At 40.4% G+C, this 72,089-nt stretch overlaps 3 protein-coding genes and 1 non-coding gene across 5 annotated transcripts; 2 read left to right on the forward strand and 2 right to left on the reverse strand.

Moving 5' to 3' along the window:
• Positions 1 to 21,212: 21,212 nt before the first annotated feature.
• LOC141657435 (uncharacterized) lies at positions 21,213 to 28,297 on the forward strand. 2 transcript variants are annotated; one of them, XM_074464673.1, is made up of 3 exons: positions 21,213 to 21,651; positions 23,360 to 23,462; positions 24,203 to 28,297. In XM_074464673.1, the coding sequence occupies exon 3, from the start codon at positions 24,231 to 24,233 to the stop codon at positions 28,047 to 28,049; it is 3,819 nt and encodes a 1,272-aa protein (XP_074320774.1). In that variant the 5' UTR covers positions 21,213 to 21,651; positions 23,360 to 23,462; positions 24,203 to 24,230; the 3' UTR covers positions 28,050 to 28,297. The 2 variants fall into 2 exon arrangements, with proteins under 2 accessions (XP_074320774.1, XP_074320776.1); XM_074464675.1 differs by lacking the exon at positions 21,213 to 21,651 and adding an exon at positions 23,132 to 23,264.
• A 584-nt stretch (positions 28,298 to 28,881) lies between these two features.
• On the reverse strand, positions 28,882 to 30,690 carry LOC141657437 (GDSL esterase/lipase At5g03980-like). Its single transcript, XM_074464677.1, has 5 exons — positions 30,362 to 30,690; positions 29,981 to 30,196; positions 29,734 to 29,882; positions 29,374 to 29,647; positions 28,882 to 29,302 (listed from the first exon to the last, which is right to left on the reverse strand). Exons 1-5 carry the CDS (start codon positions 30,627 to 30,629, stop codon positions 29,082 to 29,084), a joined length of 1,128 nt encoding a protein of 375 aa, XP_074320778.1. The 5' UTR covers positions 30,630 to 30,690; the 3' UTR covers positions 28,882 to 29,081.
• An 831-nt stretch (positions 30,691 to 31,521) lies between these two features.
• Positions 31,522 to 35,226, reverse strand: LOC141657436 (gamma-tubulin complex component 3-like). Its single transcript, XM_074464676.1, has 2 exons — positions 32,819 to 35,226; positions 31,522 to 32,595 (listed from the first exon to the last, which is right to left on the reverse strand). Exons 1-2 carry the CDS (start codon positions 35,056 to 35,058, stop codon positions 32,313 to 32,315), a joined length of 2,523 nt encoding a protein of 840 aa, XP_074320777.1. The 5' UTR covers positions 35,059 to 35,226; the 3' UTR covers positions 31,522 to 32,312.
• Positions 35,227 to 65,468: 30,242 nt separating this feature from the next.
• LOC141658246 (small nucleolar RNA R71) lies at positions 65,469 to 65,574 on the forward strand. Its single transcript, XR_012549142.1, has one exon. It is a non-coding gene; the product is annotated as a small nucleolar RNA R71 (small nucleolar RNA).
• The last annotated feature ends 6,515 nt before the right edge of the window (positions 65,575 to 72,089 follow it).

Below are 72,089 nucleotides of genomic sequence, written 5' to 3' on the forward strand. Positions count from 1 at the left end.
CCGTGCATAATATTAAACAACGGGTTTTAAAAGAAGAACCGTTGTAAATACCTTTTAAAAATACCCGCGCATAATATTCAACAACAGGTTTTAAAAGAAGAACCGTTGTTACTAACAATTTCAGCAACGGTTATGTTCCGTATACTCGTTGTTAAAAGTCTTCAGAATTTTGGTGGGAAAGATACAACAACGGTTTTTTATATTGTAACCGTTGTTATATCTTTCCCACCAAAATTGTGTCAAACTTTCCACAACGACTTACTCGCAACAACGGCTTTTAACCGTTGTGAATAATTTCCACAACGGTTTTAGTAAATAACCTAACCGTTGTAAATACCTTTTACAACGGCCGCTTTAACAACGTCCACTTTTTGTTTTAACAACGGTTTTTACCCGTTGTTATAGCCTGTATCTGTAGTAGTGAAATTTCACAGTAATATAAGACGAATTTCAGTTTGGGGCACTTTTAAGACGGAGTTTTAAGGCAAATTTTTGAGTGAAAAACACAAAACCAACTCTAAACATGGCATGTATGACATATATTACTCAATTTTCTTCCTTTTACACCCAAAAGACAATCAAAATTCAATTCAAATTCTCAAACCCTAGAAAATTCGAGTCATATAAACCCCCAATTTGATTCGATTTTTGCATAATTAACATCAACAATCATCGAATTGAAGCAATTAGATCATATTACAACAATTATAAACATGTCTTGGTCCATATAAACCGATTGTTTTTTCAGCAATTACCAACACCCTACATGTTTCTAATTAATGAAAAAAACATCAAAATAGGATAAACATTCATACCTTAATTAATTGGCAAGCAAGGAGAACGAATTAAGCAAATGAAACACCAAGATTCAAGCACAAAAATCACAAAGTTTTGAGAGCGTAAGGGAGAAATAGGATGCTAGGGTTTTGATTGAATGAGGAATAAGAAAGAAAGAATTAGGGAAAAAGGGTATAAAATCCCGTGTTTCAGCGGTACTGTAGCTTACTCGATCGAGTAAGTATGTTACTCGATCGAGTTGGAGCTACTCAGTCGAGTTTTCGCAGTAAATTCCAACTTTCTCGATGTAGTAGCTTCCTAACTAGATCGAATGAGGTCTACTCGGTCTAGTAAGCACTCATACTCGGTCAAGTAAGGCTAGATACATGGTCGGAAATATAATATTAGCTCAAGATTCCTGCAAAACAGCAACGCGTGTCGATTCCAAAATGAATTCGGACATCGGCACAGATTAACATACTCATTCACATCGTATTACCACTACACAAGTACAACGTATCAACCCAACAAATACATTACTTCATTCAACTCTTCATTTTTATTCTATAACCATTATTACGTAACCAAATGATCAAACTTTAAATTTTCTCATGCATACTTTTAGCATATTTCTTTCACTTATAAGCATACAATTGTGACCTCAACAAAATAACTTCTAACCATATTGCTTTAATCATACAGCTAACATTCAACCATTCTTTACCGGCCAAGCATACCATTAATCTAACCTTGTCATAACAATTAACAAATAGCTTACTCAATTTAATTGTCACATTGCGGAAGCGTTCATTCATGCACCTATCACACCCACTCCAATGCTATTTTGATGACCATTACAACACATTTACACTTACTAACCATCACTATTACTACCACATACAAGACTCGCAAGCTTTTATATCAATTACTAATACCAACCATTTTGAACAAGCATTACCAACACCACATCAGGCACATTATCTCGCATTACAAACACGTCACCACTTCCGTTACTACTCAACTATAGATTTTCACAGTTCTAATCACAACCATACACACTTAACATCCATAAAGACTCCGCTATAAACGTCTCTATATCACTATCACACACACTCTAGGCACATAATTCCCGACTCACTATCCCCTTAACCAGTGACTGGCTTAAGCATAATGGGGCCATGATTTTGAAGGCGCCTACTCACCTAAAATATAGCATCAGCTGGGGCTCCCAATATACATACACCAGGTTCATTTTATTAGACTCACTACATTCATTAGGCTCATTTGTTACAGGTTCCAAAACCTGGCTCTGATACCACTTTGTAACACCCCCATATACCAAGGAACCTTAACAAGCCCTTCCCTAGCATATAAGGGCGTTACCGTCTCGGTTGCCCGAGGATAGTAATCATCAAAAGTCGATAAAAGAACAATTATAGTTTATTACAAGATTAAACAAAACCACTGATATAAAAGATACAACTCAACACCACTATGTGAACTACTCTTGTCGTGACTCGTGAAGGACTCATCCTGCCAAGACTTCAGCTACCATCCAAGACATCACCTGCTAAGAGTGACTGCTCACCATAAGGGATCACGACAGATACAACAGAAACAACAAGAAGACAAACCACACAAGGTCAGTAATTGAGGAAAGACACAACAACAACAACAACAACAACAACAACAACAACAACCAACACACTACAAACACAACCAGGCACACACACAAGCCACAACTGCTCTACCAATCACCGTCACCGACTGTCCACTGGACCAGCCCTGCCAGTGAGGGACCGCAGCCGTACCCACTAAATCCCCGCTCATCAACCACTGAGCGATAAACCCAAGTTTCCTTAATGTGCACATCCCCTCCTACGGCGGGTTCCACGGAGGGAGAACCAAGGGCGTGAAGCCACTCCCGCAAGTGACTCCACTCAGCCAGGGACGCGCCCCGAATATCACAGACAGCCAATCACAATCAATATACTACGACAACGATAGACACCATAGCACAGCACCAGCCAACTATCACAATCCGATAACCATACTGATGTAACAACAACCAAACCACATCACAAGACACTCTAGACAACCAACAGTACTGAGTAGGCGAACCTACCTTTAGCCATCCGCAGCGATTCCACGTTCAATCACATTACATCAACCAAGCAAGCAATACACCTATACAAACAGTATAAAAATCCATCACAACTACTACAACCCTAACTGAAAACGACAACGACAAAGATGATGACGATGACATACCTACGCATAGCTATCCGGCGTCAGGACCGCTACCCGACTCAAGAAACCTATACCCAAGGCATAAGCATCCTTAAAGGCTCCAATGGAAGGGATTATGGTGAAAGGAATGAGGAAAGACGACATCTACGTTTGGGGGAAGGAGGCGGAAATAATTTGCGATTCTATCAAAACACGATTATAAACCCCCGCTATAAAGACGCTACTCGATCGAGTAACTAACTTACTCGATTGAGTGACCCCTACTCGATCGAGTGCTCAAGCTAATCGATCGAGTAGCCATGACTAGATCGAGTACCACTCACTCAAAGCTCACCACCTCACCAGCCAACACTCATATGGCTTCCCAACAACTAAGACATATCACTAAGGCTGGTCAACGTCAGTCAACGGGTCCCTAAAAGGACGGGTATTACATTAAGGCTCCTTGGTAGATGGGGGTGTTACACAGTTTCCTTGCTCGAACATCTTATGCATCTAAGGACTCAACGACAACACGCTTACCATTTTTGTTAATTACTAGAGACTGTTTTACGGCTTCTAGTTTGTGAAGAATATCTTTATTATGAGGCTCAATCAAATTGGCTTCCTCCAAAGTAGTACATGCCTCTGATAACCTGTTCAATGTTTTAAGGGCTATCGCCTTACGAAAAAGAGATTTAGCATTGCGAGGAAAGAAATTTAAAACCATAGAGCAGCATGTCAAACACACCTTAGAAGCTTGAAGCTTATTCCCACACGCTGCTAAAGTTAAACACAAAGAAACATCGAGCGATAAAGATGAATTTAAATCAATCGCGCTTTTGTCTTTGAAAGACGAACTCAGCAAATGACATGCCTTATCATAATAATCACCCGCTTGAGCAAACTGATTTTGTCGAAAAACATTATTCCCAAAATCTGTAAGGGCTTGAATTTGAGAAAAAGGCGAATAATCTAACTGTGTAAGGACCTTCAGAAATTCAACTTCCTCATCCGACAACTTCTCATCACCATAAAAAAGGACAAAGTATTCAAGAAACTCGGCATTAGAAATGGAAGAAAAAGTTGGAAAGGGCGTCATAGCTTAACAACTAAGGTAAATTCTAAAAAAAACCAAATCTGAGAAACTTAAAGAAAACAGTGTGCAAGAAGGCAGAAGAGCTTTGAACAACTAGAAAAAGAAAACTACTACAACCAACCAACCAACCAACCAACTACACAACACCAACCCAACTACACCACCTCCGCCAAACGCTCGAACACAGTGAAAACAGACACCACCAAACAACAACCCCAACATAAGAATTGCAGCTTTCAGATAAAATAGAGCTACGGTCAACCCCCGAAGACCCACACAACACCAAGTCAACAATCGCTTAGACTAGGCCAACTATCAACCAAAAACACAAAGTTTCAAGAAAACTTCAAATAAAACAGATAAGAGCAAAGAGACGAACCGAAAAATGGTCAACTAAGCATCCCAAGTAAAAGATAGAAATCCGATAACGCATCAGAACAACAAAGCAAAGATGAGAAAGGAAAAGCCCAAAGAACAGATGGAGTGAGAACCGTTTCTTCTTCTTATTCGAACCTTGCCCCAAAAATTTATCCAACGCATTTTTCAGAACATAGCTGTGTAAAACAATTAAAATTGAGATTTTGAAATCAAAACTTCAACGCAATACCTCAGAAAAACGGTGAATATGTTCAAAAGATCTGAACTTTCATTTGGAAAATTGTAAATTTCCGATTGTAGAAATTTAGGGAAAAGGTGAATTAAATTGACGATTAAATTTTGATCGGAATCGACATAAAAGATAGAAAGGCATATATAATTGGGGATTACTTTGATTTGGAGAAATCATAACTGCTGGAGCAAGGTGGGTCAAAACTGGATATAGGATAAATCAAGCTATGGTCGAACGTTTAAGGCCGCCGGAGATGAGTCGAAGAAAGGCCACATCTCCGGCGACGCCGAAGGGGCGTATGGGAGGTGAAGGAGGAAGGCGGTGGTAGTAGATTAATGGTTACTTAATTGGGGAGGAAAAGATAGAGAAAGAGAAAGGAGAGATCCCAGAAAGACTTCACCCCCATTTCTTAATTTTTTGTCCGGTTTGTGAATATCGACGGCGTTTTAGTAAACATCGACGACGTTTTCATTCCGAAAGACAACTTTGCCCCTCGCATCTCACTAACTCTACTCTTTTCTCTCTAAGTCCAAAAATCCCCAAATATTCCCAACATCAAACACCATCGCCACCTCCTACCACCACGCCGCCACCACATACTTCCACTGCCATGCCGCCACTGCCGCTAACCGCCACCACCGTCTACCACCACCTATCCGGTTAGTAATTTTTTAAAAAAAAAAATTAGCTTTGTAATTGAAATTAAATCGTTTATTGTTGTTGTTAATAGATTATATGACTTTATTTGTTAGTTTTAATTGATTATATGCTTCGATTTGGCCACTTAATTGAATTTGTTTTGATTATTTTAGGTTTTATTAAACTTTATTGAATTAGTTTTGAAAGATAGGTTGTTGTTTGTATTATTGTAATTGTATTCTTGTTTTGTTGTCAATCTTTTGCTAATTAGTTGTAATTGTATAGTTGTTTGCGTAAAATAGGTCAATTATATGTCGAATAATGTTGTTGTTGGTGTTGAATTTGAGTCGAAAAAAATGGGGAAGGGGACACCATGGATGAAACGTGGGTATTGGTCGTTTCATCCATGGTGAAACGTGTGGGTTGGACGTTTGTCCATGGTTAAACGTGGGATTTGGCCATTTGGCCATGGTGAAACGAGATAATTGGTCATTTGGCCATGGCGAAACAAAGGAATTAGACGTTTGGCCATGGTCAAATGAGGGAAATGGCCGTTTGAGCCATGGTGAATGTTGGAATTGGACGTTTGGCCATGGTTCAAACGTTGGTTCTCTTCGTTTGGCCATGGTCGATTGTTGAATTTCGACTTTCGTCCACAGTCAAATGTTAAGATTCAACTTTCATCCATGGTCAAACGTTAAGAATCAACTTTTGACCATGGTAAGTTTAATATTTTTTTAAAAAAACCGTGTTTTTTGCTAAAATTTGCCGTTTTTTTAATTTTATTGGGTCATAGTCGATTAACGTGTTTTCTAACAACTTTTATTTTATTAATGCAGATGGGAGATCGAAATGAGAGAGGAAAGGCCATCATGCAAGCTCCGCCTTTGCCAAACGTACACGACCTTACCGATGGGCGGATTGTTACGATGTCGAAGCGTCGTTTGCATGTTAAGCAGGCCCACCAACAACCACCGCCACTTCGAGAGACATGTCGCATGGTTATGATGCCTACTCCCGGTCACATCCATAGTGATTCGGATAAGGCGAGGTCACGGGAGGTTGTCGGTAGTTACCGGCATGATAAAGAGGGTGAGCTGTCGGATGACGGTTCTGAGGAGGAGGATAATGGGGAGTATCGGGTCCAAGAGAACCCGTCATCGCAGAGATTGTTGACTCAGAGGTTGGGCCTGGATCATATAGGATGTTATTTGAGTGTTAGAGAGACGTCCTCTAGCACGGATAGGTCAGGGAGGCCGAAGAGGGATAGTTCTTGGCTCCTGAGAGAGCCCGTTCCTGGTGGTCCTAGTAACATTGCCATCTTACGGAGTTTTGGTGGACACGTTACGTTCAAATGTTGGTCGAACCCTAACCCGGAGAATATGAGGTCGTGGATCAAGCTCTACGAGAGGCCAAAAGTTGCGAGGGAGATTAGGGAAATATGTCTCAGTGAGGCTGTTGCCGCTAGGGTAGAGGCGAGCGGGCTTGGGACTTTGAGGGAGTGTTTTACCACCGGTCTAGACGATAACCTCCTTAGTGCTTTTATCGAGAGGTGGCACCCGGATACTAACACTTTCCATATGCCTTTTGGAGAGATTAGTATCATGCTCCATGATGTCCAGCATATTTTTGGGATACCTGTTAGTGGTGAGCGGGTCTGTGTAGACGGTTTGGCCGAGGCTGATGATAGTGGTATGAGGGGGAAGATTGCGAGGTTTTATGGAGTTCTTGAGTCCGAGGTTATACCACCGCGCTATAAGAATGGCGGTTTACTTACATCAGACTTGGGGAATGTTGTTCACCTAGGGAATGAGCATGACTCGTTACGGGCTTACCTCTTGATTTTACTGGGTCATACTCTTTTCATGGATAAGAGTGGTGATAGGGTGAACGCTCAGTTGTTGCTCTTGTTTGATAGTCTTGATCGGGTTGGTTCCTATGCTTGGGGTGCCGCTTGTTTGGCTTACTTGTACCGACAGTTAGGGATAGTATCGCGCCGAGATAGTACTGGTGTTAGTGGGTGTCTACCATTACTCCAGGCATGGATATACGAGTACTTTTCCAGGTTCCGACCCGGCGCTGGATTCTTTCTTGAGGACCGTCCTCTAGTCGAGGCTTGGGCCTGCTTGTCTCGGGCTAAGGGCGATTCTCATACTTTTCAGATGTATCGTCATAGTTTGGACGATCTTAGGTCGGAGCATGTCCGATGGTTTCCCTACGGGAACCGTCCCCAGGGAGCTTGCAGAGTATCGCTTTACTCGGGTTTTATCAGGCATCTTGATATAGTAGAGCTGTACCAGCCGGATCGGTGCATGCGTCAGTTTGGGTACCTTCAGGCTATCCCGGTCCCGATGCCAATTCCGATTGTTGAGTCTCGCGCGGCGAACGGGAATTATAGGCTGGACTTCGGGCAAGAGCCCGATAGGACATGGGGGAGCGAAAATTCGGTCACACCGTTACGAAAACTGTCAAGAAAAGCATATATGCCTTTCGAGTATGGTGATGGGTACATGACTTGGTATGTGGAGATTTCACACCCCTATTTGTATCCCCCCTCACACCGCCTCCATTTTCGGTCTGTCGAGTTTCATGAGGAGCCGGAGGTCGCCCTAGCTCTTAGTCGTAAATTCAAGAACGTCTTCCAGTAAACTAGTGAGGAGGCGGAGACAGAGAGTGTAACACCCCCATACTCCAAGTGCCTTACCAGGACCACTCAGGTATGAAGACATTACCATCTCGGTTACCCGAGGCAATGATAATCAAACAACAATGAAGAAACAACGTTTAATATAAATAGTTTAACGAATAGTTACAATCCTCAAAACCAAACCAAAAGTACGATACATGATTCCAAACCGATGTTCTAATCGAAATGTAAATAGACTAAAGGCTACGCGGAAGACTCCTATCATCATGTCGTGGCATCCCAGCTATCCCAGTACTCATCTCAATACCGCTCAATATCCGCTCACCATCCCCGAATGGATCACCGCAGTTTACAAAACAACACAGGGTTAGTACTAATCACACAATCAATATGTATAACGACAATAAGATAAACAGAAGCAAACTTAATCACACACACACACACACAACCAACCAATTCCCATCATCTCAATACCGACCGTCCACTTTGGACCCGCCCGCGATGGGGACCGCAGCCGTACCCACCAAATCCCCGCTCCACATAGTGAGCGATAACCCTGTCCATTAATGTGCACATTCCCTTCCATGGCGGGTTCCACGAAGGGCGAAACTAGGGCGTGAAGCCACTCCCGCAAGTGACCCCACTCGCCCGAGGCCACGCCTCGCGAACCATCAACAACGATCACAACCACAATCACAAAGACAATTATTATATCAAACAACCAAATACAATACATCAACCAATATCCCATTATGGGACTAATGCTGAGTAGGAAATCCTACCTGGTATGCACACAATCGACGGTCTCTCTTCGCCGAGTCAAAAAGCCTCTTCTATGAACCCTCCTCCTATCATACAACACATATAGGCTACCAATCACATACTACACATAAAAACCCTCAATCTCTAAATTAGGGTTTAACCAAATCAAAGGAAATACAATAAAAAGGGTATGTAGATCTTACCCTCGACGCAAGGAACTCAACGGTATACACAACGACAAGAATCGACCGTCGAACTCCGGAATTGCTAAGAATGCGATTAGGAAGATGAACTTGTTGCTTTCTCTCTTAAACAGGAATTTAGGTTTTGTAAAAGTGGTTTAGAATAATGACGATGGAACTTAAATACCTTAATCGCATAATTAACAAAACCCGAGAAAACTCCCCGTAAAACCGGACACTCGATCGAGTACCCAAGGTACTCGATCGAGTACCCCCTTACTCGATCGAGTACCCCAGCTACTCGATCGAGTACCCAACAGGTCAGAAACTATTTTATTTCGCAACTTACCCTTACTCGACAGAGTAAGGGCTACTCGATAGAGTACCCCAAGACTTATAACTACGGAGTATTACAGTCTTCCCTCCTTAAAAGGAACTTCGTCCCCGAAGTTCAAACCACTACTAAACAAAGGTACTCCCATAACCTTCCCGACTCATCAACCAAAACAAAATTCAACATAAAACATGATACTAACCCAACTCATCCCGACAAACATCCCGACACAACATATAAAAGGGGTATAAAACTCTTAAAAACTGCTCGCGATCATCTCCTACCCCCCTAAAAGAAACAAGGTTACGTCCCCGTAACCATACATACCTGATCAAAAAGGAAAGGGTAACGCTCTTTCATAGCTTCCTCTGGCTCCCATGTAGCTTCCTCGGTCTCGTGGTTAGACCAAAGGATCTTAAGCAAAACTGTCTCGCCACCCCTAGTCTTTCTAACCTTTCGGTCTAGAATCTGCTTAGGCACCTCAAGATATGATAAGGACTCATCTAGCTCTAAGCTATCTGCTTCCAACACATGTGACGGGTCACTCACATACTTCCGCAGCTGCGATACATGAAACACATTATGCACTCTCTCTAACGCAGCTGGTAAAGCCAGACGATAAGCAACTTCCCCAACTCGCTCTAAGATCTCATAAGGCCCTATAAACTTCTGACTTAACTTGCCTTTCTTCCCAAATCTCATAACCCCACGCATAGGAGACACTTTCAAAAGAACCTTGTCCCCAACTTGAAACTCTATGTCCCGACGATGTAGATCTGCATAACTCTTTTGTCGATCCTGGGCTGCTCTCATCCGTTCCCTGATCATCTTAATCTATTCCACCATCTCATGCACCATCTCTGGTCCTAAAACCACTGCCTCAGCACTATCGTCCCAACAGATTGAACTCCTACATCTCCTCCCATACAAAGCCTCAAACGGTGCCATACCTAAACTGGTGTGATAACTGTTATTGTAAGAAAATTCTATCAAGTCCAACCTCTGCTCCCAGCTACCACCAAAATCCATCACACAGGCTCGCAACATATCCTCAAGAGTCTTGATTGTTCTCTCAGTCTGCCCGTCTGTCGCAGGATGAAATGTTGTACTCATCTTCAACGTTGTTCCCAACGATTCCTACAACTCCTTCCAAAACCTCGATATAAACCTCGCATCTCTGTCAGACACTATGTCCTTAGGGACTCCATGTAACTTAAGCACGTTCTTTCGATAGGCCATAGCCAATTGTGCCTTAGTCCATGTATCTTTCATTGGAACAAAGTGAGTCGACTTGGTCGACGATCCACTATCACCCAAATCATGTTGTTACCTTGTTGACTCTTTGGCAAACCCACAATGAAATCCATGGAAATGGATTCCCACTTCCACTCAGGCACCTCTAAAGACTGAATCTTACCTTGTGGTCATCGCTGCTCCCCTTTAACTCTCTGGCATGTCAAACAACGGACACAAACTCAAATTTGTCTCTTTCTTCATCCAGGCCACCAAAACGTTTTCTTCAAATCCTTGTATAGCTTGTCTCCACCTGGATGAACTGAATATGGTGTGCAATGTGCCTCTGTCATGATAGTCTTTTTCAACTCCTCGTCATTAGGGACACACCACCTACCATCAAACCTCAAACTACCATCTGTATGAATAGAAAACAGGGACACTTGTCCCTTTTCTACTCCGACTCTCCACTCCACTATCTTAGGATCCAAAGCCTGCTTATCCCGAATATCATCATAAAACTCCGGATGTCTTTGTCATATCACCCATGGCATCTCCTTTCGCATCATATGTATCCCAAAACTCGCTACCTCATCCCTCAGCCTCATCAAAGATAGAGCTGTACACAGGGAATGTACACTCTTCCTACTCAAAGCATCAGCTACAACATTGGCTTTCCCTTCATGGTAGATGATTTTCATGTCATAATCGCCAATCAGCTCCATCCACCTCCTCTGTCTCATGTTCAACTCTTCGCGTGAAGATGTACTTGAGACTCTTGTGATCAGAAAATACCTTAAAGATTGCTCCATAAAGGTAATGTCTCCAAATCTTGAGAGCAAACACCACCGCACCCAACTCCAGATCATGAGTAGGGTAGTTCTCCTCATAAGGCTTCAATTGCCTAGAAGCATAGGCAATCACTTTACCATTCTGCATCAACACACATCCCAACCCATTCTTCGAGGCATCTGTATAAACCTCAAAGTTCTCGCTCCCTTCAGGCAATGCTAAGACAGGAGCTGTGGTCAAACGCTCCTTTAATGTTTGGAACGCCGTCTCACAACTCTCATCCCAACGAAACCTGTTCTCTTTCCTCATCAACGCTGTCATCGGTCTAGCTATCTTGGAGAAATCTTTCACGAACCGTCTGTAGTATCCAGCTAAACCCAAGAAACTCCTAACCTCAGCAACATTCTTCGGTGCTTCCCACTTTGTCACTGCCTCAATCTTCGCCGGATCCACAGCTACCCCATCTTTAGAGATTACATGCCCCAGAAAAGCAACTTTCTCTAACCAGAACTCACACTTGGACAGTTTAGCATACAACTCATGATCTCTCAAAGTCTGCAACACGATCCTCAGATGCTCCTCATGCTCCTCCTTAGTCTTAGAGTAGACTAAGATATCATCGATAATCACTACTACAAACTGGTCCAAGAACTGTCTGAAGATTCTGTTCATCAAATCCATAAACACTGCCGGCGCATTAGACAACCCAAACGGCATCACCACATACTCATAGTGGCCATACCTCGACGTGAAAGCTGTCTTTGGTATGTCCACCTCTCTAATCTTCACCTGATGGTACCCCGACCTCAAATCAATCTTAGAAAAGACTGTTGCACCACTCAACTGATCAAGTAGGTCATCTATCCTGGCAAAGGATACTTGTTCTTTATCGTCACACGGTTCAGCTCCCTGTAATCTATGCATAACCTCAAACTCCCATCTTTCTTCTTCACGAAAAGAACTGGTGCTCCCCACGGTGATACACTTGGTCTAATGTATCCCTTCTCTATCAGATCATCCAACTGCTTCCTAAGTTCCTCCATCTCCTTAGGACCCATACGGTACGGTGCCTTAGAGATCGGCCCCGTCCCTGGCTTCAACTCAACAGTGAAATCTATCTCCCTCTTCGGTGGCAACCCCGGAATCTCCTCTCGGAAAAACATCTCGCAAACTCCCACCATTGGTATCTCATCAATCTGTCGGACTCTCTATCCGATCATCTCTCACATGGCACAAGATCAGAGGACATCCCTTCCTCAGATAAGACTTCAAGGTGACAGCTGCAATCAACTTAACTTTGGATTTGACTAGAAACCCACGATAAGACACACTAACACCCTTAGGACCTCTTAAAGACACTTTCTTTTGATGACAGTCTATCTTAGCTTTATACTTTCGTAACCAATCCATCCCGACTATCATCTCAAAACCGTTAAAAGGAAACTCTAGCAAGTCTACAGGGAAATCAACTTGCCCAACTATCAAAGATACATCTCTAACAATCTCCCACACGATACTGGACTCACCCGAAGGTATGAAAACTTGCTCACTAACGGACTCATATACTCTCAAACCCAATCTGTTTGACATGATTCGAAGACACAAACGATCGAGAAGCCCCGAATCAAACAAAACAAATGTAGGAATACCATTAACAAGGAATGTACCGGTGATAACGTGCGCATCTTCCTCAGCCGCTTTCTTCTCCATCATGAATAACTTGCCATCGGTCTTCCGCCCACCTCCCGGACAAGTACTAGGCGATGTGGTCGGCTTAGCACCCGACCCTTGATTGTTGTTGTTGTTCGCGATGTTTTCGATAAGAATTACCGCCGTTGTGGTTGCCTCCACTGCGGTAACTCGACTCCCGGTTTGGCCACGATCCGGCCGGTGCATTTGCTCGCGAAGCTCTGTGCGAGTCTCCGGAAAGATCCGGTGCACTTGTGCACTCATGTCTCTTGTGGTCTACACCACCACAGCTATAGCAGGTCACTCCCCAATTATTACTCACACTTCCACGGCCACGCCCAAAGGAAGCCCCAAAGATCGAACCCGGACCAGGAAGAAAATCCTTTAGATCGATTGTGGTTGCCTTTCTTGTGATTAGATTGGCCACCACCTTCGCTCTCAGACTTCCTCTTCTCACCACCTAACCTCTCCTGAGCCATCTCCACCAACCTCTCGGCTCTCCCGGCCTCTCTCATAAGCTTCCTTAACATCGTAAGGATTCCCACGGGTAACTTATCCATGATCTTAGGGGTCAACCCCTCTCAAACCTCAATGCCGATTCTCCTCACTCGGACCCATATCCTCAAGATACCTAGACTTCTCATTGAACGACTGTAGTACTCGACCCACGGACATCTCGGCGGTCATCTTAAAACCATCAAACTCTTCTCTCATCTTACTCCTCACGTGTTCTGGTACAAACTCCTTCCTTATGACCCCCTACGAAACTCCTCCCAAGGTATAGCGGGTAAGCCTTGGTTTGTATATATCTCCTTAGCACTCACTTTCACTGAATCCCACCACTTGCCTCTTTGCCTCCCTCGGATAGAACGCAGCCTGTTCCACCCTCATCTCATCGGGACGGTGAACCGGATCTAATATGTTCTCCATCTCTCTCACCAACTATCAAGTAGGTTAGGCTCCCCAACTCCATTGTATTCTTTCGGGTTAAACCTCGCTATATAAAGGATGATTTTTGAATGGTCAACCTCCTTCTCCTTATCCTTATTCTTATCCTCATTCACTTTCTTTAGGGTCTCAGTAAGAGCATCCTGGTGCTCTAACATCTTAACGATGTCATCCACGGTCATAAGCTCGGCTCTCGTGATACAAAGCGGTTCTCTTGGGCGGCATCTTGAAACTATACATATATAAGAAAGGGTAGATATGAACATACGTACTAAACTTCAAAACACGAAAACACGCCACCCAGAACCCACTCGATCGAGTTCCCAAACACACTCGATCGAGTAACGGGCTACTCGATCGAGTGCCCCACGTACTCGATCAAGTACCCAAACTTCAGACCCCAAACAGACCTTCTGATCTCTTACCTACTCGATCGAGTATCTAGGCTACTCGATCGAGTGACCCCCTACTCGATCGAGTACCCCTAGTTACTCGATCGAGTGCCCAAAAACGTTATTCTGGACTCAAAATCGTCAAAAACCCACCCGATCGAGTCAGTCCCACTCGATCGAGTCTCGCTAATACATAAAAGCTACCCGCATGTTACGTCATATGCTAACATGCTAAACTTATAAACCACATTATATCATAATACACATGCTACGCATCTTTTCTACCATCTACGAGATCATTTCATCATGTTATTAAATGCCACATTGTAAATCATCCAACATGTTATCATCTCATCAACAAATTCCCACATATCACCATTTTCTTTCACATGCTCAACTTTCTACTTAAACACCCAACAATTAACACATTTCACCACATTCTTACACAAGTTAACCAAACACACATACGACTCGACAAACACTTCCCCATGTGACCGGTTCAAAGTTGTAGGGCGACCCTGCGACTTTAGGACGTCTCCCAAGCCTTTGCACTAGCTCCTACAACTTTTACCCCGGGTTCATTTTAATTGACTCCTATGTTCATTAGGTTCATTGGTTACAGGTTTCAGGATCGTCGCTCGGATACCATTTGTAACACCCCCATACTCCAAGTGCCTTACCGGGGACCACTCGGGTATGAAGACATTACCATCTCGGTTACCCGAGGCAATGATAATCAAACAACAATGAAGAAACAACGTTTAATATAAATAGTTTAACGAATAGTTACAATCCTCAAAACCAAACCAAAAGTACGATACATGATTCCAAACGATGTTCTAACCGAAATGTAAATAGACTAAAGGCTACAAGCGGAAGACTCTTATCATCATGTCGTGGCATCCCAGCTATCCCAGTACTCATCTCAATACTGCTCAATATCTCGCTCACCATCCCCGAATGGATCACCGCAGTTTACAAAACAACACCGGGGTTAGTACTAATCACACAATCAATATGTATAACGACAATAAGATAAACAGATGACTTAAATCACACACACACACACAACCAACCAATTCCCATCATCTCAATATCGATCGTCCTTTGGACCACCGCCGCGATGGGGGACCGCAACGTACCCACAAATCCCCGCTCCACATAGTGAGCGATAACCCTGTCCATTAATGTGCACATTCCCTTCCGTGGCGGGTTCCACGAAGGGCGAAACTAGGGCGTGAAGCCACTCCCGCAAGTGACCCCACTCAGCCGAGGCCACGCCTCGCGAACCATCAACAACGATCACAACCACAATCACAGTACAATTATTATATCAAACAACCAAATACAATACATCAACCAATATCCCATTATGGGACTAATACTGAGTAGGAAATCCTACCTGGTATGCACACAATCAGACGGTCTCTCCTTCTACCACGAGTCAAAAAGCCTCTTCTATGAACCCTCCTCCTATCATACAACACATATAGGCTACCAATCACATACTACACATAAAAACCCCCAATCTCTAAATTAGGGTTTAACCAAATCAAAGGAAATACAATAAAAAGGGTATGTAGATCTTACCCTCGACGCAAGGAACTCAACGGTATACACAACGACAAGAACGCGACCGTCGAACTCCGGGAATTGCTAAGAATGCGATTAGGAAGATGAACTTGTTGCTTTCTCTCTTAAACAGAATTTAGGTTTTGTAAATGTGGTTTAGAATAATGACGACGGAACTTAAATACCTTAATCGCATAATTAACAAAACCCGAGAAAACTCCCCGTAAAACCGGACACTCGATCGAGTACCCAAGGTACTCGATCGAGTACCCCCTTACTCGATCGAGTGCCCCAGCTACTCGATCGAGTACCCAACAGGTCAGAAACTATTTTATTTCGCAACTTACCCTTACTCGACAGAGTAAGAGCTACTCGATAGAGTACCCCAAGACTTATAACTACGGAGTATTACAGAGAGACTCTAGAGGATTTGTTTGCGGACATGCGTCTCTAGTATGAAGACGTGTATGATGACTAGTTTTTTTTATTTTTTATGTTTGTCTCTTTGTTCGGATTATGTTATTTGAATTCTAGTATCTTTGTATGGATATGTTTTTTATGTTTTTTATGTTTTCCTTAATTTAATTTTAGTAATCTTTTTATTGATCAATCCCGTAGTTAAACGACACATATTAAAATGTAGTTAACGGAAATTAAACGTAGCCGAAAACTTAATTTTAACATGATACAATTTAACAATAGGACATAATACAGAGATACAACTTAATAAAGTAAAACATAAATTGAAAATACAACGGAAATTAAAACGTAGTTAAATGAAAATTAAACGACGACATAAATTGAAAATACAACTTAATTAAAATGTAATTAAATAACTATAGAACTTAATTATCTTCGGCTGATGAAGATGACGATTCCAAATCTTCCAAATCGTCTCCGACCGCAGATTCTTCAGGTTGAGCAGCAACATATTGATCATAGAAATCAATGATGTCAAGTTTGACATTTCCTAGGTTGAACACTCTACCGGCACATAATTCTGATAGTGTTGCGTAATCGAGCACGATGAGTATGCGCTCAAAATAGACAAGGCCATCACTTTTTAACCTGCGAAACTCCCACATCGTTTCGGTTAATGTTTCATCGAAACAACAACCTCATAAGCTAAATCTTTGGAGTTAGTATATGCTCCGGGTTTCCGGCTAGGATGATACAAAGGCTGCCAAGTGGAGGATTTTCAAGCAAGTGCCATACAATAGCACTTGGAACGACTAATTCAAGGCGAGACACTAACACTGGTAAATCCGCAACGATACCATCGATCCTTAGTTGATAAGCTCTGATTTTTTGAGTATTTGTGAGAACCATTTTAGTATTGTACTGAATAAGATGGGATGTTATGATTGAAATGGACATAGCAAGGGCTACTTATAAGAAGTCGGTTCAAAACGGTAACAATTTTTTTGAATTTGAAACGTTTAGATTTTTGAATTGTAACGGTATTTTTGAATTGTAACGGTATTTTTGAATTATAACGGTATTTTTGAAATATAACGGTATTTTTGAATTATAACGGTATATTTTTAAAATTTCAAACAGTTATAATGTTTTAATTGATAATGGTAACAATTTTTTGAATTTCAAACGGTTAGATTTTTGAATTGTAACGGTTATATTCCCTCCATTTTTTTCCTAAATCTCAACTATAATAACATGTTCATCTTCTTCTCTTCTTCACTTCCTAAATTGCCCCAAATTTTTCCCTTCAATTTTCTTCTTCATCTCTCTACTTATGTCGACATCATCTGACAATAACAAAAAGGTTGAAGATAGCATGTGAAGATGAAGCTGATGATGCATCAAATGGAAATGTCATGAAAGAGCAAGTGATAGGTTTAAAAGAAGAGATTTCGGGTTTGTCAAGGATGATGAAGTTTTATTTCAAGTGTATCTTGTATTTGTTTGTTTTCCTTATGTTAGCCATTGTTATGAAGTAGTGAGTATTTGCAAAAATTTCCAAATTTGTATCAATTGCTTGTTATGCGTTTGTATGATTTTCCAGAAATTTCAGAATTAGTAATATGGCTTTCTAGAAATTTCAGAATTAGTAATATGATTGTTATGCGTTTGTATGGTTTTCCAGAAATTTAAGAATTTGTATAAACCTAAACAAAAAACACAGGGGTATACAAGAGAAAAACCCTACAATATATTACACAAGTGAACTTAATAATGTTTTAATTAAATCGTCAGTAACGGTTACATTTTTTCAATACGAACAACTATCAATTGAGATAATTGTCGCAGTATCAAAATTTCGGCTTCTACGACGTCTTCTCGGGGTCTCTCTCATTAATGCTTGCCAATTCTCAATGTTTTGTTGGTACAACGTATCTAGGTGAGCAACACTAGCATCTCGGAAGGTCAACCAAGCGGGGTCAAGTGGCGGCATAGGTAGACTCTGAGGGGGGCCTCTAGAATGCAACTGCGTCCAATGGCTATGGTGTAGGACAATCCACATAATACCATACGGTAGTCGGCCTTCCGTTCGGGTTTTCAAAGGCATGATAGTGTTGTAACTTCCGTCCCAAACATTCTTCCCATCTTCCCCTCGTGTATGACCAATCACACATATCGTCCAGTTGAAAAGCGTTGCAAACACTAGCAAATTGTCACTACACATCCAGTAAGCCGACCCATAACTAATCTGCTCAAAAAACTCAACTCGTTGAAGTGCTTCCTCAAAACCTGTCATATCGGTGGTCGGTGATCGATAAATACCGAATAACTCTCTGTATATATATCATTGCTCCTCATCTCCCTCGCACACCATTCCCGCATAACTATATAATTTGTCTCTTGGCCCCGCTGGGCGTGAGATACTACCCGGAACCCACAATGACCGTCATCTCCAACATCCACCCAACCATCGAAGTGTCCCCAAAGAACCTCAGGGACACCCCACCGTTTGGCCCATGATGATATAAGGCCAATGGTAAAGTTCCTTCCCAAAGGAGCACCGGGAGGTCCTGATTCGAAATCACAAAGTCTTTGTTGTGATCTGCATTTGTTGAACCGTGAGTACTTGGTGTCCATAACTTCCTTTCTGCATGCTCGAAACCCGACTTGTTTCTAGTTGTAGAACCTCTCGGACGGCCTTTCGGTTGCTCATTAATAGGGGGTGGCAAAATCTCTTGGTCCTCCGGGTGGGATAAATCACGCAACAAGCCTATGACTGCCCTTAGTTTAACCGGGTCACTGTTTCTCACACCGTCAACTAATTCCTCAAACAAATCACCATTATTTTTCGGCATTTGTTGAGGAATATCATACACTAATGTCTTCCAAAAGACATGAATATCCTCGAGATAGACCCTCCTACCTCTTTTGTACAAAGATACCAAATTGCATGCACAAGGTAATCCATGAGTCGTTCGTAGCACGTGTCGGCATCCATCCTCCAACCTGATACCCAATCCAAGGCCTCTCAAAAGTTCTTTCTCCATTAACTCTATGGCCTTAGTAGACAAGTTCCCTTGCAATAAGGAGAAAGTACGAGATGTTATCCTTGGTTTACTCATTGCATCTTCGAGTTCTTTCTTAAGCTTGGAGTGTTGACCTTCTAGCATGTCGTGGATACGGGACCACATGGTATCAAGTGTGAGATGATTAGATTTCAACCAAGCCTTCAATAGAGAATGTGCTGACTCAACATGGGAAGTTGCTGTGTTACCAAGATGGAAGACCTCATTTGTATATCATAAAAAAAACTTCCCTGCATGTTCACCCCAAGCTCTCTGTATATAATCGGACATATGTCTCCACTTACGACTGAAACACGCCCAAGCTTGCTGAAACGCTTCCTCGGTAAGTGCATTGATCACCTTATTCCAACCGTCTTCTGGATTTGTGATGATATGTGACTTCATACTCTCAGTACGGTAGAATTCCAAGGCTTTACCATTGATGGCTTTGTTCACGTGCCATCGACACAACAAATGATCAACCCCGGGAAATACTGCCCCAAGAGCGTTGATCAAACCCAATTCACGGTCGGTGAGAAAAACACAAGGGGGCGCTCCCGTGACATCTATAATGTCAGCTAACTTCTTCAACAGCCACTTGTAATTCTCCTCAGACTCGGTAGGAATCATCGAACATGCAATTAAGAAAGACGATCCGGTGGATGTGACACCAACCATCTCAATGAGTGGATTCTTGTAAGTGTTTGTTTTATACGTCGAATCCATGATAACCACATAAGGATAAGCCCGGAACAACTTCACGGAATCAGGATGTGCCATGAAAATGTGACTAATCTCTTTTGTCTCGGAATTAATCTCGTGCCAATGGACGTATTTCGCTTCTACCGCTAGTGCCAACATTTGCTGAGCGGTGTTTCTTTCACCCCCCCTAACTTCTTTCCTAATTTTCCTTGTTTCATTATATAGCTGGGTGCTTGACGGTTGTGGTTTTTCTGGGGTTTTCAAATGAAGAGCATTTTTAATATCCCTCGGTAGAACCCCGACCATAGTTTGTTGCCTAACATATGCCTTCTCGTCCGCGTCCAATCCCGCAAAGTGTCGATCCCCGTCCTTATAAACGGTTACGTTGTGGTTGTGTAGTCCACCACCCTCGGAGGTAACAATGTTCCACACTATCGTCACTTGATCATTTTTACACGAAATTTTGAACGGCACGAATACGAAACTTGCATGAAGACTTCTGCGACCTCCTTGGCTTTTCAAGATCATCCGATCGGGTTGGTAACCCATGTCTTTTACATCGAAAATAACTTGCCAACAACCCGTTCGGTTTTCTGCTCTGTTATTTGCTTTAACCAAAGCAAACCCATTCTCGAATGCAACTTTATTAGCCCAATTGAAAGTATCGTCACGCGTTTCGAAATATATAGTAGTCTCGAACAACGGGTTGTAATCAATTGAATTCTCGCCAAAAGTCTCCCACGAATCCCTTTACAAGCAATACAGACTATAGTAAGACAATAAAAAAGATTCATAACCTAAATAAATTGCGTAAAACGAAAGAAAAAACAAGATAAGTTAATACGTGACGTAAATCAACTATCGAATAGAATTAACGATGCGCAAAAAAAAAATGAAAATTAAGCAAATAATGAAGCGGTTAAGTTGTTTACGTACCGGTTTTTTTGAAATTTTTTAGAGAGAGAAAGTGTTGGATGAGTGGAAAGACAGTTATCATTTTTTTTTGAAAAACGTCGTCGATATTTACTAAAACATCGTCAATGAAAATCAGCCCTCATTTTTCGTGACATACGAGTTTTTTTGTTATTGTTTGTACGGAGTACACTTGGTAGAGAAAAGTGGAGAGGGAGAGGGAATCAAATAAAAATTGTCAGTCTTACTTGTAAACTTGACTCAGAGTCCTTCCTCCCTCACGCATTCTGCGCCCACGCCAACTGCAGCAAGGTCCCCCACTCCTCTCCCTTACAAAACGACGTCACTCTTCACCCCAATAACTCATAACATTACTCCAACTTTTACTACTACTTCACCTACATCATATTTACTCATCTTATTCTCACCCTCTCCTCTCTCTTCTACATAAACTACTTATTTTCTGTTTTAGTGATAAATTTATTTATCAATATCAATATAATAATAATAATAATTCTTCCTTTCTTTTTCTAGACAGAGAAACCAGCTACCTCCTCTCACATTCTTCACCAATCACCATACATAATACAACCGCCATTCTTCTACCGACCTCAATAATCTCCTACCTCCTTCATTCTCCTTTTAAGGTTCGTTTTTTTTTTTTACCGTAATTATTCTGTAACAGTATCTGGTTTACAAGTATTATAAAGTCGTTGTCGTCTTATTTAATTTAATTACTATTTGACGAGTTTTGTTTATTGTGATTTCTTAAATGTTCACAAATTTTGTAGTCGAGTAGTTGAATAATGTTACGGAGTACTCTGTATTGTTTGTGGTCGACTAGTAGTACGGAGTAGTATAATGTTACGGAGTACTCCATATTAAATAGGCTCCGTAATTTCATAAATTTGATTGGATCGTTGCGTGTGCTTATGTTTATAGTTTAATAATACTTCCAAATTAATTCCTTTCTTGAGCCCCTTAATTATGGAATCCTGTTTCCTGCTTCTAAATTCAGCCGCTTTTTTTCTGCACCTTTATATACTTTTCTCTGGATAAATATATACATATACTCGTCTATTTATTTGATTACCTTTGATTTAAAAAAAAAAAAAAAAAAACCCCAATTGATCATGACGGAGGAAGTATTTTAGTTAATCTTAGTTTAAATTTAGTAATTGTTAAACTTCGCTAAAGCCACTGACCTCGTCCCTAATTTTTATTTTTGTTCGTTCTTGTACAATTATAGGAGAAAATAGTTAGGTCAGTTCTAATCCTGTTTTTTTTTTTTTTTTTTTTTTTCCTCTAAAATCAGGTATTTGTTTTAGCATTAAAAGATGTCAAGTTTTTGCTTAGCACAGTTTGTTAATAATACTTGTTCCTTTATTAGTACTCGTATAATATAAATGGCTCTACACAACAGTCTAATTAGCGAGTTTGTAAACTTAAGTTCAGAAGTTTAGGTTGGGGAAATCGGATTGAGCGAGGCAACTAGATTTAATCTGGGTTTCACATAAGCAGAAATGTGTTAACTAGAGTTGAGTTAGTCATTATAATGAACATCATACATGATCCCAATATAAACCCCCAAAAAATTGAGCAGTAAGAAATTGAATTGGAGTGAAGTGGGTCAGGGTGAAGATCTGGTGGGGATTGGGGAACTCCCTTTTCTTTGTTTTTTTTTCATGGGCTGGTTTAGGTTTACCTACAAGGGGACCACAAATGAATCTAATATTTTAATTTTGGTGTATTACCCTTGTCATAATACAGTAAATCTCTCTTCAGATAACACTATCCGTCTTAAGCTTAAATTAGAAGTTGCGGTGATAATATGATACTCCCTTTTTAGTTTTTAAACACAAGAATCTGATTTTTAGAAGTTACCCACCCACCTTTTAATTTCTTCCAAGTATTAAGTACAGTAAGTAGAGTAGTTATCAATGCTGGTACTCTTCTTTGCATAGGAGGTGGGTTCATTATTCATGTGAAGTGAAGGTAATGGTCTGAAGTTGGGTGGGCCCATATGAGATTTCTTTCCCTTTCTCATGATTCTTAAAAGATGAAAGCATCAACTTTAGGTGTAGGGTTCATAACAAGAAGCCAAGAAACAAAAGAATGATTCCTTCCAAAGTTTGGGACCTTTCTACCTTTTTTTTTTTTTTTTGCATTTTCACTTTTGCTTCTAGTTTTTCTATTGTACATGTGAATGTGTGGACTGTGGTGCCTATGCTTATTTAAAATGCAATTTATTATGGTTAAGGTACTTGGTTTTGTAGTTGATAGTTATTACAAGTATAAACTTTAGCTCAGTCAGGGTTCTTACTTCTTTAGTTTGAATTTGTTTTTTCGTTGCAGGTATGGTTTAGCTGTGAAACCCTCTATCGTATGCGCTTTTTGTTGGCGTTTGGTTCTCAATCTCAACCTCAACCTCAAGCGTTCCATATGTTTCTATTTTAAGGTAACCATTCTTTGCCTTGACCTTCGCAATAATGTGTGCGTTTGAACTTTTTTTTTTTTTTTTTGGGTGGAATGTGAAATATATTAATAACCTTGAGAATATTTCAAACCCATACAATCTGTCACACCATTACACCTTAAACATTTAACAGGTAATAATACCAATATTCCTACTCCAAGCCTCATCTATTGTAGAGTTAAATTTCCTCATATGCGCCTGAACTCTGTGAATAACAGTAGCCTTGATCAACTTCAAGATTTGATTAGGGTGAATTAAGATTGCCTCACTTCTACTCTTGTTCCTTGGATACGATATGAAGTAACTGAGTGCAGATAACCCACCAAAAATGACCTGTTTCTGGAACAAAGATTTACATCTCAATTTTATTTATGAATTGTTTGCCACTTTTTTACTTGGGTTTATTACAAAGATTTACTGCTTTTCGTGTTTCCTCCCTGCTATATTTTTTCCATCCCATGTGTAGATATACTCTGTCTATGATTTCTGTCTATCAATTTTGATAGTTATGCCCTTTGAACAGATGTCTAACTTTTTATGTTAAGACCTGCTTTGAGTCTCATAAAGAGTAAAAGTAACTAGTTTGCTTTATTGTTTTCTACATTCACATAACTAACCAGCAGTAACCACACTATTTGCTAAGTTATGTATGCGATTTGTGACATCTCTTGATGAAGAATACCAGTATAGATATAAAGAGTCCTTTTTTTCTTAATCTGCAGGGTAATTCATAGAATAAGCTCGTGCAAAATGTCAACTCAAAGAAAGTTCTCATGGGTTCTGGGATGGATCTTATTCAGCATGCTCTGTGCATCCTATGGTGGTGCTTCCAGCGATTTGGAAATACTCACTGCTCTAAGAAAAGGTTTAAACCAGCGAAAAGATATGATTCCCAACTGGTTCTACCCAGAAGTTCCTGGATGTTCTTGGACTGGTGTGGAATGCAAGGGTTCCGTAGTTCTTGGCCTTAATTTACCTTGTACTTCACCACTAGGCCTCCCTTTTCCGAACAACATAGGAGAGTTACAAAATCTGAGGCATCTTAATCTCAGTCAGTGTGGACTAACGGGGTACATTCCTGAAAGTATCTGGACTCTTGAGAAACTTGAGATCTTGGATTTGAGCAGCAATGAGCTGTCAGGAATTCTCTCCCCAGCTTTGTCCAATCTAAAATCTCTTAGACAACTTGTGCTTGATGCCAATAGCTTGTCAGGGCAGCTGCCTACGACCATTGGGTTTCTTCCTAACCTTGTGGAACTTTCCTTGCATGGAAATTCTTTCTTTGGTGACCTACCTTCAGAAATTGGGAAACTGTCTTTATTAGAGTCTCTTGATCTCTGTGGAAACTCTTTTTCTGGTGCCCTCCCTTCAAGTTTGGGAGACCTCCGAGGCCTCTTGTACTTTGACGCTAGTAAGAATCAATTTACTGGTCCTATCTTTCCCGGGATTGGAAATTTGTCAAACCTTCGAAACATTGATCTCTCGGGGAACTCCATTAGCGGACCTCTACCAACTGAAATTGGGAGATTGACAGGCCTTATCTCAATGAATATGGCCAACAACATTATAGAGGGAGCAATTCCGTCATCCATTGGTAATCTCAAAGAGCTTCAGGTGCTCAATGTTCAAAACTGCACACTTACTGGCTCAGTTCCAGAAGAATTGTCTAAGCTGTCCAATTTGACATACCTGAACATAGCACATAACTCATTTAAAGGAGGTTTGCCTGCAAGCTTAGGGAAATTATCTAATTTAGGCTATCTTCTATCGTCAAATGCTGGATTGTGTGGGATGATTCCTGGCGAGCTTGGTAATTGCAAGAAGCTAAGAATTCTAGATCTCTCCTCTAATTCTTTCTCCGGCCCGTTGACTGATGGTCTTGCTGGTTTAGTCTCACTCGAGAGTGTGATTTTGGTTTCCAACACTTTATCCGGGACAATCCCGAGCTGGATATCGCAGTGGAAAAACGTTGGTTCAATTCTGATGTCAAAGAACAGGTTTATAGGGTCTATACCTGCATTCAGTCTCCAGAAGCTACGGCTTCTTGACTTGAGCAACAACATACTTTCCGGCAAATTATCCTCAGAAATATGCTCTGCAAAGTCCCTAACCTATCTGGTATTGTCCGACAATAACATAACGGGAACAATCGAGGATACTTTCAGAAACTGCCAGAACTTGTCTGAATTGGTATTGTCTCGCAACCGTCTTTCAGGCGAGATACCCGGATATATAGGCGAACTCTCTCTCATGTCGCTAGAACTGTCTGGAAATAATTTTCATGGAAAGCTACCCGATCAGCTGTGGAAATCAGAATCTCTCTTGGAGTTGTACCTTGGCAATAATTTACTTTCCGGGGAGATACCTGAAGCTATTTCAAAAGTAAAGACATTGCTGAGACTGCAATTGGAATTTAATGTCTTTGTCGGGTCCATTCCAGCTTCCATTGGAGAATTAAGAAACCTCACTAACCTCTCTCTGCATGGTAACCTGTTAACTGAAAAGATCCCAGAAGAGCTTTTTAATTGTTCAAATCTTGTGTCATTGGATCTGGGCTCAAACAGACTTTCAGGCTCAATTCCGCCGTCCATTTCAAAGTTAAAGTCCCTGGACAACTTGGTATTATCTTCTAACAGCTTCTCAGGTATAATTCCTGAAGAGATATGCTCTGGGTTCCAAAAGATGTCGTTGCCAGATTCCGAGTTCAGCCAACATTACGGCATGCTTGACCTGTCATACAACCAGTTCGTGGGCCCGATTCCTGCTTCAATTGGCCAATGTATTGTGGTTATGGAGCTGTTATTGCAGAACAATCAGTTGAATGGCAGCATTCCTTCTGAAATATTTAGTTTGTCAAACTTAACCTTACTAAATGTGTCTTCCAATCATTTAACTGGTCCTATAATGCCTGGATCTTTCACATCTAGGAATCTCCAGGGCCTTATTCTCTCCCATAATGAGCTCATGGGCTCTATCCCAAGTGACATGGGCTCTCGATTGCCTAGCTTAACCAAGCTTGATATTTCATGGAATCGGGTCAGTGGTTCATTACCGTCATCTGTGTTTCATATTGAGAGCCTGACATACCTTGACACCAGTGCCAATTACCTTTCGGGACCCATCCCTTGCCAATTCCCAAGCAGTAGTTCTCTTGTTCATCTAAATGCTAGCAATAACCTATTTGATGGTCCTCTCTGTGACTCCCTTACAAACCTAAGCACCCTTGCCTTTCTAGACCTTCACAACAATGCTTTAACTGGGAGCCTGCCAGGCTCTTTGGCAAACCTAGCTGCTTTGACATATCTTGACCTTTCCGGGAACAATTTTCAGAGCCATGTTCCATGCAATATTTGTGACATTGAAGGCCTCTCCTTTGTCAATCTCTCAGGCAATAAATTTGTTGGTTTTGTGCCAAAGACATGCGCCAGGCATGAACCGTGCTTAGCCACTAGGCATCCACGAATTCACTTGGCACAATCGCCTGTTTGGGGCGTTATTATAGGAGTGATGCTTGTCATCCTTTTAGCGGTCATCTGTCTGATTTGTCGCTCAAGGCGTGAAGCTCCAATTTTGGGCAGTTTAGAGGGTAAATTTGTCCATTCAGTTGGGCAGTCTGAGGAGCTGATGATAGTCAAGAAATCAAGGGAGCCGTTAAGCATCAACATCGCCACATTTGAACATTCTCTAATTCGCTTGAGCGCTTCAGAAATTTTCTCTGCCACCAATAATTTCAGTAAAACGTATATAATCGGTGATGGTGGATTTGGGACAGTTTATAAAGCATCCCTTCCTGAGGGCCGGACCATAGCTGTGAAACGTCTTAATGGAGGACACTCTCATGGTGACCGAGAATTTTTAGCCGAGATGGAAACTATAGGAAAAGTACAGCATGAAAATCTGGTTCCATTATTTGGCTATTGTGTGTCTGCTGAAGAAAGATTCTTGGTTTATGAGTACATGGAGAATGGGAGCCTTGATGTGTGGCTTAGTAACCGGGCTGATGCTGTTGAAGCTCTCAATTGGCCCACCCGTTTCAAGATCTGTTTAGGCTCTGCACGAGGCATCGCCTTTCTGCATCATGGGTTTGTCCCCCACATCATTCACCGGGATATCAAGTCCAGCAACATACTATTGGACAGGTACTTCGAGCCCAAAGTGTCTGATTTTGGGCTGGCCCGGATAATCAGTGCGTACGAGAGCCATGTTAGCACGGTTCTGGCTGGCACATATGGGTATATACCCCCCGAGTACGGTCAGTCCATGGTGGCAACAACAAAAGGTGATATATACAGCTTGGGAGTGGTGATGTTGGAGCTGGTGACGGGCCGGGCCCCAACTGGACAAACTGATATCGAAGGGGGGAATTTGGTGGGCTGGGTTCGGGTGATGGTAGCCCAGGGGAGAAAAGATGAGGTGCTGGATTCTTTTATCCCGGCGGTTTCAGCGTGGCGCCAACAAATGTTGCAGGTTCTCGATATTGCCCGTATGTGCACAAATGATAATCCGGCAAAGCGTCCCCATATGCTTGAAGTAGTGAGGCTGTTGAATGAGATAAAACTGGAGAATTGAGAAAGTAATTACGAGGAGACGTCCCTCTTCTCGGAACGTTTAATGTGTGGAGTAGTCAGTCTATTGTGTTGTTAAAAAAAAAAAACTTGTGTAAGGAAGTAGAGTAGGGAGTATTAATTAGGTAGAGAGCTGTAAATAAGTATCATTAGAAGGTAGAATCAAAGAGAGCTAATTTGTAGGGCATTTGATGGATATCAATGCCCTTTCCCCTCATCAATCAATCAATCAAATTGTTGTCGCTTTCTGATCGTCTTTGACTCTGCTTGGTAGGTTTTGAGATTTTAGATTTTAGATATGAGATTTGGTAATGAGTAATTTACAAATGTTATGTGCCATTAATTTTCGTGATTAGAATAAGAATTAAGGTATAAAGGTATCATAAGTGTGAGTAGAATAGGTTAATTTGATATGTGACATGAGCAGCTTCAATATCCGGAGTATTACCAGAAAAGAAAACCCTTGATTTACTACTATGAGCTATGACTCACTGATCAAGTGACTAAGGCGCTCCATATTCCATATATATAGGGTGAAAATATAAGGAGACAGGGGGACGCCTTGTTTATTGCCTCCGGACGGCTGGAAGAACTCAGCGGGTTCACAATAGGTCGGAATTGGGCAGCCTTAGCAGGATTGTCAATCTTTGTAATCAGTATCATCATTAAAACCGGCAGGGAACTCTTCACCTCTAAGTAATTTCAGGTTGGAGATATAATATGGACGGACAACTTGTTTGTTTCTTTTTTTGAAGTTGATCAGCAAATACGTGAATAAAAGGAATCAAAGTATACAAACCATGTTTCGTCATTGAATGTTGTCAAATGTTTGAAGCAATTAATTGATTGTTAACAATTCATTAATATTAATATAAACAGAGACAATCAAAACTCTGTTGAATTCACTAAGTAAAACTTGCATACTAATTAATACTAAAGTAACGCAATCAAATCTCTCTACTGTACTCAAATATTTAATCTCCTAGTATAAAATATATAAAAAACAGAATAATCATCATCTTTGTCTCAGGAATGCTTAAACAACTTGAAGGATTCCAGGCACAATGCGTTTGAGAAGGTATTGAGCCATATGCAGATACGCGTGCTGGGTTAGATGAATTCCGTCCCAACTGTATCTTTCTTCTGGATTCGCACAAACTGAAGCGCCTTCACTCCCACAAAGCTTGTTCATGTTGAAGTTATACTTGTTGTTAGCATCTCCACAGCACGCCTTCTGAAGCCCGTCCTCTTTAAACCCTATTTACATTTAAGTGATTAGTCATCAAAACTACTAAGTGATACTTACTTAAAACAACAATCAATCTTACCAAGAGATGTGGCAGATTGGATTATCCATCTTAGACCGTTGAAGTAGTCACCATACACAATGGCCACATGTGGGAACTCTGCTTGAAGCTCTTTAATGGCAAACTGAAGGTGCTTGTTATGGAGTAGAGCAAAGTAGTTCAAACCCTTCAAACACTTGAGTGAATCGTATTGATTTGGGTCCCTACTTTGAAACATGGATAAATATATTGGCATGCACCCTATCGGGAAATTTCCTGGCACCACAACTCGGATTGCTCCCAGATTTATCACTTCCTACAAACCACCATTCATGGTAATCAGTAATCTTATAGGTAAGACGGTGTTTTAGAAGATGTACGAGGGAGGAAGTGGGAACTTACTTTAACAGCTAGTTTAATTTGCTGAACCACGTCTGGAACCATGTCATGCAACTGTTGTAGGCTCTTGCCTTCAAGTAAAGCATAATTGTAGTCATTGCCGCCGGTTTCCCCCATTATGATGAGTGAATTTCCAACCCTTTGCTTGCATTCTAAAATTAAACACAATTATATATATATATATGTATAAAATATCATTAGTATGTATCAGTATGGAACTAATAATAAATTATTAAGAATGTAGATTTACCTGAAGCATTGTCTCCGCAATAAGATTTAAGATGAGTCTTGAACCAGTTAATTTGAACCGGGAGAGATTTGTTTGTGGCAGGGTTGATAATACCCATGGCTGTTAAACCATCAGTATCGAGGGCTGTTGATCCAGCAACAGCGAAATTCAATCCATATGTCGAGTCACTTTCTTTCTTCAGATACGGATTCAAGTGTGGCATGTGAAAAAAGTCGGCTGCAATTCAAGAAAACTTGTTAAAATTTAGCATGCATGGCTATCAAAATAAAAAAACATGAACAAGCAAACAAAAATCAGGAGTACGTATGCATGGCAATAATAAAACAGTAAATTACAAAATAAAACAGTAAGTAGTAGGTTAATAAGTTCCAAGTGTCATACCGAAGAAATCGACCATGAGCTGGCCATCAGAACAGCGGCCGGTGTTGTTACCGGAAGTGAGACCATAAGGAAGACGTGCGCAGGGGTTATGGGCGCCAACAGGACCGTCTCTCATGAGATTGCCGGTGTCACTTAACGAGTCACCAAACTGGTATATCGCCTCAAACGACAGCTTCCCATTAGATGAAGCATTAGCAAGAGAAGGAAGGATGAGGGACAATGAGAGAAGAGAGAGCAGAACAAAGCTTATAGATCTCAAGGAAGCCATTGAAATTAATTTGATTAATTAATTTGTTGATTGAATTGGTACGTAATAAACATATGGTACGTTAAGAGTGCTTTTATAGGTGTGTAATAAGCTATAATAATCTTATAGGATTAGGAGTAATTAATCAGGATTAAGAGTAATTTGCTTTTGTTTTGGTTTAGAAATTAGAATTTTATTAAGAGTCAAATTATTATTATTTACTCCTAAAACTAAACGTATTAGTAATCACATATTCACAGAAATTAGAATTTTATTAAGAGTCAGTATTATACTCGTTGCCGTCTAGCTTTTCCCGTGGACTGATCAATGATAAAGTCGTACGGAGTAAATTTATTTTGTTGAACTCAAATTATGAGCACCATCTACTGTAACTCTACCTGATGTCTACAGTATAACTGTAACTTTTGTGGAAAAGAAATTGATGAAACTTTGACCATTGTTGAAGACGTACGTAATTGTAAGGGTAAACACATCTTAACTCGAATTTACCCAGCAATTTGACGTAACCTGAAGCTGCTGATGAGCAGACTCATCCAAAAGAATCAAATCAAAATAAATAAATAAAAAAAACAAAAACAAAAACCGTGCAACTCACAAGACCATCTCATCCTCATGTAACTCACTCATTGTGAAACCTACTAAATACTCAAAGTCGGAGGTTCTCTGTATGTTGAGGGTGGTTTATGATTCACCAAGCAGTTCAAAGAACATAGACGAGTGCAAGACCAAAGTAGTGAAACGGTTATTGTCGCTTAATCTTGGCCGTCATAAACCTTTGAAGCATGTACAAAAGCCATCACGAGACAATCCTAAACAACTCGAGAATACTGAAAATAACATGAAACAACTTGAGAATGAAAATTAAAAAGAATAAGAGCTTGAAAAGTAGGACAGGTCGCAAAACCAAACCAATTCTTCATACCAAATGGAGAACACCAACATGAACAAATTTGTTGCTAAAACAGCACTTCAAAATTGCATTCAGAATGTCAAATAATTGCTACTGTTAGAGGTTGATGCCTCTTCACCTCCACAAATCACCCCAACCAAAACTCGAAAGAAAAATAAGCAAAACCTACACACTACATTGATAGTCTAGATGTAAGACATCAATGTGAGAATTTCCTGACTACTCGTATCATATTCCGCTAATATTTATACAGCTAATGTTGACCAGATGCTGTCAAATCCCTAATATACCCCATTCCAACACCAATCACTCCATGGATATACAGATTAGTCTCCTTTTGTCCACAGCAATAGCTTACGTTTGCTTTTAATCGATTTTTGATGCAAGTCTATGTTAAGTGGGCTACGCAGTTCCACCTTCATTCTCAGCCACACATATTATGCTTAAAAATGAAATGTCAACTATTGGCTTGAACTCTTCAACAGACCAAGATGGAATAGTAATACGCAAACTATTGGCCATGATAGTGGAAGCATGAAAACTTAACGACAGTTCCTCCAACATTGAGCCAGAGAACAAACCTCTTCGAAATCGTGGAGAGGTCATGAAGCAGCTTTGAACTTAATATTTATTAAGCAGCCAACCCAGATCAAGAGCCTCATAATGCTTATCCCATGCCCAAACCTGACAACTAATGGATCAATCTAACGATCCTTCATTCTTCACATTTCAAAGCACTCCTAAACATTTCAGCTCCATACAAAATATTATCTTCAACTGTTTGGCCGTGACTGGCTGTAGAATTCAGTAAAGTCAAGTCGGAAAAAGAGGAATTTCAAGTCGATGTGTTGTTGGATTGGCAACTGAGAAATGAATCCTGTGAGCAACGATGAATACTTATTTCCAATATCATCCAGCTCCAGGCTCATAGTGTTGAGAAACTTAACAGCATGTTGAGTTAAGGCCTTCCTGCCCTCAGATACCCATGACCCAGGTTCTGCAGATTTGCTATTTCTTTGCTTAGATAGTTTTTTCTTGTCTTGCGGGTCGGTAGACCTGTAGACATTAAAGCAAGAAATGAAGTATATGTACAGTTAGTTTCTTGAAAGACGGTCTTGCATATTTGAACAGACCTATTTAACTATAAACCTCATCCATATGTTTATTAACCCACTAGTTCAAATTATAACTACCCCATTACGATTCAATCTATGAAACATTATTATCATGAGACTGTATATGATGCACTAGATGATGGCAGAAATATATGGATTTGTACCTTGTTTGCAATTCGTATATTCCTTCATATAATCTGTCTGCTAGACTTCGGAATCTAAGTATAAGGTCAAACAAAACAAATAATGTCTCATATAAACAAAGTGATTTCTCTCCAAGAAGGGACTTCTCAACTATAGAATGGAGATACTTTTCATGGGCAGCAAGCAGATCGTCAAGATCTTTTGCTGCTTCCATTTCGTTACAGAAATTAGACCAAGAAATCTCCAAGACTTCAAACATGATGTAGTACTGCAAGTTAGAGACAAAATGATTCATCTCATCCCAAAGAACTTGGCACCTTCGCAATGTTGAAAGCAACTTCATCTTAACTGCATCTTGCAGTTTAATAAAAGTATGAGAACTAATACAATTTGGCTTCATTGTTTTCCAAGCACTGATCAACGCATGCTCAACCCTTCTAAGCTTCCACAGGAAATTAAAGATCCTCAAATATCCAGTCATGACAGATTCGCTGAAAACAGTGTTCAGTGGAACTCTGGCATCATAGTCCAGTGAAAATACATCCCAGCCTCTATCTCCAGTATTATGTGGCATCATCTTGACCCTCAATCTATCCAATACATCGCGATCATCATATTGCGCATTTGAAGACCTGATAGCAGTTTCTAACAAACCGGCCAGCTTGAATGTGCTTATTGTATTGGCAGGCTCGGATAGCTCGGGCCCAACTTCGTCCATCAGATACTGCACAAAATCACCCTGCCCAAGCAACAAATACCTCTTTATCGCCTGACAATGTTCCTTAAACTTATAGCGATTGTAAATGACATCTAAGAGATGCTTATCGATTCTCTTAGATGCTTCAGAAACCAGTAGCTCAAGAGCATTAGTTTCTCCGTATCCAAGTCCACCTCTACCGGTTGTTGTTCCAGCAGCAGCAGCAGCCTCTGTTGCAGCATCGGCCCAGCCACGGTCCTCACAACACACCCTAAGGAAATTAATCGACTTCCCTGTCCTCAAGATGCTTTGTGCAAGAGACGGTGGGATGAAGGAAGGGAGCATCCCTGTGTGTAATCGATACCCCTCCCTCCAAAGGGATTCAGCCTTAACCGGCTGCCCAACAAGAAAAAATTCACCAAATAAATCTTCAAGCTCCCCTTCCAAGACCCAACTTCTGACCATTTCAAATAACGGTGAGCAAACTCTTCGTAGAAGACGGTTCATAAACTCATGCACTAAGGGATCCCCATGTTGCGCATGCATATGGATAGCCCCCGCCATTGCCCCACCCTTCAGCACCTTACAACTATCAACCAAAATAGCCATAAGCTTCATTTTCACGACAGGTTCAACAAACCACATAGAAAGTCTCCGCAAAGACAGGTAATTTAAAGAACTACAAGTCTCGGAAACAAGTGGAATGGGGTTCATTGATTGTGCTTCAAGGACTGCCAAAAGTTTATAATAATCAGTCAGCTCATCCTGCAAAGCTGCACAAAATGCTTGTCCCACAGTGCCAACATCTGCAATTGGCAATCGTTCCATACTCTCGGCTATATACCCCTTAACTCTCCTAAACAGCGCACCTAACTCGCATAACTTTCTAGTCATAATCCTAGTAGCTCTAGGAACGGTAATCAAATCTGACAAAACATAAGCATTAACTTTTTTATCAAACTTAATATAGCTCCCATCAATCCCTTGACAAGCATACAACACATCTCTAACCAAAACCTCCTCGGAAACCTCATTCTCTTCCCTGAACAACTTAGAAAACTCCCTAAACGCAACTTCTCGCATATTTTCCGGATCTTTGGACACGGTCAAAACGCCACCACTGCAAGGCACTCCTTCATCACTACGAACCGGAGACTTGTCACTCAAAAGCATTGAATGAAGCTGTTTTTTGGGCATTTTACGGTCTTCGGAAATGACTCTAAGCAAATAAAGCACTGCCCACTTATTATTTATACTTCCAGGACCATTTTTGGAGGAAAGCTTATTATAAAGATCAGCAAATGACAATGCTTGAGAAGATTTACCTTGAGTAACAAGATGACGTTTAATGGTTTCCGCTTCTGCAGCTTCATCAGGAGCAATTGAAGGCGTCAATCGACTGTTAAGGATGCGCATTGCAAAACTGAGAGATTGATTGAAACGAGTAGGATCAATTGAAGAATCAGAGTTTTCGGAATTAGGGTTAGGGTTAGGGTTTATGGGTGGTGAAATTAAACGATGAACAAGCTCTTTGACGAGATCTAAGATCTTTTGATCATCCATTTGGATTTGGAATTGGGATTAGGGTTTTGCGAAGAACCCTCCCCAAAATTGGAAGAGTGAGGAGTGAATTAATGGAGGAGAGAGAGAAATGGATTTTGAATTTGTGAAATTGGGGATTATTATTGTTTTTGGGTTGGTGAGAAAAAAAAGGCGTTTTTGTTTTTGTTTTTGTTTTTGTTTTTAAAGTTGTTTTTATTTTATATAATGGGCGCGTAAAATGATTACTGCACTGCCTTTTTAAAAAAAAATTCCCGAAATGGAGCCCCATGGTTTAGGATAGAGCGCGGATCGAATATTTGAATTAAAGTGTTAAGTCGGATTGTATATTTAGGCTCCGTTTGGTACGATACTTCAGGTAACTTATTTGACCAAAGTAACTTATTTGATTAAAATTTCAGCTAACTGATTTTTTTTTGCAAGTGTTTGACAAGTAGCTTATTTGGTCAAATAATATACCTGAAATGAAATGCTACCTCAGGTAGCATTTGAAAAATCATATTCCTGAAATGACTTATTTTCCATTTTTTACCCCTTTATTCTATAATATTAAATAATTTTTATATTCTTTTACGTCATTTTACCAAAATCAGCTACCTTTTCAGCTAGTTTGCCAAACACATTTTTATATAATTAGCTACCTTATCAGTTCCTAATTTTCAGCTACCTTATCAATTATCTTTTCAGGTTTCAGTTAACTTTTCACTTTTCAGTTAACTTTTCAGATTTCAGCTACCTTTTCAGATAGCCTTACATTCGAAATTTTTGAATTTAGATATTTATCTCCGAACCAAACGTTGCGGATATCCAATAATAATTGGGAATACAGATATGCATATTTTGGAATTTTTTACTTGAAAAACAACTAGTCTTGCTATAAACGGATATATCCGTCTATAGCTAAAGACGGGTCAAATACCTTGAAAGTGGTGACATTTTTGGCCCCCACCACCCCACTTGTTATTTGTTCTATTAGGAATGTAGTATTGTATTTGACCCGTCTTTACTTATAGACGAATATGTACCGTCTATAATGATATTTTTTGCTTGAAAAATTAAGGTTGAAACATGAACGTATTTATCATACAATTGGTCTCCCTTGTGACGGGTTACCATTTGTGACGGATATTTTGTGAGATAAAATGGTAACAAAATGGGTTAGTGGAGAAAGGGGACCACATGAATAGTGTTGCAGAGAGAGAAAAAGTGGGTACTTTGTGAGGTAAAATGGTATCCGTCACAAGCTTGTGACGGATATGTCATGTCTTCAATGAGAATTTATGTTTATCATATTACATGATGATTTTCTTTTGTATTCTTACTCCAATGACCTCGGTATAAAATGTAAGTATGGTCACGTATGTTTCGGATCAAATTGAATCCAAATGTTTTAATTCTAATATCCATATCCGATCCAAAAACCAAAGATTTTGGATGGGATATCCAAAAGTTAGGATCAGGTTCGGTCCGAATACCAGGTCGGTTAGGATATTCAGATTTTTTGCTCAGCCCTACTCATGGAGTCCTGGGATCGGCTCGATTGAACAATTCTTCTTTCTTCTTTCACAAATAATGTTGATAAATAAATTCGAGTACTTTTTTTGTACATATTTTAGTTTGATTCTACAAGTTCAATTCATATCTTATAATTAGTTCGATTTAGTTCACAATTTATAAGTTAAAATTTTTTGAATAAGTTCAAATCTTATAATTTGAGCTAAAAAAGCGAAGATGAAGTCCAAAAGGACACGTCTTAGTGTTTGTTTGAGCAATTCAATCATTTTCTTTACCCGCTCTTATCTCTTATACTCTCTCAACTAGGGATGCTAATGACACGATACAGCTTGCGAGCGGCTCCGATCGTGCGAACTCACCTCAAGTTCAAAATAGACTCCAGAACATAACGAGTCAAACTGTATTAACGTTGTCGTTATCTCAACTTGAAAAACTCGAGAGCAACTCGAACCTGTCTAAGTAAATAACAGATCTGTCAAAATCTGACTCGACTCGTAAAATGGACTGGACTTTATCAAGCTTTTCTAAGGTTAGAACCCAAAAATCTTGAGTTGCAACCAGATTAACTCAAACCGAAATTACCCTTTAATTCAGGGTTGAAACACGATGCAACCCTTTGGTTGGGTGAAAGATAAAAATATGTTAAAATGTAAATACAAAACATATATTAGGTATAAATATTATTAAAATAAAAAAATTTATATGTTATATTTGAAATAACAATTAAAAAATTTACTAATTTAGGTACGGATTTTAAATAAAAACACAATCAAAAATCAAGCTTAATTTTTCAAAAATGAGTTTCAAAAGCAGAAACAACAAATAGTTGCTTCTATTTTTATGGACAAAAATATGGATTTTTAGCTTTTGAGAATTTTTGTTTAACTTTTAGAAAACGATGTGTTTGGCCAAAATATGTTTTTGAGGCCAAAAACACTTTTACAAATTAGGCCAAACACACACTAAGTAATATTAGTTAATAAAACAAAAAAAATACTTCCTTTTATTCCACTATAAATTTACGTTTTTCTTTTTTTGGTTTGTTCTACTAGTTCTTTATGTTTTCCTTTTTTTTAACATGATTTAACTTGTAGTACGTACAACCTCTTACAAATTTGCACTGGCTTCTCCTAAAAAAATGCAACAAAAACAATTTTAAGCTTCTAGTTTTATTAAAATAATTTAATTTTTATGATAAATTATTTTAATATAAGTTATGTAAAAAATGAATATGATTAAAATATTAATATTAATTATGGTGAATTTATTTATTTTAAATAAATTTGGCTCTTATTATTTACCTGTATTCTGAGCCCTAAACCGGCTTGTGATTCGATGCGTATTTCACCTAACCCATATAACCCGACCCGTTTGACAGGTTAAGTAGATAATATTTGGCTCTTATTTTATAAAATTAGTTATCATGATCATATCTTTGTTTATTCATATCAAATGTTCTCATTAATTTGCCCAATATCTCTACACAAATTCGTATTTAAGACGACAATATTCGTTTTACTGGTAAACCAAATATAAATAGGTATCATATGATAAGGATGGTCGTCTAGGTAATAGCTGAATGTTTGTCTTATTATCATCAAGTGGTAGTAGTTATATCCGTTTCACCATTACAACGGATATTGTTGTCTGAAGTAGGACTAGTTGATATTTCTATATTTAACCTTAAATTTACTTACAAGTATCGAACAAAAAAAAATCAAAATTTAACAATACATTGGCTCAAATTAAGCTCGCGTTCGACTTGATTAAGTTTGGTTCGACTTAAATTAGAGTTTAGCCTCGCAAGCTTTATAATAAGCTCAATCTTTTCAAATTGAGGTTAGCTAAAGACTAACTTTAGCTCGAGTTATGCTTCTTGAGCACAAGCTGATTAAGTTAAAGCTTATGCTCGGCGGGAATCAAACATCGAGTGATTTCAGCCCGACTCATCCATCGCTCGAGTGTTATCCAATATTTACCAGGGTTGAACCCCAAGTTCTATAGGTTTTTGGTTTAACCTCACCTCCTTAAAAGGAGAGGGGTCACCTTCCTTTTCAGAAAGCGGAGTAGGGCCTTATCACCCCTAATCTTTACCCTCACTCCTTCCACTCCTCCAAGTTTCGCGTTCTCTTATCTCCATTCATCCAACCACCCTAAACATACCCACCACGCCGCCATCGCCGTTATCACCACAATCCCACCCGACTTCTCTCACTCATAGCGCCACATTGTTATATTAATTACTAATCGAGGTTGACGTCAAATAACACTCTTAGGGTATGGTTAAAACTGTCAAACTCTATTAGATAACCACTATGTTCTATCTCAATCATTATGTTTGGCGAATCAACTTCAAAAAGCTCATTTCTTGAACTATTTACGTGCCGTGACCAAGGCTTTGATGCAACCAATATGATTAATGACAACATAACGTTCAAAGTCATTACCACCACTGTAATACTACGCTTTTCTGGTCCGTGCGTACTCGGTCGAGTGGGCTATACTCGACCGAGCAAGTGTCTTATACGTTTTTAGCAGGCTACTGCCTTGGGTGTACTCGACCGAGTTTAGGCGACACTCGGTCGAGTAGAGCGTACTCGGTCGAGTGCCTCTGGTACTTGGCCGAGTGCCAGGTCTGATACAGGTTAATCGCGCGGTTTTGATTGAAATGATTAGAGGATATATAAACATATTCGTCATTTTCTAAATCACTTTTACGTAAACCTAATTACATTTCAAATTCCTCTAATCATCTTCAATAATTCCCAAGTAAAGGTTGATCAATTGTGGGTTTCCGGAGCTCTCTTTTCCTGTCAATCGCGTTTAGTAAGTCTTTAGTCTCTTTAATCAGTTTGTTGCTAAAGCTATGCAAACCCTAGATTGGATTAATTGAGGGAAATAATATCGGGTGTATATTAGATTGATTAATGAAGGGCAGTTATCAATTATTATGTGATAATTGGTTGTAGGTGACAGATTCTTAAAGGTTGTTGTTGATTTCTAGTGTTTGCAAGCGGATTTGCTATAAAGGTAGGGTTTCCTTACTCTGTATGATGTTGTGTGATTATTGTTATAGTTGTGATTATTGTGGAATATGATGATTGTGATTATTGTGGAATATGATGGTGACTTTATGAAGGTGATATTGTGTTGATATTGTGAGCCATATCAAGAGATGGTCCCACCCTCATTGTTCACCTTTTGTGTCTCTCGACGCAAGGGGGAAGGACACATTAATGGACTTGGATTCGCTCGTTGCGATGAGCGGGGCTTTAAGTGGACTGGATGCGGTCACCCACTGACGGTGTAGGTACCTGTTCTATGGGTAACCTGACAAATCTGGGTTGCGGTTTAGATAATGCATTTGGAGCGTGGAGATGGATGCTTGATTGTGGTGTATGATTACTTTTGCATGAGATTATGAAGTTGGAATATCTGTTGACGTGTGTTTGGTTGTGTGTTATTTTCTTATGTGCTCTGATGTGATCCATTTGATATTGCCGGCAAATGGTGAGCAGTGAGTTTTGACAGATGTGGATGTTTGAGGTAGCGTGCGGGTTTGGATGGGACATCAACGATTCATTTTCGTGTCATAGCTTCCGCTGAGTCTTCAGACTTTTTCACCTTTGTTTCCAGATGTAATATGTTTTGATTTTGAGACTTGTATTTACTTTTGAACCTTACTTTATCTTAACAAATGTTTTATTATGATCTATTTGATATACTTTATGCAATACTATGGTTTTCTAAGTCTGTTACTCGGCCGAATATGCCTTACTCGGCCGAGTAATGCGTCGTGTGTTTCTGGTCAGGCTACTATCCAGGAATACTCGGCCGAGTAGAGGATACTCGGCCGAGTATATTCTATACTCGACCGAGTACCCGGTCTGTTACGGGTTATTTCCGCGGTTTTGATTAAAATGATTAGAGATTATATATAAGTCGTTTATCAGTTTCTAAAATTATTTCCTCCAAAACCTAAACTACGTTTTATTCTCCTCTAATCATCTTCATCAATTCCAAGGCAAAGGTTATCGATTGTGGGTTTTAGCATCTTATTCCGTGTCAATCGTCGTAGTAAGTGTCTTATCCTTGTCGATCTATTGTTGTTCTTATAAGTTATCAAACCCTAGTTTGGGTTAATTTGGGGGTTTAGGGTTTTGGTCATTGTATGTGTTGTTGATTATCGTTGTTGTAGGTGATGATGTGTTACTCGTTGTGCATTTGTATGATCGATTGCGGCATAACAGATTACGAGATGGTAGGGTTTCCGTACTCGGTTTACTGTTTAATGGATTTAAGATATTGTGGTAATTGTTTGTACGAATGGTACTGTGATTATCTGCTGCTGTTGGATTGGAGTTTGGTGTTGGTGTTGTGATGGTTGTTGGTGATGTTCGCGAGGCGCGTCCTCGGCTGGAGTCACTTGCGGGAGTGGCTTCACGCCCTAGTTTCGCCCTCTGTGGAACCCGCCACAGGAGGGGATGTGCATATTAATGAACAAGGTTATCGCTCATTGATGGTCGAGGATTTGGTGGGCAAGGCTGAGGTCCCCCACTGGCAGGGCTACACACTTTAGTGTGTAGTCAGTTACATGATATGATTGGGAGTTAGAGGTGGATTGTGAACAACTGTTTATCTTATCGTACTTGTCTTATGTTGATTATGCAGTAAACTGACCCCATTATTGTTTTGTAAATCTGTGGTGATCCATTCGGGATGGTGAGCAGATTGTGACTTGTGATGAAGGTAATTAGCTCTAGGGGCGAGATGGGGAGTCATCACTCGAGTCTAGCTTCCGCTGTCAAGAGATTTACCTTTCTAGTTTCAGTCGTTTGAGTACTAGTGAACATTGTTTTTGGATTTGGATTTGGTTTTAGAACATGTAATAGTTAATTCATTATACTTTAATAAATGTTGTTTTGGAATGGTAACTTTGATATACTAGTCTCGGGAAACCGAGATGGTGACGGTCTCTCATGCTAGGGTGGTCCTGGTAAGGCACCTTGGCATGTGAGTGTAACACTCCCATACCCCAAGTGCCTTACCAGGACCACTTTATACATGGAAATGCTACCATCTCGGCTACCCGAGGCAATGTATATCAAATAGACAATAACGAAACGTACTTTATTAAATATATTTAAAGCGATACAAGTCCAAAACCAAAACTGTCAAATGAAAATACAATGTTCCAAAAAGCTAACTCAAATGAAGTAAATAAATGTTTAAGACACAGCGGAAGACTTCTAGGTATCTCGTGGCAACTCAACCCAGCTATCCCATGCGCATCCTGACAGGCTAGTCGTGTACCTACCAAAAATAACCAACGGGCACTAACTATATAGGTAGGGAAGTCGGGTCGATCTCCACAGGGAGGCAAGATATCTGTTAGAGGTCCGTCTATTTGGTCACAAAATGGGGGGTTGTAAATTGGTTTTCTAAACTAAAAGGATTAAAGGAAAGAGTAGCAGGGAAAGAGCAGTAAAGGCAAGAAAATGTGAATAAAAGTGATCAATAAAGAGGGAACATGTCGGGATTTCGGTTCACTGTGATAGTCTAATGACGCAACTGCAAATAGTCTAGATAATTTACTGTGAGACGAATATTAGAAAGGCCCTTCCGGTCCACTTTCTATCCTAGATTTCCAGTAACTTAACTTCCGTCCTCGTCAGGGTAGTCTACTGTTCATAGCAGGTCTATTTAGTACAATCTTCCGATCCAGGAGTAAATTTAACCAGATTAAAGGGTAACTTAGAAGCATTCACTCAACTAAGTCGGTGTTATAATTAAATTGCCATGGGGACAGAGTCTCACAAATAAGTCATCTAGCCTATTCGCTACATCGTCACATTTCTACCATAGATCCCCTAATCCCAACATGAATGAATTTAGCTACTCATGCTATTAATGTTGTCAATATTAATAATGACGGAATAACCAATAATAACCATGTTGAAACAATAATAAAATTGCATAAATAAACTAGGGAAGAAATTAAGAGAATAGAACAAGAGATTAAAGCAACTAAATACGAGATTATGATTAAAAGGAGAGAAAGATTACAATCACGAGAATTCCGGCGTAAAGAACAACCAAGATCCAAGCAAAATAATTCAGAGCAAAGTTACAGTGAAAAGTTTAGGGAAAGATTAAGAGTAAGAGTGGCGTAAAAGAAGTGTTAAGAGATCCTAATGACCTAATCACACGATGCTTAAATAGAAAATAACAAAGTCCATAACTAAAATAAGCAACACGGGTTAATTAAAGCCCGTGTAAACTAATAACCTCTCGATCGAGCAGTTTAGAACTACTCGATCGAGGACTTCAGCAGATAAACCTCTCGATCGAGCATAATTGTTACTCGATCGAGGAAAGCCTCAAATCAGCATTTCGATCGAGTAAGATAGAATACTCGATCGACCTCCTTAGCGTGTGAAACCACTCGATCGACCAAGAAAAGACCTCGATCGAGTGTTCTTCCTCCAAAACAGCTTCAAACTCGCCGCCGACTGCTTCGTAGACTAATCCTTCACGCATCCCAATGCGTGTCTCACTCTAGAATTCCCGTCTCCTCAAAATGCATGCAAAACAGGACGAATAGGGTACGATTCCACTACTTTCAAGTTCATTTCTACAAAACAGACAAAACAAACCAAAGTAGCCATTTCGGGGCATAATGCAATACAAAACAGTGCATAAGTGCATGGAAATACGTGCAAAATAAGGCTAAAAAGACTATATAAAATGCACGTATCAAATCTCCCCAAACCGAACCTTTACTCGTCCTCAAGTAAACTAAATGCAAACTAATGGAACGGAAATGAAAACTCAGAGCTAGCTATAACTTGTCTACTTGAACCAACTTAATGCAACAGAAATCAACGGTTACAATTACAGCAGTCAATACGCAAACGAGTTATAAGATGTCCAGAAATAAAGCTGACCTATCGACCTTGCAAGACCAACAAAATCGGACTCTCACGTGGTCACTCTTCTCTCATGAAGCAAAGGGTGAATTATTATATAAAAGAGAGAAAGAGAAGCAGTCACTCACCTAAACTGCGACCTACATAGCATGCATGCAACAAAAATGAAAGACGATTTGAGTACTATGCACAAATTCAAACCAACAATGTCCATCACAGCCGAGGGTTTACAAATAGTATAGGAATAGTGAGGTTCAGGTAAGAAAGGCAAAACAAATTATGGAATTGTGGAGGTAAAAGCGCCAAGCTAGTTTCTAAATAGGACCATATAAGACCGTTCGAATCTCAACTGACTGAAAAATAAACACCAGTGCCCTTCATTGGCACGCAACTCACTAACCAAATACACTATCTCCTCAAAAATGTATGAATAAGAGCAGAGGAGTGAGACGGTCACAAACTTCCCTTTTTTAATACCGTCTTAATTAGTCAACTAATAGAAATCAAATAGTAATTTCAATTCTTTTTTTTTCTTTTTCTTTCATTCACGTGAATCATCCTCTTTTTTCATTTTTTTTCATTTTTTTTTTCTTTCTTCACGTTTTTCTCTTTTTTTTTTCAATTACATTTTTCTTTCTCCCTTCCTTCATTTCCACCAACTCCAATCAATATACACACGGGCCAAACTCGCAGACAGAAAAACATACCACAAAAGACATACTAAACTAGCTTGACTAGGCAGGCTCAGTTTTGGATGTAGCTAATGGGTCAAAAAGGCTAAATTTGGCTTAAGTGGAGCTAAATGGGTGAAAAATGTAAGAAAAGGGAAATTTGCAAGCACCTCCCTGCATGTGACACCGATCACAAACCCGAATGTATGCATTTGACAAGAAATCGAGTGTCATAAAAGTGCAAAAATGATGAACATGCTATGCAAGGAGTACTACTCTCAATTTCTATGTAAACCGGTCATGAATGTCACCAGTTTTAAGGCTCTAAATCTCAGAAATTGTAAAGTAGGTTGCCAATTTATCAGGTCAAGTCTACACGGTTAGCTAAATTTGAACAAAAACTCGTAGATTATGCGTAAGACTCAGCTAATAACCGTCAATGAAAGTGCAAGGCTCAAGTAATATGACAAGTTAAAGTGCAATATCATCACCGAAATCAACCGTTCCGACTCAACCTATATGCAAAAATAAACGTGAATATTTTATTAATTTTTTGAAATTTTCTAATTTTTTTTGGATTTTATGATTTTATGAAATAAAATAAATACAATGCAAGCTGAAAATAGAAACGTGAATGCAAAACAAATGCAAATGCCAAATCAAAGAATGCATTACCCTCCCCAAACCAAAACGGACAACGCCCTCGTTGTCCTCCAGCATACACCAACAGATATATACAGGGGAAAGGGAATATACAACCAATAAATGAATGGAAAACAATAAACTAAAAAGGAGACAAAAGAAAATAAAAGAGCGAGAATATACATACAAAACACGAACTTCCCCAAACCAGCCTGAAAACTGGGGAAGTGAGTAGACCAGTATCTACTCGTCAGCCTCCTCTGTCACGTCCTCCACCGTCACTATGAAGTCCGGGTCCTCCTCCTGCTCTCTCCTCCTCCTCTACTCAGCCTGGGCCCTCGCTGCCGCCGCTGCTGGGTCCTCCTCCTCCTCCTCCTCACTAGCTGTCTCAGGGTACCCCTCAGCTGGGTACCGGTAGAAGGACGGGTGTGGCCAACCCTCTGGAATGGGACGGTGTCGCCGCATGTGGTACTCATACAGAGGGAACAAGGTAAGAGTTATGTCCCTCTCCATACGAGCCTGTCTCTCTGCAATCTCAAGCAACAAACTATCACGGCGCCCTTGGTCTATGACTGCGAATGCCTCAAAGGATGGAGGAGGTACAAAAGTATCCGGAAAACCCGGCTGTGCCTGTGTCTGGTCGGGCGCAGAAGTAGGAGTAGGGATCGGGGTAGGAATGGCCATGGAAGTCTGGCCACCCGTAGTAGGTGTGGATCCCTCTCCGGTCTCAGGTCTACGCCGCTTCCTAGAAGCGGCTAAAGTAGGAGGTGGTCGAAGCGATAGGTGGTACATGGGTAACGGTGGTGGTAACCTGCCTCTAACAGTGGGCAGGGGGACGAGGCGAGGAAGGGTGGTGCAAGGAAGGTCCTCGGACAAGGAACCACTAATCTTCCATGTCCGGTAGTCAGAAGTCAGCCAAGTCATAGATAACATAGAAGCTAGGTCCAGGTACCTATCTCCAACTATGTACGGTAGGTCACGAGGGAAGGCAGGGAGGAGAGAACGAGCAAGAAAGATGGTTATGCCACCGCAGACAATGGTGCCCGTGGTCTTCTCCCCAACAGACTGAAAGTACTGGGCGGTCAGGTAGGCAATGTTGAGGGCAAAGGGGCCCTCGCTGTCAATGTTTAGGTACCCGCCCAGAATAGAAAGCTCGGTGTTAGTCACGTTGTTTGGCTCCTTACGGCCGAAAATAGTACTTCCCATCATACGTAGGAAGTAACGGGCAAGGGGGAGGTGGACCTCAGCGAGCTTTCGCTCCTTGTAGGTGGTATGTGCCAAGGTCGTCCACAACATGCGAATGACCTTCCTAGGGGCAGTAGTGGCGCCCGTAAAGGAAATGTAATACCCGCCCTTTTATAGACCAGTTGACCGGTGTTGACCGACCTTGGGAGCAGTAATAGTCCTTAGAAGTGCGTACCAAAGTTATCCTGTGCTTTGAGTTATTGGGGGGGGGGGGGGGTGTACTCGATAGAGTAGAGGCTACTCGATCGAGTAGCTTGGATAATCGATCGAGTAGGGGCCACTCGATCGAGTAAGTGGGTCACTCGATCGAGTAGCGTCTTTTCAGCGAGAGTTTATAATCGTGTTTTGTTAAAACCGCAAATCATTTCCGCCTCACTTCTTCATATCTTTAGGTCGCCTCCTTCCCTTCCCTTCACCTTATACCTTCTATGGGAGCCTTTGAAGGTCCTTGTGCCTTAGGAGTGCATAGCTTGAGTCGGGTAGCGGTCCTTTGCCAGGTTTCCTCATGTAGGTATGTCGTCATCATCATCCGTATCTTTATCTTTGCAGTTAGGGTTAGCTTAGTAGTGATAGATGTTTGTATTGTGTATATAGGTGTTGCTTGATTGCTGGGTATTGTATGTATGGGCATGGAATCATTGCAGTCGCTTAAAGGTAGGTTTGGCTGCTCAGTTTCTGTGGATGGTCTAGTGTGTCGGTTGTTGTATCGTGGTTGTTGTGTTGTTGTTGTGTTTGTGTGGCAGAGTATGTACGGTAATCGGTTGGTGTATACAGTTTGTTGGTTGTTGTTGTATTACAGCTGTCTGTGATTGGTTGTCTCTGGTTCTCGAGATGCGTCCTCGGCTGAGTGAAGTCACTTGCGGGAGTGACTTCACGCCCTAGTTTCGCCCTCCGTGGAACCCGCCACGGGAGGGGATGTGCACATTAATGGGACAGGGTTATCGCTCAGTATGATGAGCGGGGCTTTGGTGGGAACGGCCGCGGTCTCCCACTGGCAGGGCTGGTCCAGTGGACAGTCGGTGATGGAGATCGATTGGAGTGGGCATGATTGTGTGTGACTGGTTGTGTTTTGTTTTGTGTTAACGGTTGTTGTCAGTTAATGTTGTATCATGTCTCAGTACTGACCTTGTGTGGTTGTCTTGTTTGTTTATGTGTCTGCCGTGATCCCTTATGGTTAGCAGTCAGTCTTAGCAGGTGTTGATGTGGTTGATAGCGGGAGTCCTGGCAGGGATGAGTCATCATGAGTTCGGATAGAGATAGTGTGTAGCTGACGAGTTATATCTTTATTTTGTTGGTTGGTTGTAACACTTGTAATACAATTATAAATGTTCTGTCATTGACCTTTGATGATTACTCACCTTGGGCAACCGAGATGGTAATGCCCGTATATGCTAAGGAAGGTCTGGTTAAGGCTCCTCGGTATATGGGGGTGTTACAAAGTGGTATCAGAGCGACGATTTTGGAACTTATAACAAATGAACCTAATGAACGTAGTGGGTCTAATAAAATGAACCTGGTGTATGTGTGATGGGAGCCCCAGCTGATGCTAGATTTTGGGTGAGTAGGCCCCCTCATGTCAAAATCTTGGCCACATTGTGCTTAAACCAGTCACTGGGTATGGGAATATGAAGTCAATAAGTATGTACTTAACGTGTATGTTGATTATGTTGGAACTGTCCGTGGTTGAGTCCTTATTGAAGTAATGTAGGCACGGTGGTTGCGTCAGAGACATGAATGGAGAAGTTTCAGTGGTGTCTGTGTGTGTATGTGGTGATAATGAGAAACTTGGAAGGTTATATGATAAAAGTGCGTGAAAAGTGTAGAAGTGTATGTCGTAGTATGAAATGTGGTCATGTTGATGTTTGTTTCAGGTTGTTAGTGATGGTGATCCTATACGAGTTTATAAGTCTTACCGTAGCCATGATAATGATAGCTAAAGAAGTGTTGAGATATAGTATGAAAATTATCAAAATAGTAGCGGGTGTATGCAATGTGTAATGGTTGAAAGTTTCCGCTGTGTGGTGATTAATTTGTGTATAATAATTTGTTTATGTTGAAGCTTGAATATGATAGTAATACACTTGGATGACATGTGGAAAATTTATCGTTAATCATGTGTTTTGTTTAACGTGAGTATAAGTTTGCTAGCACTGTGGTAAGACGAGTTTAGACTTGATATAATGACATAATTGCATATATGGATGACTCGGTAGCAGGTGAACCATGTTGTGTGAAGTTTGTTGTAGCGTAATGTAATATAAATCTTATTTGATAGGACCATATGATATATTTGAGTAGTAATGGTGATATATGAGTGAGTGCGATAACCAGTGACGATTTCCGAACTTGGTTTGGAATCGACACGTGATATTGTTTGCAGGAATCTTCAGTTGAATTTTGTAATTCTGACCGAATACTCAACCTTACTTGACCGAGTGCGAGTGCTTACTAGACCGAGTAGACCTCACTCGATCTAGTTAGGAAGCTATGACGTCGAGATGTAGGAATTTTCTGCGGATACTCAACGAAATAGCACCTACTCGATCGAGTAGAGGGCACTCGATCGAGTACCCTAGGCACTCGATCGAGTAGGCTACAGTACAGTGGCTTCCACGGGTTTCATAAAACCCTTGTTTTTCCTCATTCTTCTCATTCTTTCTTCCTATTTCGAAACCCTAATCTCCTAAATCTCTCAAAAACTCTTATAACTTGTGTTTGTGGTGATTAATTTGGGTAGTTTTCTTTACTTTGATTCGTTCTTCCACTTTGTATTTGATAAAGGTATGAATTTCCTTCCTATTTTCATGTTTTCATCACTTAAAATCTATTGGAATGGTACAATAATCTGAAATTTTGATTCATATGGACGAAAAGTTGCTTGTAATTGTTGTAATATGATTCACATGCTTCCCTTTCATGATTGTTGATGTTTATTGTGCTAAAAATAGAATAGAAATTGCAAATTTGGGGACGAATTTTCTAGGGTTTGTGAAATCAAATTGATTTTTGGGTGTTCTCTACATGTTGGATGATAAAATTGAGTAGTATATGTTGCATATATCACGTTGGAAGATGAATTTTGTGATTTTCACCTTAAAATTTGCCTTAAAACTCCGTCTTAAAAGTGCAACAAATTGAAATTCGTTTTCTATATTGAGATTTTGTGTTGAATATGAATGAATATGTAAGAGTTAAACCTTTGATATAGTAGTAGTAATGTTAATTTTTGCTAAATATGTCAAATTGTTACAGCTGTAGAGACCGTCTGACTATTTAATTGAGAAGTTTGCTCATAATGTTGAATGTCGGTGATGGGGTGTACTTAGTTGCCCTTCTATGAGAATACATGAATGTTTCACGTGTTTTCAAGTATATATGGAGTAGTATTTGAGCCATGTCTTGACAGTTGTAGTAGTCAAGTAAATCATGTTTATCCATGCTAAAATTTTCATAGCTATAGAGATCGTCTGAAATGCTATAAACTAATTTTATATATTAAAATTGGGAATTCATTGGTGAAAGTGTGTACATAGATGATTATTCAATGTTCAATTTGTGAAGATTACATGTTTTGAGTGCCTATGTAAGTACGTTTAAATTGTATGCTGAAGCAGATGCCAAGACTAAACCTGGGGACCCGTCAAAGTAAGAGGGGGAGGGCTTCTCAGCCCGAAATTGGGGAGGGTAGTGGACCGGTCGTATTGTCTGTACCCGAGTATCCTTCGGTAGTCTTTGTGGACTTCAAACAAAGGGAGAGGTTTGTAGCGTTACAGAAACGCAAGATGAGACCCACCCGTTGTGTGGACACCACACTTCTTGATGACCCGGGGATTGAGACAGATGTCCGTCATATTTTTGAGACCTTGGGGTTCACGGGGCTGTATCGTTGAAGGAAGCATTCCTATCCTTTTCTGACTTTGGAGTTCATGAGCTCATTTAAATACGAGCCAACTGAACAGTCTGTTGAGTTCCGTCTCATGAACACGAGTTTCGTGTTGTCCATGGACCTCTTTGCTTCTCACCTTGGTTTGGCTAAGCCTCCCAATGATTCTATCAGCGAGATTCTAGCGGAGTGCGAGGTTTGCCGCCTGATGCCTTATCTTTCTGGGAAGTCAGCTCCCACTGCCAGCAACATGTTGATTAATGATGTTCAACATGTCACTTTAAGGGTCTTTCTTCATTCTATATCGAACCTTCTTTATGAGAGGTCGGATATGAGTAAGCTGAACAATCACGAGTTGTTGCTTTTGATGTCTTATCTTAACCCGGAGCGGACTGAGAGGGTGGTCTTCAATGCTCCTGCCATGGTCTGTGCTAGCCTTGCTTTGATGGCTACTTCTACCACTCGGTACTTGAGTTGTGGTGCTCTTGCCACCCGGTTAGCTGAAAAGCTAGCCTCCTTCGAGGCTTCTTTTGAGTACGTCCCCCTAGCCACACCGGTGCCTACCATGGACAGAGACTACTACCTCGACCTGAAATGGTTGAGAACCTTAGAGGATGGTAGCCTAGCTTGGAGGGTATGGGCATGGAATCGTTGCAGTCGCTTAAAGGTAGGTTCGCCTACTCAGTTTCTGTGGATGGTCTAGTGTGTCTGTTGTTGTGTCGTGGTTGTTGTGTTGTTGTTGTGTTTGTGTGGCAGAGTATGTACGGTAATCAGTTGGTGTATACAGTTTGTTGGTTGTTGTTGTATTACGGTATGCATCGTGATTGGTTATCTACGGTTCTCGAGGTGCGTCCTCCGAGTGGAGTCACTTGCGGGAGTGGCTTCACGCCCTAGTTTCGCCCTCCGTGGAACCCGCCACGGGAGGGGATGTGCACATTAATGGGACAGGGTTATCGCTCGGTATGAAGAGCGGGGCTTAGGTGGGAACGACAGCGGTCCCCCACTGGCAGGGCTGGTCCAGTGGACAGTCGGTGACGGAGATTGATTGGAGTGGGCATGATTGTGTATGACTGGTTGTGTTTTGTTTTGTGTTAACGATTGTTGTCAATTAATGTTGTATCATGTCTCAATACTGACCTTGTGTGGTTGTCTTGTTTGTTTATGTGTCTGCCGTGATCCCTTATGGTGAGCAGTCAGTCTTAGCAGGTGTTGATGTGGTTGATAGCGGGAGTCCTAGCAGGGATGAGTCGTCACGAGTTCGGATAGAGATAGTGTGTAGCTGACGAGTTGTATCTTTGTTTTGTTGGTTGGTTGTAACACTTGTAATACAATTATAAATGTTCTGTCATTGACCTTTGATGATTACTCACCTCGGGCAACCGAGATGGTAATGCCCGTATATGCTAAGGAAGGTCTGGTTAAGGCTCCTCGGTATATGGGGGGTGTTACAGGAAAGGCCAAGTCTAGTACCAAACTCCTCCAAAGTCAAAGAAAAGGTCCGGTTAAACAACTGGAAAGACACAGAAGTACAAGTAGGGGCAGCGTCGTGTGCCCCAGAGGAGAAGGTAAAGGAGCTGAAAAACTCAAGGGTCAGCTGCTTGAAGGTGTGGGCACTCATGGTTACAAGTCCAGCCATCCCCGTACCCCTCAAAAGCTCACAAACCGGCTCGTAAATACCAAGACTCTCAAGTGACGTATGGCACAAAAAATGAGTAGGAAGAAAGTCACAGTCAAGCAAACGATAAAATCTAGTACGATGAATACAGTTAACAAAAATTACTGAGGGTAGTCGGGGTGCGAGTCATCCCCTCGGATGGTAACATGGGCAGCAGAACGACCAACGGTAGGTGTAGCTCGTGCACGACCCCGGCCTCTAGAACCTGAAGTAGAAGCCCGTCCTCCAACGGGACGAGGTACTAGAGCCGCCCGGTAAGCAGCTGTGACTACGGGTGACCACGCAGCAGGGGTGGTCACCGTACCTGAAGTACTAGCTGTAGCTGCAACAGAAGAGGCAGCAGAAACCGACACAAAAGATGAAGAAGAAGAGCTAGCAGCAGTGCTAGCATTAGTGGCTGTGACGGAGGTAGAAGCTGAGACGGAGCTAGCAGTAGTGCTAGCAGTAAAAACGGCACCAGCAGCAGTAACAAGGAACACGGGAGCAGAAGCTGTGGTACTAACGGATGTGGAGACGATGGTGATAGCAGGGACCACCGTCTCAGTTAGGGACGAACTAACAGTCGAACTGGAAGAGGGCGTTGAACTACTGTCCATCCTAATCAAGTAAGGAAGGGGAAACGGTAATTAATTCACAATTAAACAACGAAATTTCCCCAAATCAGTCAAAATTTTCGATTTAACAAACCTAATTCCCAACTTTACCTCAAAAATTCGAAACAAACAAATAATCAGCGATGAGGTAAAGGGAAACAATCATCAATTGAAGCAATTTAAACAGAAAATCCCAATTTCAGTCGAAAATTTTGACTAGCATAAACCCTAATTCATCATTACTTCATAAATGGCAAAATTAAAGCAATTAAACGATAATGAAGTAAAGGAAATACTTACTTGATAGAAGAAACCTACAGAGAAGCAATTAATCGACAAAAGTAAGGCAGAAATGGCGATTTTCGAACTAAAACCGCAAAACCCTAACACCCTTAATTGACCGCAAAAACCGACAATAATCAAAGGGGAAATAAGGGGGAAATGACGATTAATTAGCAATGAATAGATTGTAGGTGTTTGATTTGGCAATGGGCAAAGATTTAGAGAGAGTTTTGGGATTTTTTCGTGCAAATGAGGAAGAACAAATGAAAGAATAAAGGAAAGAATGAAAAATAAGGAGTTTAAGAGACACTTCCTGCGTGAGATTTTCAATTTAACTCGATCGAGTGATTTGAAACCACTCGATCGAGAGATCCTGTCTTCAGTTTACTCGATCGAGTAAAATTCTACTCGATCGAGAACTCCTTCTTCTTGCCATTTCGATCGAGCATTTTGAAACCTGTCGATCGAGTCCTTTCCTGCAATCACTACTACAAATACAGGCAACCACAACGGCCCTTTAACAACGCTTATTCACGAAAATCATCAAAACACGTTGTAGAATTTATTCCGCGAATTTTACCAAACTTAATTACAACGGTTATGTGTTGTTAACCGTTGTTATTGGTTTTAACAACGGGTCATACTTGAACAACCGTTGTTAATATAAAAACTAATAACAATGGTTAAATTTTAACCGTTGTTAATGGTTTGGCGCCAAATTAGTGAAAAGTAATCACAACGGTTATATTAGAACCCGTTTTCAATACCTTTTAACAACGGTTGTAGACTCAATAACCGTTGTTATTAATATTATGAAAATCTTAAGAACAACATATTGCTTTATTCTGCTATACGCTACAAACACAAACACAAGCTAATACTGCTACTATATCATCCTCCATTCCTCCCTGATCGTCTCTCTGTCTTCATCTCCGTCACTGTTGTCACGTCCTCTCTCCCTCATCGTGTTTATCAATCAGGTATATATATGTTTCTTAGCAACGCTTATAACTAGATATAGGATTTTTTGGGTTATTATCTAATTTGTTGATAATTTAGCTTAATTGCTTTCTTGAATTTCGTTTATTTGTTTGCCTATTATTGTATTTTCAGAATTAGTTGCCTATTATTACGAATGTAGAATAATGACTCGAACTTGGATGATTGATGCAAATATGAGTGACCGCACCTACAAGGATGGTTTAGCTGAATTTTATGAATTCGTTTAGAACAATTTGAAAGGTTCTTCTAGTATTGCATGTCCTTGTGAAAGATGTGGTAATATTAGCTATATGGCTTTTATGGACGTTAAAATACACCTAGAAAAGTGGAGATTTAGTCGATCCTATGCACGTTGGATTTTTCATGGGGAATCATTAGAGGAAGAGAATAACTCTGAAGAAGATGATGTTGAGGTACACGAAAGGCTAACTGATGATCCTGAGTTTGCCGAGTTTTTTTGAGTTGGAAGAGTTGGAAGTAGAGAAGTTGAATGTTGGGTCTATAGATAATAAAGAGAATGATGATGAGTCGATTGCTTTTGAAGATGTAGGTGATGACACTAGTAATTGGGATGACCTTAACAACATGTATGAGAAGTTGTGTGAGTCTGAAGCACCTCTGTATCCTGGTTGTAAGTTCACAAAAATGTCGGTTGTGGTGAAGTTGTATAATATCAAGGGGGCAAATGGGGTGAGTGACACGTGTTTCACTAGTTTTTAGCCTTGATAAAGGAGTTGCTTCCAGATGGTAATGTTCTACCTGTTAAGACATATGAGGCGAAAAAACTAATAAGAGGAGTGGGTATGAAATATGAGAAAATACATGCATGTCCAAATGATTGCATATTGTATCGGAAATTATATCAAAACTTAACCAACTGCCCTAAATGTTTGGAGTGGCGTTATAAGGATAAGGAAGGGATCCCGGCTAAGGTGTTGTGGTATTTTCCATTGATACCAAGAGTCATAAGGATTTATGCGAATCCCGATGATGCAAAAATGTTAACTTGGCATGAAACAGGAAGAATAAATGATGGAAAGCTAAGACACCGTGAGATGGTAAGCAATGGAAATCGTTCGACGCTAAGTATCCCGAGTTCGGCAATGAACCTAGAAACTTACGTCTAGCGCTGTCCACTGATGGAATGAACCCACACGGAAACATGAGTAGCCAACATAGTACTTGGCCAGTAGTGTTGGCTATTTATAACTTACCTCCATATGTGTGCATGAAAAGAAAGTATTTGATGTTGTCGTTGTTAATTTATGGCCCTAAACAACCTGGAAATGATATAGATGTATATTTGGAACCTCTTCTAAATGATTTGCGATTGTTGTGGGATAGTGGGATAGAAGTATTTGATGCATATAAGAACGAAACTTTCAATTTGAGAGCGATGTTATTGTGTACAATAAGCGACTATCCGCTTATGGCGACCTTTCTGGGCACACAGTTCATGGGAAAGAGGCTTGTCCATTGTGTGGGGAGGATATCGAGTCTGAATACTTGAAGTCTTCTCGTAAGTATGTGTATATGGGAAATAGGAGGTTCTTGTATCATGAGCATTGTTATCGCAAGATGCAGAAAGCATTCAATGGAAGACAAGAACTTCATCAACCTCCTAGAATTTTGAGTGGGCATGAAGTTTATCAGAAAGTAAAGCATATTGAGATAGATTATGGGAAGAAGAGCGGCTCTAAATTGTCTACTCGTGGGTATAAGAAAAGATCCATATTTTTTGATAAACTTCCATATTGGCCTGACCTGGAGGTCAAGCATTGCCTCGATTTCATGCACATTGAGAAAAATGTCTGTGATAATATTATCAATACCCTTCTGAATGTTCCTGGTAAAACAAAGGATAACGCCGCAACTAGGGAAGATATGAAAATGATGGGTATTAGGCTAGAGTTGGCACCACAGAAGAGAGGTAATCGTACATTTTTACCGCCAGCAGCTTTTACCCTTTCACGGAATGAGAGAAAAGAGTTCTGTGCATGCTTGAATGGAATTAAAGTGCCACATGGTTATTCGTCGAACATCAAAAGCCTAGTGTCGATGCAAGACCTAAAACTCACCGGGTTAAAGTCACATGATTGTCACACTTTGATGCAACAATTACTACCTGTGGCTATTCGTTCCATTTTACCTGAAAAGGTAAGATATGCTATAACTAGATTCTGTCTCTTCTTCCAGTCCATATGCGAGAAAGTCATCGATCCCGATGACGCGGATTCATTGCGGGACCTCGTTGTAACCTCTTTTTGTCAGTTGGAAATGTATTTTCCACCCTCTTTCTTCACTATCATGATTCATCTGACCATTCACTTGGTTAGGGAGATTTTGTACCTTGGGCCCGTGTACTTGAGATACCAGTATCCTTTCGAAAGATTGATGAAAGTCTACAAGGACTATACATCTAATCGGTATCGTCCGGAAGGTTGTATTGCTGACCGCGCTATTTTAGACGAAGCTCTTTCATATTGTTACGCTCATCTCTCCCGTGAGGAGTTGATTGGCGTTCTAAGAATCGTCATAGTTTGGATGACCAGGAAAAGGTATTAGGTAGGGTTGAAAAAATTGTGACACGTGAAATGTTGCATTTAGCACACATGTATGTGCTAAACAACGAAGATGAGGTGCAACCTTATATTCAACAACATAAAGATGAGCTCAAATACGATCACCAAAACAAGACCGAGAAGTGGATTGCGAACGAGCATACGAAGACGTTTCCAGTGTGGTTTAGGAATATTGTCTTATAGTGTCTTGATCAAACTGGTGATGACATCTCTCCTAGGTTACTACGTCTTGGTTTAGGTCCAAATGCCAGGGTCACCTTTTACAACAGATTTGCCATTAATGGATATACTTTTTACACCCGCGAGCAAGATGAGTTGAGCACAATGCAAAATAGTGGTGTGAGTTCGGAATTTGAGGCAATGCACTTTGCTACTTCAAAAGATAAAAAGCCTATTTGGGGAAAATGCCTTTATTATGGTGTTATTCAAGAAATATTGGTACTAGATTACATTGATTTCACAATGCCTTTGTTTCGATGTAATTGGGTTGATAACAACATCCATTGTGTCCGAAAGGATAAGATGGGATTTACGTTGGTCAATATGGGTAAGGTTGGCAATAATAAGGATGATCCTTTCATAATGGCATCCCAAGCTAAACAAGTGTTCTATGTCACCGATCCTATGGATAAGAAGTGGTGTGGTTGTTGTCTGTCTATAAGGAGTAGTCCATCCGATAATGGTGATGATGATCGGGATGTCGTTTTTGAGGGAATGGATCACTCTACCACCGTATCTTATTTCGACGATGTTGACACCGATCATGAGGACACTGAAAGCATCTATATGCGTGATGACCATGGTGAAGGTATTTGGGTTAACGAAGAAACTATGACATCCAAGAAACGCCCCCGATCCTGAGATGGTTCATCGGGACACAGTGATATGGACGACCAACATTTTGAGTCATTTTCGGACCAATAATTTGATGGTTTAATTTATTGGTAAATCAATAATGGTCATTATATTGTTAAATAAAAATTCCCAAATTTGCATGGCATGGTAAATCCTGTAGCTTAGATATGCGGATGCATGCATCTTTGGTGTTGTCTTATTTTCTTGATCTTATTATTAGATGTGGATCTTTGGTGTTGAAATTCTTTGAATAATGTTGCGAGTATATGGTGCTTCTGCTGTACATTACGGTATGTATTGTTACAGTTTGGACTGTAATGGAATTCTGATAATTTTTTTTTTAAAAAAGGTTCAACAATAACAACGGTTATATTTAAATTACCCGTTGTTAATACTTTCAACAACGGGTGTAGTACCTCTACCCGTTGTCAATGATTTTTTTGACATATTTCATTTTGGCGCAAATTTGGTGAAAATATATTACAACGGGTATATTTTAACCGTTGTAATAAACTTTTGACAACGGTTGACTTTTATTGACCCGTTGTTATTAACATATAACAACGGTTCTTCTGTGAGCACCCGTTGTCAATAGTTTGTCTTAATAAAAAAACTAATTTAGAAACCCATACAGCATGCCATACACAAACACACACAACATTATTAGTTCAACCGTTGGTATCTGAGTTAATTCTTCTCTCTTCCTCGCTTTTTACATTCTCGTCGCCGTAGTCGCCGCCCGATTTCCGACGCCTTGATTCCGTTGCCTTCCCTTATCATCCCGCTCGTTCTCTTTATCATCATCATCAACAGGTATGTTCACTTTAATTTTGTGTTCGTCATTAGGGTTTTAAGACGATCATCTTGTTTCTTTTTCATGCATCTGTTTGTTTTTCGTCTTCTTTGTTATCTTTATCATCCCGCATCATCTACTTCACTCCTCTTATTAGGGTTTAGGATTTTAGAAGCTCAATCTGTTGTTTTAAATTTTCATTCCTATTAGGGTTTAGGGTTTTAGATAATACTGTGCATGTACGTTGTTAAGTTGTTCATTTCCTATATCATTCATATTTGGGTTTTAGGATTATCATGGGTGAAAAACGTAAAAGAAGTCAAAAGAATAATGAGCATGGTGATAATAAGCCTGGTGAGAGGGGTGCTACGAAGTGCCAGAAAGTCCTTGCAGCTATAGCCGCTAAACAACCGTTCCAAATAACATGGAGTGAGATGGGTTTCCCTCTTTGGTCCAAATGCGGGTCTTTTCTCCAGTTGGATTGGTACTTGCACAAGACAGTTTGTGCCTATCCATTTAGATGATTTTAGAAATTTGAATCCAAAATTGGCGGAGTTATACTTGGCTCGTGTAAAGGAAGGCTTTATTATACCCGATAAAAGCCATGATGAGTATTTAATGCATAAGGCAGCGGATGTCCACAGGCAGTGGAGGTGTGGCGTTGCTAGGGATTGGTTGTATGTGGACAAGGCAACGGGGGAGATGCGTAAGAGCCCACCGGAAAACAAGTGTCCCACCATCAAGCAGGAAGAATGGGATCTTTTCAAAAAGATGAGCGCCGAGAAGTTTCGGGTTAAATATCCTCGCCTTTTAACGATTTACCTATCATTTTTTAATTAATGAGTCCTTTATATAATCTTTTTATTATCTCATCTACCTGCGCTTTTATATAATTATTTGAAGGCCGTTAGCAGAAGAAATCGTGCTAACATTTCATGAAAGAAGGGGAAATGGTATGGTTCTCGAGGCGGTTACAGAAAGATAGAAGAGGACCTCGTAAGTAGCATGCATTATTCCCCTGTGAGACTTTATTTTTTTAATCACACTTGGACTTGCATTGATACACATTTACGTGTATAAATGTTACCATGTTATAGGTGGCAAAGGGAGTGAAAGAGGTGGATCGGCATGTAACTTATAAAGAAGGGCACACGCCTAAAGGATCCCGGTCGTCGCGTGACAAATATGATGAGGAAGTTTTGGCCAACATAGTAAGCATTATTTTATTAAGACGAGTTCATTACTAACTTTATTATTTTAGTCACAAATATAATTTGAAGTTTATTTAATATATTATAGGACAACGTATTGAAAGAGGTAGAAGAAGGGAAATTCACTCCCAGTGGTCGTAATGACGTTCTTGCTAGAGCGATCGGCCGACCCGAACATCCAGGTCGTTTGAGGGGCGTCCCGTTACAGGTTGGAGTAACAAAATATTATGGGAAAAGCGCCCGAGATAAAGAAGAAAAGGAAGACTAAGTCCGAGAAGGTCGACATGGTAACATTTATTCTATTATTTTCATTTAAGTTCAATTCACATGTTATTGTTGGGATAAAAATTGCGGACACATTACATTCTTGGCAAGCGACTTGATTAATGGCATCCTTACTACTAAAGCTGAATCGGAGGTAAGCTTTCCGAAGAAGAAGTGAAGATGATGGAGGATGTCATTTCTAAAGGGGTAATAATAAGGTACAACAGATTGGTCAAGAGGCCGCTACTACCTTGGCAATACATGAGAAGGAAGTATCGGTCAACGAGATTGAGAAAGATCGGTACCTAATAATGCTTCGAAGTTGTAACAACTAAAGCCGATCAGGTACCTAGTACTTCTTTATTTTTCTTTTCTTTTTTTTTTTGGGTAAGATCAGGGGGTGTGTTCACTGCCAGCTCTAATGCTATAACTTCTGACATGGTGCCATTGAATTGGTTAATTTTATTAGGTAAATAATGGGTCTGAAAAGGAGATGCAACTTGAGAAGGCGGTGATGGAAAAAAAGATACATCCCCTTCAATTCAGTTCCTGTTTTGATAAGGTATGCATGAAGTGTTTAATTAGTTAAATTTATATGAATGCTGAAGTTTGTGCAAAAATCGGCCTGAGACAGAAAGCGTTTTTGCAAAATCTTTTGAATGCTGAAGCGTTTTTGCAAAGATATAATAATGTATGTGTATATTCTTCAGGCCGTAAACAAGAGGCCGATTATTCTTCTTGACCCTAATAGAACCGAAAAGCCACATGTGCGTGTTGGCTGGGGTCTCGTAGAAATGCACACCAAATCTGCAATGAAAGCGTAGTTCATGGCGAAAAACTTTTGCCGAATCATACCAAAGTAGAGATAACTACAGTCTTACCAGGCCATGAAAACTTGCAACTGCTTGTCCCAGTTCGTGACGACATTACCATTCTGGGAGATGCGCTTGGAAGTTTCATCCAATGGCCTGAAACTCACATCTACTTGGCGAAGATATCTCGCCGCCTCAAGAATGAAAGCGATTGGGGTTAGAAGAAATACCTTTATATATATGTTACATTTTTAATTGTTGAATGTTTTTATATGTTAAATTTATATGTTATTTTTTTTGTAGGGAACAAAAAAGACGGCTTTGGCGGATAAGCCTAAGTCCACAGACATGCCAACGACCTCGTCGAGACAACAACTTGATGAGGTATTTAATTAACTTCTCCATTTTTTTAAAAATTAACCTCGCTCCCTTTATTTATATTTTGTCTGTATTTATAAAAAGCATGGTAATTTTGTGTAGGGGACAAAAAAGACCGATAAGCCTAAGTCCCAGTCTTTACTGCTACTACTACCTCATCATTGAAAGAGCAAAGTTGACGAGGTATTTAATTAAGTACGCTTTTATTTTTATTACTCCAACTAGGATATGTTACCTTTGGATTTTTTATTATTTTAATTATCTACTACATGTGTAGGCTGGTGGTAGTAGCACAAAATCAAAGACTCATTCTTTCCGGACTGAAAGTTAGGAGTTTAAACTCCACACAATATAAAGGGAAGGATTACATGCAAAAAGTAAGAACGGTGACGATGATGAGACGGCATGAGGAGGCTGGCCATCGCATAGCCACCGAGCAATTGATAGTTATTCCGCTCGAGGAGGATATTCTAGGGGCTGAGCGCCAAGCGCTTATATCATGGGATCTGCTAGCCGTATGGGCTGGCCTAGACCAGATTGATATAGCACACATATTTGTTTGGATGAAGTAAGTTTCTTAATAAATAATTTCATAGTCTAATATTCTGACTACTAGATAGTGTTTTAAATACCGGAATTAATACCGTAATAATGTAGGATATTGAAATTGAGAGTGATCCCCGAGAAGAATATTCCATCTGATCAATACGGATTCTGTGCCTATGTTTTATCTTTATTTATTCCGGATTTCTCGTTCGAACAACGGGTAGATTATATTGCTCAGCAATTGGCGACAACCAAGAAGCTGATTTTTGGCGCTTATAATGAAAAAGGGTAATAAACAAATTAATATTACGTTTCCCCCTACAATTGCATTTTCATAACTAATATATGTACTTGTTAATAATGATGATGTCTCTTGATGTAGGACTCATTGGGTGCTAGCAGCCATCATGCCGACAAGGAATAAAGTTTTCTGGTTGGACTCTTTACATCATCAACCAAGCGAGACTTTTAAGCACTTGATTAATATGTAAGTTTATAATACTGATTTATTTATAATAACATTTTCAATTTTTATTTATAGAAAAAAACTCTTTCATATTTTTGCCCCTAAAAAATTAGTTTCGCCTCCTTTTTTATTTTTTAAAAAAGGGCCTTTGAGAAGAAAAGAGCAAACGAGCAGGATCAACCCACGAAAGATTCTGATGTTGGCCCTGATTTTATTACGATAACAGGGGTACGTGCTCAAATACAATAACATTAAGTGCAAAATCTGTGTTTAATACTAATACAATACCTAAAGTTCAAGATTCTGACGATGTGAGCCTTCTCTCGTCTGTTTTTTTATGTAATAATAGGCCCTCGCCACCGGATAGCATACAATGTGGATACTACGCTTGGCGGTTCATGTTGGAGATTATTAGGCGAAGATATCTCGTTATTCCAGAAAAGGTTAGTAATAATTTAAACATGTGTTTATTACTTTTTTTTTTAAATTAGAGCTAATGTTGTCTTGCTTATTTGCTATATATACCATGATGTTGCTAATGTTGTCTTGCTTGCTGCTATATATACCATAATGTCTTCTCTTTGTTTTTTCCGCAGTATGCAATCAACCCGTCACAACAGATTGAGCAGTACTCAAGTATAGATATAGACGAGGTAAGAGACATGTGGGGTAACTACGTCTTAGAATATAGAAATGCATGATACTCAGAGTTTAGATCAACTTATTAGTAAATTTTTTGTTGAAGTTAGGGAATGATTAGTTCATGTAAATTCAACTCCTTGTAAGTATATATATATATATATGATGCAGCTGCTGTTGTGGTTGAATTGAATCTATTGAGTTCTGATGAACCCAGCTGTGATTTATGTTGGTGCTGGTATATAGTGCTGCTGACATATGCAGGTTTTTGAATGACATGAAACAAATTTAATTTTTCAAAACATTAGGAGTTCGTAATAAAAACGGTTACTAAAAAAAAACCGTTGTGAATACCTTTCACAACGGTTAATAAAAATAACACCGTTGTGAATGACATTCACAAATACCCGCGCATAATATTCAACAACAGGTTTTACTCGAAGAACCGTTGTTAAAAGTCTTCACAATTTTGGAGGTAAAATTACAACAACGGGTATTAAACTAAGAACCGTTGTTACTAACAATTTCAACAACGGGTATGTACCATAAACCCGTTGTCAAAAGTCTTCACAATTTTGGAGGGAAAGTTACAACAACGGTTATACATACGACAACCGTTGTTATATTATTCCCTCCAAAATTTTGAAACACTTTCCACAACGGAGAACACCCAACAACAACGGCTTTTAACCGTGGTGAATACTTTAGACAACGGTTTCATTAAATAACCAAACCGTTGTAAATACCTTCTACAACGGCCGCTTTAACAACGTCCACTTTTTGTTTTTACAACGGTTTTTACCCGTTGTTATAGGCTATATCTGTAGTAGTGAATTTCTCCTCGATCGAGTACAAAAAGTACTCGATCGAGTGCTTTTCCTCATGTATGTCCTCAAGATGCATTAAAATTTCCCCAAACCTGCATAAAAACACTTGCAAACATATCCCGATATACCCAATCACAAAAATATCATTCTATAGTCTTTCTAACTACGCTAAAAATTGTCTAAATTCTAAGAGTCCTAATAAACGCAATAAAGAAATTCAACGGAAATTTAAAAATAGTTTTTACAAATTGTTACACGGGGTATTCCCCACTTAATTCTCAAGATAATTCAGTAGCCCAACGGAGGGCTTCTGACTGGAGGACGTCCCTTCAGCATCATTGACCGTCCTCTTCATTCTTCACGAGCTTGAATTTGAACCAGTAGGAGGAGAATAGTTGACGTCCACATACACACGAACTTTTCTCGTCCCTTTTTCTTTCTCACCAGCTTTGACGTTGTCATCCCCAATTTGATTGATTTTAGTTGCACAACGACCCTTGAGAGCTCATGCATCTTTTTCACCTGTACCTGCAACAAGGAGAACAGACGAATTCTCCTCCTTTTTGCTCTCAATCTGAGGCAGAGGGATCACAATAGCAGCACAAAATTCCAAATTTTCATCTGGAGTGTCAATAGGGGAGTCAGTAGAGGAAAGGGCATTGCAAGGTTGAGCTTGCATAGGAGCCCTTCGAGACTTAGACTGATGGAAAATTAATTCCTCGTCCCCTACCTGAAATGTTAGTGTCTTGCCCACGACATCTATCACTGCACGAGCAATGAATAAAAATGGTCTCCCTTAAATGATAGGGGTATGAGTGTCCTCGGGAATATCGAGCACTACAAAATCAACGGGAATAAAGAATCTCCCGATTTTAATAGGTATGTCCACTATGACACCTAACGGCCATGATATACTACGGTCGGCCATCTGTACGGTCATGTTCGTGCAATTAAATTTGGTCAAACCAAGTCTCTTAGCAAGAGACAAAGGTAAGACGCTCACGCTAGCTCCAAGATCGCATAACGCGCTATGAATCAAATGGGTACCTATGTGACATCGAATCGAGAAACTACCCGGGTCTGACTGTTTAGGAGGTAACTTATTTTGAACTAGGGCAGTCCCTACCTCGGTCAAAGCTACCATCTCATGATCATTAATATGCCTCTTACGCGATAAATTTTCTTTCATAATTTTTAAATAAGAGGGTACCTGTGTCAGCAACTCGGCGAATGGAACAGTGACTTGTAAGCTTTTCAGGAGTTCGGCAAATTTACCGAACTGTTGATTGGCTTTCGTGCTCTGTAATCGCCTCGGGAAAGGCACGATAATAGGTATCTCGAGCCCTTTGTTTCTTTCTTCCAACGTGTCTGTTGGATCAAGCTCCTTATCACTCGATCGAGACTTTTTACCTCTCGATCGAGTTCTTCCAGGTGAGATATCACTCGATCGAGCACTAGCAGGCTCTCGATCGAGGTCTTCATTAACAACAGTATTCGATTGAGCAAAAATACCACTCGATCGAACAGTTTCCTCAGACTTTTCACTCGATCGAGTGATTTGCACCTCTCGATCATTCTGTTCACTATCCAGTTCACTTGATCGAGTAAGAATTCCACTCGATCGAGACTTTTCTTCATCAATTTTACTCGATCGACCCCCTGAAACTAGTCGATCGAGTACCTTCTTCGTGGTTAACTCTTTTTCAGCAATAAATGACTGTTCATCGTCAGTTACATCCGTCCTCGGGTCTGAAATTCTTCTGTCAACAGGTAGTTTTGGTCCTTCATATGAATGACCGCTTCTCAAATTAATTAAATTCACCGTCTCATGTGGATTCTTCTCAGATTGAGGCAGCAAATGACCCTGTTTCCTCGTGGACTGGTTCGCGGCTAACTGAGCAACTTGAGTTTCAAGTGACTTAATGGATGCTTCTTTTTGTTGGTCACTTAGTTGCCATTGCTTTGTCAAAGACTGGAGCATTGACTTTAGCTCACCTAGCTCACTTACCCCACCGGAAGATAATGTGCCTTGATTAGGAGAAGGAAAGGAAGGAGGCTTCTGAAAGCCTTGTTGAGCCTTATGAGGAGGGACATATGGCTGCTGCTGCTGCGGTGGAGGAGTGGGATTGAGCACATTTTGACTTGTCCACCTCAAATTGGGATGGACTGCCCCTTGGTTGTTGTAATAAGAACCCCCTCCTTGCCTGTATTGTTGAAAAGCAAGGACTTGTTTTTTCTCCGTGAGACAGTCAATAGCAGTATGACCGTCATCTTCTCTACATCTCTCACAAATGACAGCTTCCTGTCTAGTCAACAAATGAACTGTCTGTGGCTCCCCAGCAGATTGCAGCTCCATTCTATCAAACTGGGCATTTATGGCTTCCAGCTGAGCCACAACTGCCTTATCAACCGAATGGACCGTTCGAATACCATCCCGTGGGTTCCCATATTCATCACAATGGGTCGTCATCTCCTCAATAATGCCCCTTCCCTTATCATCATCAATATTTTTATGAAATCTACCGTTGGATGAGGCATTCAGAATAGCTCTATGGTCATCGTACAACCCATTATAAAATTGGTTGCACAAGAACCATTGATCAAAACCGTGATGAGGAAGAGACCTCACCAATTTCTTGAACCGACACCAAGCTTCATAGAATGTCTCATCAGGTGCCTGCTTGAAACTCGTAATCTTCCCTCTCAGCTGAGTAGTGCGTTGCGGAGGGAAATATCTTTTATAAAAAGCAAGTGCGAGAATCTCCCAATTTGTAATCCCAGCAGCTGTTCGGTCTAAATTGGTCAACCACTCACGAGCTGAGTCAGTCAAAGAAAAAGGAAAGAGCACCTCCTTAATCTTGTCTTGAGTTACTCCCTTTGTAGCAGGAATAGTAGAACAGTAATCAGTAAAGACCTCCATATGCTTCCTTGGGTCTTCACCTGCCACACCCCTATACAAGTTCCTCTCCACCAGATTAATGTAAGACGGCCTGATATCAAAGGTGTTGCCGTCCTCGGTCTGGAGATTGAAACCCTTCGGAATAGAGGATGCTTTAGGCTCCGAATGACTTGCAATGTTCGGCATCTTTACTGGTTGGTTAGCAGAAATGATATTTTGTTCTCCTAAAGATTGATCTTCTGCAAATAGAAAATGCTGTAGTTCGGGTTCGAAAGTACTCAAGTCTTCCTTTCGACGCTCTATTTGCAGACGGAGTCTATGCCTAAAGAGTCTCTCTAGCTCAGAATCAGCTGAAACTAACTCCGACTTGTTTGACCTGGGTATACACAACACTGAAAGAGATAAATGAGAACTATCTCAAGGAATAAAAATTCCCTGAGACGGTAAAATAAACGAAACAAAAAACAGATAGGGCTATTGCCTCCCCGGCAACGGCGCCAAAATTTGACAGGCTAGTCGTGTACCTACCAAAAATAACCAACTGGCACTAACTATATATCTAGGGAAGTCGGGTCGATCTCCACAGGGAGGCAAGATACCTGTTAGAGGTCCGTCTATTTGGTCACAAAATGGGGGGTTGTAAATTGGTTTTCTAAACTAAAAGGCTTAAAGGAAAGAGTAGCAGGGAAAGAGCAGTAAAGGCAAGAAAATGTGAATAAAGTGATCAATAAAGAGGGAACATGTCGGGATTTCGGTTCACTATGATAGTCTAATGACTCAACTACAAAGAGTCTAGATAATTTACTGTGAGACGAATATTGGAAAGGGCCTTCCGGTCCACTTTCTATCCTAGATTTCCACTAACTTAACTTCCGTCCTCGTCAGGGTAGTCTACTGTTCATAGCAGGTCTATTTAGTCCAATCTTCCGATCCAGGAGTAAATTTAACCAGATTAAAGGGTAACTTAGAAGCATGCACTCAACTAAGTCGGTGTTATAATTAAATTGCCATGGGGACAGAGTCTCACAAATAAGTCATCTAGCCTATTCGCTACATCGTCACATTTATACCATAGATCCCCTAATCCCAACATGAATGAATTTAGCTACTCATGCTATTAATGTTGTCAATATTAAAAATGATGGAATAACCAATAATAACCATGTTGAAACAATAATAAAATTGCATAAAAAAACTAGGGAAGAAATTAAGAGAATAGAACAAGAGATTAAAGCAACTCGGCTGAAGACGTTGCGGTCCGTCCGTCCAGGAAGGGAAGACGCTCGGATTCTTGAGGAGGTGCACGGGCGTCTTTCTGCAAATCCGCCCGGATTGTAGTGGAGGAATCCGAGCGTCTTTGTTGCTTGGACGCTCAGATTGTCATTCTGGACGGGCGTCTTGCCAGTGAGGCCGCTCGGATTCTGTGACAGAATCCTTTTTCTTCACTTTCTTTTTATTCTCGTAGGATTGGTCTTTAGTTCTCGCTTCCTCTTCATACTAGTCCATCAAACATCGTCAAATAGCTTCCAAATATGCACGAAAGACGGGAATTTCCGCCTTATTATCTTCTTTCCTACAAAACATACGAAATGCACTAGGAAAGCAAAATAGAAAGCATTTGACGGATAAAATGGTCATGGAATGATATAATAGTATGCAAAATAGGCTCAATTAGGGGACTAAATATGCTCAAATAATGGTCACATCAAGATGTTTATGTGGGGTTAGACGTGTGAGCTAGCGAGTACCCTGTACTTTTAGATTACTTGTTCACCGCTTAGACTCACCTTTTTCATTATTTCATTCGAGGGATATATTTTCCCCACCTTTTGACTATTTCATTTGTATGAACCTATGTTTTTATTTCCACATACTTTTCCCGTTGAACGTTAGTGACTCCCGCATGCTAACCTCTATCTATTAAATAAAAGTTTTTAAAATCTCTCATTTTCCGCATATATATTTAGTAATTTACTTTCCGCATTATCGCGGGGCGTCACAATAAGACCGTGTAACAAGGGCAAAATATGAAATTTTGTCTCTATGTACCCAACAAAGGTGTGACATGGTAAAGACGATATTCCTCGACTACAATACAATCTAGTGGGGCACACAACTCGAGCAAACAATCGCAACATTGTGAAATAAGACGGTCTTTTGTCTCATTCACGTTTTTGGCACCTAGGGAGCGGGAACGGGGACCAAAATGCAAACTAAAAGCATCCCTATGCTCCTAAAAAGGTTTCTAACCTAATGCAAGCATCAGTTTCACTCGAAAATGGGCCAAACAAAAACGCCCAAATCGATTTCAAAGGGGTTAGGGTTTCGCCCTAATCCAATCAACCAAAGGACAAAAAAATTCAAGTGGAATCAAGAGGTTTTACATACCTTTAGATTACATAAGCACGAGGGCACAAATGGCAATTTTTTGTGTTTCTCGTGTGTTTGAAGGAGGAAGACGAAGTGAAATTAGGAGAAACTTTTCCCTACATCTTTTTACAGAAGAAAGGGGAAGCCCCTTGTATCACAAAAAGCCTCGCGCCTATTTGGTCTATAACACCAGCATACACCAGAGTGTCTTACCAAGGACCACCCCAGTATATAGAGATGCTACAATCTCGGTTGCCCGATGTAAGTAGATCAACTAAACAATAACAGAGCATTATTAAATAACTTTATACATTATATCGTAAACTAATGTGCGGATATTACAACATAAGCAATTAGAAGAACTACTACACATGAGCGGTAGCGACATGTAGTTCGATAGCGTGATGACTCGATTCCCTTCCTGTTCCGCAAGCACCAAGACTAGATGTACCTGCTAAACCAACTACTCACCATCCCCGAATGGATCACCATAGTTTTGAAAACATAACACGGGGTCGGTTTACTGAATAATAAAGATAAGCAAATACACTAAAGGCAATGACAACGATTTCCGCGACCATTCTCCACTCCCCATCATGTTACATAAGTGACTACACACTAAGTGTATAGTCTTGCCAGATTACTGCCACAACAGATAATCCACACCGTAAGTGGGGAGCCGCAGCCTTGCCTACCTAAGCCCTGCTCATTGCAATGAGCAATAACCCATGTTCCTTAATATGCACATCCCCTCTTGTGGCTGGTTCCACAAGGGGCAGATCAAGGGCGTGAAAGCCACTCCCGCAAATGACTCCACTAAGCCGAGGACGCACCTCACGATCATAGTCAATTCATCACAACTCTAATACTTCAGAATACAATCAACAACAATACTTATCATATCAATTAAATCACAGCATCACATCTTAAATCAATTAAGCAATAAACTGAGTAGGGAAACCCTATCTTTTCGCTATTTCATGAGAGTGCATACAACAAACAAGTCAAGCAAGACTCCATGATTAATCCTACAAGTAGAAACCATATCCTATTACTAGACTATTCAAGACCTACTGTAAGATGACGACGAAACACAAAGTCACCTTGAGACGCAGACCGATGCCGACAACGACGACTACCCAACTTGATAACGTCAATCATGAACCATCCCTTTTCTTGGGTTAGTGTCAAGGCCATATGAGAGTGTAGGATGATGGGAGATAAATGGGGGAGAGAGAGAGAGAGAGAGAGAGAGATAAATTATGGTTAGAAAGAGAAATGAACCGTCGAAAAAAGAAATGAGGTTTACGATCTCGCGTATTATAATAACGCGTTAACAGACGTGATACTCGGTCGGTCGAGTATATAAATACTCGATCGAGTAAGCATTAATCGGTCGAGAATTCACACTACTCGATCGAGTGACCTTAACTAGGTCGAGAAACCAGTAACGTAGGTCTCCTAACCTCTCCCATATACCTTGCTACGGGTCTCCTTTTGTGAAATGATCAGCCAACGGGTCCATAAATAGGGCGGGTGTTACAGTCTTCCCCCTTAAAAGGAACTTCGTCCCCGAAGTTCATCCACAATTCCCAATGAAAAGTTAAGGCACTCACGAAATCACCAAATAATCGTACGACAACGAACACCAGTTAAGTCTATAACGCGTACAAGATTAAGCTATAATCATTTCAACATGAAATCACTCTACTATTACTGTATGATCAACTACATAAGAACAAGGTTGATATTGTAAGCCAAATAAGAATGGGGTAATGACTTACATATTTAAAGGTAGTACATTCCAAAAGTTTTGTGATAACTACGAGGTTCGAAAATAAAACAAGCTACGACATAGAAGAAATTTTGTTACTTGCTAGGATCTTAACCGCGATGTTATATATCCCTCTTAAAAGGAACTTCGTCCCCGAAGTTCATCCCAACCATAACGAAACTCGTATATGCTTAAAGAAACAATAATTATAGAACATATATCACGTTACTTGAAAATTAATACATGCTTGAAACATAAGTAAGACAACCATCAATTCCATGCAATTGGGAAAAGAGGTACATGCAACATAGACAAGGAGAAATGTAAAATGTACGCAAGCTAATTATTATTATGCAATTGTCGTGTCGTCACCCACACTAGTTCCTATATCATTACCGTCTCAAGCCGAGCCAGACGATTTATCCTTACCCTATCAGCCATGGTCATACCATTCGAGATTGCAACCAATTTAGGACACTCATGGACACATACAAAGGAAAAAAAATACTAAAGTTTATTATACCACAAGTTTAAGTGTAACACCCCCTTCTTATCCGGTCAAGGATATTGGGAGAAGTTACCTTCTCGGTTTACCGAGGCAGTGAATCGGAGATACAATAAAGAAACATATATTATAAATGACAGGTTTAGTAATTACAAACCATTAAATAATGAATAAAGTACAACTCATGGCTACTATACTCATCTAATTAACTACACACGTCTCGTGACTCATCAAGCTCGTCGCGTTCTCGTGTACTATCCAAACACCTTGTGCCTAACCTACTCCCCATATGACCAAAGGACATCATATGGATCAACACAGGTCACCCCAAGAGAGACAAGTGACAAATAACGCAGAAACACAAACGTGAGTTTCAATAAACAAATAAAAGATGACACGACTCAAATGTGAACCTGCAACATGACTACTGGTATGAATGACATAACATCGAAAGACCACCACCACGGTACTGGGACACGCCCAGGCATAGGTACAACCACACTGGTACCGGGACACGCCCAGACATACCGATAACCATAAACAGGTATCGGGACACACCCAGACGTACCGGGTCCGGAAGCCAATCGGATCCCCTGCCAGATGTCGTGTATCAACCACACGAGTCCCTCCGTAACTCAAGCCATTAACTTGCACATCCCACTTAGAGTGGGAAGCTTCAAGAGGCGACTCAAGTATAAGACGGTCTCTCAACCGCCTTATGTCTCCATAACAACAAGTAATCCACCATATCGTCACCAACCTCCAATACACAAGATAATTATAAAAAATGCAAGACGACACTTTATATGTCAAATACCGACTCATCACATCGTCTTAACCATCATTACATTGTGATACACAATAACCATCATGCTTATCCTCTTTATGACATGATTAGTGACTAAACATGTAATAATGCAATTACTCTAATTAGATGAGATTAGTTATAACATTAACCACAAAATATGTAATAATCATAATATTGAAACCGAGTAGAATTAACCTAATTTTTAGCAATCTCCTCAAGATACTCGAATCCGGACCGAAACCGTCTCAAGGAACCGTCTCATCATATACAAATCACATGATAACTATCATAATACATCCTATACTAATATACACTACAAAGCCCCTTATTATTACCCTTTAATTACCCTAAATACACCTACTAAACACTAGTTAATTACCAATGACGAATTCCCCCAAAAGTTAGGGTTTAAAGACTAGAAAAGGAGAGATCTTTACTTACTAGGTGAAGGGGATAAAGAGGTAGGTGGTAGATCTTCTAATCCAAGCTTGAATCCCAAGTGGGAGGTGTTTGTGAGGGTTTTAGAGAGAGGGGAGGGAGTTTGGAGAGATAAGGAGGAAGGTGGAAATGAGTTTAGGGTTAGGGGAGAAAGGGGGTAAAACCCGTATTCTGAAAACATCGGCAGTCGACCGAGTGCTGCCACTCGGTTGAGTGGACTCACTCGGCCGAGCAGCACTTCACTCGGTCGAGTTTACCCTTCACTCGACCGAGTAGACCCACTCGGTCCGCTGCAACACCATTCGGTCTAAGCTCAGGACTAGTGTAAGGCTATCCTTCCCTTCCGAGTGCTCTTTTATCGGTCTAAACCTCCGCTCACGCGTCCCAAAGTCTAAGTACGGGTCCTACAAAGGCCAGGTATTATAATATT

Source organism: Silene latifolia, chromosome 5 (genome assembly GCF_048544455.1).
Source record: "Silene latifolia isolate original U9 population chromosome 5, ASM4854445v1, whole genome shotgun sequence".
Classification (NCBI taxonomy): Eukaryota; Viridiplantae; Streptophyta; class Magnoliopsida; order Caryophyllales; family Caryophyllaceae; genus Silene; species Silene latifolia.

What these genes read in the sequence shown, in the direction of transcription:
- LOC141657436 (XM_074464676.1), bottom strand. Translation starts at nt 35,058, where the DNA reads ATGGATGATCAAAAGATCTTAGATCTCGTCAAAGAGCTTGTTCATCGT. An exon ending in ATATACGAATTGCAAACAAG is followed by an intron (nt 32,596 to 32,818) that starts GTACAAATCCAT and finishes TAATGTCTACAG; the next exon opens with GTCTACCGACCCGCAAGACA.
- LOC141657435 (XM_074464673.1), top strand. Translation starts at nt 24,231, where the DNA reads ATGTCAACTCAAAGAAAGTTCTCATGGGTTCTGGGATGGATCTTATTC.
- LOC141657437 (XM_074464677.1), bottom strand. Translation starts at nt 30,629, where the DNA reads ATGGCTTCCTTGAGATCTATAAGCTTTGTTCTGCTCTCTCTTCTCTCA. An exon ending in GCTCATGGTCGATTTCTTCG is followed by an intron (nt 30,197 to 30,361) that starts GTATGACACTTG and finishes CTTGAATTGCAG; the next exon opens with CCGACTTTTTTCACATGCCA. An exon ending in TTGCGGAGACAATGCTTCAG is followed by an intron (nt 29,883 to 29,980) that starts GTAAATCTACAT and finishes GTTTAATTTTAG; the next exon opens with AATGCAAGCAAAGGGTTGGA.